General features: G+C 40.5%; 1 protein-coding gene across 2 annotated transcripts; it reads left to right on the forward strand.

Annotated features, from left to right (window-relative positions):
- The first annotated feature begins 1,766 nt into the window (after nt 1-1,766).
- LOC104830848 (cyclin-G-associated kinase-like) lies at nt 1,767-48,252 on the forward strand. Of its 2 annotated transcripts, XM_010566018.1 has the most exons (21): nt 1,767-1,897; nt 2,506-2,618; nt 3,187-3,298; nt 5,357-5,480; nt 12,936-12,985; nt 13,083-13,231; nt 15,705-15,827; nt 19,014-19,147; nt 20,397-20,591; nt 21,645-21,762; nt 24,225-24,304; nt 24,655-24,848; nt 26,764-26,922; nt 27,720-28,190; nt 30,194-30,364; nt 36,765-36,899; nt 37,264-37,383; nt 40,790-41,002; nt 42,441-42,589; nt 43,992-44,168; nt 46,340-48,252. In XM_010566018.1, the coding sequence occupies exons 1-21, from the start codon at nt 1,852-1,854 to the stop codon at nt 46,439-46,441; spliced, it is 3,135 nt and encodes a 1,044-aa protein (XP_010564320.1). In that variant the 5' UTR covers nt 1,767-1,851; the 3' UTR covers nt 46,442-48,252. The 2 variants fall into 2 exon arrangements, with proteins under 2 accessions (XP_010564320.1, XP_010564321.1); XM_010566019.1 differs by lacking the exon at nt 36,765-36,899 and having other exon boundaries at nt 27,717-28,190.
- Nucleotides 48,253-71,785: the final 23,533 nt, after the last annotated feature.

Consider the following 71,785-nt stretch of genomic DNA (forward strand, 5'->3'; position numbering starts at 1 on the left):
CCTTGTATAAAGTTGTAACACTCCTTTGAGTGGTGGAGGAGGAAGAGGACAGAAGTGTACCATCATCTGCTCATGTCCCTGTCTGGGGCTGCAGCTGTCAAAGGCAGGACAACCACTAACTGAAGCAGCCATTCTGTTGCCACAGGCAGCCCCTGCCTCCCTGCCTGGGGATCTACCAGCCTCACAACAAGGTTGTCCATTCCATGCCTCCTTTATGGCTGGGAGAGACCTATCCTGGGCCAAAAACGCTGGCCACCACCAGCGTTCTGCCTACTGACATGGCCACTACATCACTAGGGCTAGGGCCAGGAGCTCAGTCCCACGGTACCCAGTGAAAAAGGGTACAGACCTCCCTTTCCCCATGGCTTTTGGGAGCTTCTAGCTCCCTGTAAGACTACCATGGGGTAGGGCTTGGTGTTATCTTTCCTGTAGACTGTTGGCAGCTCTCCAGCTCGGTGGCAGAGGAGGGAGGAAGAGGATGGGAGTGTGCTGTGGTCCGGTTGTTTCCCTGTCTGGACATCCAGCTGTAGCACAAAGCAGCCACTCTCCATCACCATGGGCAGCCCCAGCCTCTGTGCCCTCCCCTCACTGTCCTTGCTCACCTGGCTGCTCATCTGACAGCTGGTGCTGTCACCAACTGACACTGCCAATGTTTGGCCTGCTGTGACACCACCATGACATCTGTATACTGTTTGGGTAAAAAAATGGCTGGGCCCAAAGAGTTGTGGTGAATGGAGTTAAATCCAGTTGGCAGCTGGTCACAAGTGGTGTTCCCCAGGGCTCAGTACTGGGGCCAGTTCTGTTTAATATCTTTATCAACAATCTGGATGAGGAGGGTGCCCTCAGTAAGTTTGCAGATGACACCAAGTTGGGAGGGAGGGTTGATCTGCATGAGGGTAGGAAGGCTCTGCAGAGGGATCTGGACGGGCTGGGTGGATGGGCTGAGGCCAATTGTATGAGGTTCTACAAGGCCAAGTGCCACGTCCTGCACCTGGGTCACAACAATCCCATGCAGTGCTACAGGCTTGGGGAAGAGTGGCTGGAAAGCTGCCTGGCAGAGAAAGACCTGGGGGTGCTGGTTGACAGCTGGCTGAATGCGAGCCAGCAGTGTGCCCAGGTGGCCAAGAAGGCCAATGGCATCCTGGCCTGTATCAGAAATAGTGTGGCCAGCAGGAACAGGGAGGTGATTGTTCCCCTGTACTGGTGAGGCTGCAGCTTGAGTACTGTGTGTGGTTTTGGGCCCCTCACTACAGGAAAGACATTGAGTTGCTGGAGTGTGTCCAAAGAAGGACAATGAAACTGGTGGAGGGTCTAGAGAACAAGTCTTACGAGGAGCAGTTGAAGGAACTGGGGTTGCCTATTCTGGAGTAAAGGAGGCTGAGGGGAGACCTTATCACTCTCTACAACTACCTGAAAGGAGGTTGTAGCGAGGTGGGTGCTGGTCTCTTTTTCCAAGTAGCAAGTGATAGGATGAGAGGAAATGACCTCAAGTTGTGCCAGGGAAGGTTTAGAATGGATATTAGGAAAAATGTCTTCACTGAAAGGGTTATCAAGTATTAGAATAGGCTGCCCAGCGAAGTGTTTTGAGTCACTATCTCTGGATGTCTTTAAAAGACATGTAGATGTGGTGCTTAGGGATATGGTTTAGTGGTAGACTTGGCAGTGCTAGGTTAATAATTGGACTCAATGATCTTAAGGGTTTTTTCCAGCCTAAATGATTCCATGATTCTGTGAAATATTTCTGTCTTTTTCTCTGTGTAGGCTCTGGGCTGTATCCTGTACTTGCTGTGCTTTAGGCAACATCCATTTGAAGATGGAGCTAAACTTCGCATAGTCAATGGGAAATATGTCATGCCACAAAATGACGCCCGCTATTCTGTGTTTCATGATCTCATTCGTAAGTTTACGGTGTTACTTAATTTGGTGTCTTTATGCATACATCTTATTATTGACAGTGTTGTATTACTGACAGTTAAATGCTGTTGACATGTGATGGTGAAAAAGGTTAACTGCAACAACTTCTTGTTTTATGAAAAATTTTAATCTTTTATCAAAAAACTTGGAGATTTTAAATGAAACTTTTGGGTTTTTAGTGCTGTTGCCTGCCTTGTTTAGGATTTGAATTAGTCCACAGGAGCAACTAGTGTATCAGTTTTGATTTCTCTGGATCTGCTTTAGAAGTTGTTTTCTTTAAATTTCAAATAGATCACTGGAAGCTTCAATTACAGTGCCAGAAAAATGTGTCTAACTCCAACAGTATTAGATATAAAGTTACTTCTGAGGTTATTCATTAACTGATCCTCAAATATATTCCTTGAAGTATTCTTAATCCTAAGTGGTGTTTTTTCATGGATACCCGTTATGACAATGATATTTGTAGTTGCTCCGCTCTGTTCATGTGTTTGATTGCTTATTGCACTGGAGTGCAGTGAAGAAATTATTAATCTCTGCTGGGAGAGAAGCTCCGAAGGGTTTCTGTTCCATTGTCTGAATCTCTTTTTTTAGGCTCCACTTTGAAGGTGAACCCAGAGGAGAGATTGTCAATCACTGAACTTGTGAATCAACTGCAGGAGATTGCAGCAGCTAGGAATGTGAATCCTAAATCCCCCGTCACAGAGGTAAAGATGTCTCATAAGGAGTATTATTTATTGGTTAGGTCTCCTTTCTCTCCTCTTTTATCCAGTGAGTGTGAGTTTAGTAACAGATGTCAGGAGAGGTACCCTGTGCCTTAGTCTTTTGAAAATTTCACACTAACTTGTTTCAAAATTCAATTGAATTGATCTGTATCACTTGATCTTTGAAAGTATACCTTTTAAAGCACAGAGCTTGCATGACATTAAAGGAAGCTAGTTCAGTTCTGCTTGTTGAAAAACTTCTCATAGTCTTGGGTCATTCTTTAGTACAGAAGTGCTCTGTTTGACATGCTGCATTTAATCATAATTGACTTGCACAGAAAAATCTAGTATACGAAGACTCTGCCTGCACTGACTTGAAACCCACTTAGTGTCTTCTGTTGGATGCTTAATTTACACAAAACTGCAAATGAATCAATTAGTGTATCTTAACTTCCTGGCTTTCTCCTGAGGTTCAGCTTGCCTGTTCTCACCAAGTAAAAGTAATTTACAAAGCATGACAAGTTGGCTAAATTGGCAAGAAAATACTCATAGTGAGTATTAATCTCCTCAGCTCCTGGAACAAAATGGAGGCTATGGAAACAATACTCAGCCTCGGACATCTGTGACCTCTATTTCACAGAGCTCCAAGCCTGCAGGACAGCTCAACAATATGTACAATGCAGGTAAGTGCAGAAAGAGACATCATACTAGTGTAAAACCAATTGCATATCTTATATGTGGAAAAAAAACCCCACAACATTTGGGGGTTTTAGACATTTTGCACAAGTACTAGCTATTTTGCATTTATATCGCTGTTTCTAACCTTGTTTTATGTTTCGCAAGGTTTGGTTGTATGTTGAGACATGCAAATGTGAATTTCTCAAGTTCATTGCTGGGCAAGATAAAATTTGGTTTCCTGTGTAAAATAGTTGAAACTAAAATGCACTATTGATCTCTAGAGGTGGGAGAGTTGAAATAAGTGAACTAAAACTTGATGAAAGTGGTGGATACAAGAGCAATAATGTTCTTAAGAACAAGAGCTTTAGAGAAAGTACTCTTCAGGTTATGACAAATTAATAAAAAATAGCTTAAAAAATAGCTTAAACCCCAAACTTTCCGGTTCAATGAGGCAATGATATTTGAAAGGGTCTTGTGTAAAAAGCAGAGTTTAAGAGGAGTTTAAATTTAAACTGTTAAAAGTCTTCTGAGAAAAGTGCTGTATTTTAACTGAAAACTTGTTACATTGTGGCAGAAGTTACTGAAATCAGTACATACCCTGAGTTTGTGCACAATATTGGCTATTTGGTGTAAGAAAGTGACAGTTGTCAAGCAGTTGTTCTGGGAAAGCAAAGACATCAGATATGTTACAACTTCAAAAGATAGCAGCCATTTTGTGTCTTTTGGTATAACTTTATGCTAAAACGTGCTTGTTGTTGGACTACCTCCACTATTAGACACCAAAGAAATGCAGATGCAATTGCAGGGATTTTGACTATGGATCACACTAAGTCATTAATGCTAAGGAGTCACTCACCTGACATGTATTTATTTTGGCCTATGAAAAGCCTGTATGAGGAAGAAATAGTATTTTTCCTTTCTTCCCCCTGAAAAGACTTCTGAGCTTCTGTGATAGTTGAAGCACCTCTGACAGTGACCATAGTCTAAAGCTACTTAGTTTTGTCACTTCCAAAAGACTTGTGGCTGACAGCCTCAAAGGGAAAAAACAGCAGCCTAAATTCAGTTTAGCCTAAACTCAGTACTTTCAGAAATAGCCATAGCTGGCACTGCCTTGAGGCCAGCTAATTATGGGAGGATTGTGCAGGGAGGACTTTGGGAGAAGGTTGCACCATAGGACATTAATGGTGAGGAGAAGGAGTTGTGGTTCCATCTGAGGAAAAACAGTAGTTGGACTAGCAGTACTAAATTGAGTCAACCAAAACACATCTCAAAAATGACACAATTAAAAGCTGACATACCCATTCTGTAAAAATGGATATTCCAGAGTTCATTCAGTTGAAAATACTTGCACTTAATATAGTAAAGAAAATGAGAAACTTGATAGGTTTATTTGCATCCAATTTCTTATTAAAAGGCAATTTCTGCACCCATCTTGTCACATATCATATGTGAATATGGAACATTTCAATTAATGTAGAAGATATCAAGGGAATATTTCATACTGTATTCAGTTTTCTTTCCAGCTCGATATTTCTTGCTTGATATTAGCAATTCAGCATAAGTAATGAGACAAAGGATATCAATGTTCCAGGGAAACTTTTAAAATTGGGTAATATTTATTAGAGTAGTGCTGTCTGTATATCAATTTCTGTGGAAGAATCCAGCTTCCTAATTGGATTATAATCAAAAGGCTGTCTGGCCATCTGTTTTGTGCAAGAATGAGTACTGTTTGTTGTATACAATCATATTAATAGGGATGTTGTGCTGGGATGCTGTGCTTAAAGTAACTTAATTATGCCAGCTGCTTTTGAAGCCCTATATTAAAATGTCTCTACTGGGGGTGCTTAAGTAGATATGCTAATGATAAGCTGCACTTTAAGAGGCTGATACTAAAAAAAGACAGTATTTTGCTGTACTGGCAATTTGAAATAAATGCTTTACTTTCAGAACAAGGTGTAGCCTGTATGTGCATTCACTTCCAGCTTTGTAGGCAACTTGCTTTGGTATGGAGCCCATTCCAGGATACAACTTAAAGTACAATTATTTTTATTCAACTACTCTAGGCCTGACCGTTGCGGAATGTGACCAGACTTATGGAGGGTTCTTTGATATTCTGAGGGGTGGAACAGAGCGATTTTTCACTAATATTAAGGATACATCTTCTAAAGTTATCCAGTCTGTGGCCAAGTGAGTAAAAAAAAAAAAAAAAAAAAAAAATTAAAATTGTGCTGGTGAGAGTTCTAAATGAAGGGTCAGGAGCTTATTCCAGAAATTATCAAGTTTAGCATACTTTTCCAAGTATGAGCTCTAATAGTTGGTAGCTAGCCCTGAGATTTTAAGAATGATAGTAATACAAAAGTTACTTGAGCAATCATTTACTGGAAATGAGATTGTTGGGGGCAAAAGCCTGTCCTTAAGTACTACTTTACCTGCTGTATTCTGGATACTGAAAGCTTAGGAGAGATGAGCAGGTGGGGGCTGGAGCAGGGTGGAGAGGTATGGACTAGGACTATCATGGTTCAGAGTGAATAAATTGAATTAGTAGATAGGGCCTCCGTGAATAAGAAAAGAAGAAAAAAAGATGGAGCAGTGAAAGGGAATGGAGGTGAGAAGAAAAACTGCGGGGAAATAGTATATGGACTCATCTGTCCAGTTTAGTTTTCAGGTGGAATTCTATGCCCTCAAAGGGCAAAGTGAGAGGATCTGCATTGTTTGTCTCCTTTGCCCTGCATTACATGGAAGAATACTCTCCTGTTTCTATGTATGTGTTCTCGGATACCTAGTCTGTGATTATTTCTTTCTAATCAGATTTTCAGTCCTATTCAAAATGTTTCTAGTACCTCTATGTGATCAATATTAATCAATCTGTATGACTCATACTTTTTAAACTTCTAATCAAAAAGTGTAAAAGGTTTTTCTTAATTATAGGAAGAGCAGGTAAGTCACTGCTGAATACCATGATTGAACAAGAGCCTCCTAAGGAATATTGTGTCCTTCACTGTAGGGTTTGTGGCCCTTTAATTGGAATACTGTGCTATGGCTTGTGAAATCTATTGCTTGCAAAATGTTTTTCTGTCACTGAGTGTAATTTCTGTGTAATGCTGCTCTAAAATCTTTGTAATGATCAGATAAGTTAGATCTGTAGATCTTGCACCTCTGTAGACCCTTCAACTGCATTTTTAGCTGTTTGCTTTTACATTTAGTCTGTTTAAACTTCCTATGTGTGGCTTAGGCCAGGTTCTCTATTTTTTAAAGGTCACAAAAGCTATGCAGCTTTGGTTTGTCCTTAAGCTTTCTATAGCTTTTGACACACTAGAATCAAAGTTTTCACCCCAGGGAAACCACACTGACACAAGAGAAGACAGGGAGGTGTGCAAGGGAAATGAACTGTTGCATGATGAAAGTGGTAACTTGTTAGCAGCTTAGCAGAACTGTAGGAGTTCCATGTATGAAGTAACATGGTGAGCTACAACTTCTAAGTGACTGCTCCCAATTTTATTTCTTTGGCATGTGCTGTCTTGCAGGCCTCTGTTCTTTACCTCCTTGTACCTGTTACCTTCCGTGGAACTGATCTTCCTCTCCCCTCCACTTCAGTCTTACTTCTGTTCCTTTTGTTCTATCTTGTTAAACGAAATTTCCTGTGTGGTAAAACATGGAAATATTCTGCAGATTCCTTGCCTTTGACAGCTCTACTATTTATAAACTTGAAGGTACTTAATTCCTTGTCTTAAATTCTGCCAGCTTTGCTTAGATTTAAGTCTTGCAGCAGAGATTACTTTTCTTCCTTTGTGACAGATAACACTTAAATTCTTCTCTACCTTTGACAAAGTTATAAGCCCTACTTTCCCATGCCTGTGTTCCTGTATTAGATCTTACTTGTACTATATTTTGATTGTACACTACGTGCTTCTGAAGCACTCCTGCACTTTGCTTTCTTGGGCTCTTGTCTCCACTTGACTTTATGAATTGTTATGCCTCCATCAATCAGTTATGTTTGAAGTTTTCCTTTCCTGCTCTTGCAAGCGGCTTCTTCCTTAAAGGCCACTGGAAGTTTAATTACTTTTTTGAATTTCATCTTGTGCCATTTTCCCCTTTTCTAGTGGTCAGTTAGGACTGTCTAAAATTGACTTTTTAATATGGAATGGCTTATGCTGTGCCTGCACCTTATTCTAAATTTCTCCTCCCTGCTAGGTGTCTGGCTTTTTGCTTTGTGTGATTTCCTTTGTTCCATTCTAAGTGTAGTGTGCAAGGAATAAAACAGTAACTGTACATCCAACTGCATCTGTAGAGCTCATCTGGCAGCTTCTGAAGTCTAGGACAGTGAGTTCTTGCTGTCCGAAAAGATGCTGTTCAGTTCCCATGATCTTCTTTACAATTGTTTGTTTAGATTATGGTGACTGCCCCAAATAAGTCTTGCATCTCTTATTCTTAGAGTTACGATGCTACTTCTGAGTTCCTAGTTAGTGTTCTGTGGCTGAACAATACGCTTGGCATGTTAGTTAGAATCCCTTTTTTGACAGAACTTGGAAAGTATGATTGAGATGGAACTTGAGGCTCTTGAGTCCTACACAGACCCCATGGCAGGATCGTATACGCTTTAAATTTGCGTGGGACATAAGGAACTGTTAGAATTCTCCAAACTGCTTCAAACCTTATCTGGCATGACTCTTTACTTTGTGGTAGTGTTTGAGCCTCTCTCAGGGATGTGACTGCTGTTGGAGACATTTTAGTGCATGTCTTGTGGAACATACTAAGTATTAGTCAAAGAAAAGCTTACTACTTTTACATGTTATTTGTATTAATTACAGAACATCACATGTGGATTTTTACTACAACTGAGTAGCTTGTGAATGTAACTGTTTGATGTGGTTTTGGTTTGTAGCTCTTAATGGGTGGGAGTATTGTAATATCCAAATTAGATCAATGAGCCACAGACCTTCTCCAGCTAATGGGGGATGCAGCACTTCCACGGGCTGTGATGAATTGACAGAGGATTGTCAGACAGTGTAAAGTCCCAAGGTTCATCATGAGGGGATCAGTCCCTCACAGATGTTTTGGACTGGGCTGATTGAATAAGGGTTTATATTTAGGTGACTTTGTATGCATCACCGCCGTTGACAGAGCATGTGAGACTGTCAGATTTTTGTTTAAGCTCTGCACTAACACAAACAAATCTTGGTTTTGTAGAGGACTCTATCTTCATACAACTTTGTTTTCTTGTGTTACCTAAGTGAATTTGGCCATTGGGTTGGGGAGTGAAAGAAGAGGAGGGAATTCAGTGAGTACATAATTATGTTGGTGAGAACCAGTTACTTCAGTACTTATTTTCTTTTGGTATTTAATCAATACTGAAAGAGAAACTCCTTCCACTTGTAATTTGCCAATATTCTTTAGTAGCCCTTAGTTCTGTAATTTCCATTCCTTGATAAGTCTTATGAATATTTTGAATCTTAACTGTATTTAACAGGTCACTGAAATGGCAAAACATGAATTAACGTGAACAATACTTAATGTTATGCAGAACCTAAGGTAGTCTCAGGTTCTTCAGCATTTAACGTTCTTAGCATTTAACATTCACTATGCTGCTGAGAGTCCCACACTGGGCTTGTGCATTCTTAACCTATTTATGCTTTAACTGAGCTGAAGTGTTAATTCTCTTTTTGCATCTACTATAGGACTTATCTGTTTATATCATGGTCATTCTCTGCCTTTACAAACTTGTTTTGTGGCTACAGCTGGTACCATCAGGGACGTGGGAATACCTCTTCTACTTTTGCATCCTTGACTGCCTTTCCAAAACTCTTCAGCAAACATGAGAAGCAGACATTCTGGAAAAACTAAAATGTCTCTTCCTTTCGTGCATTTTCCTCACCACACTTAAGCATTCCTTGTGTTGGAGTCTGTCATCTCATTAGGCAGGCTCTCTCCTTCCTACTTACCATTGCTTTCCTGAATTGTGGAGTTATTTCCTTTTTCTGCAGACAGACTTCTTTTTCACTGAATCCAAACTACAGTGGAAGAGTTACTGTTCAGTAGTTGCTACAAAAAAGTTAATTTTTTCTTCTCTCCCATAGCTGCCTTTACCTTAATTCAAATTTTGATCTCTTATTTATCCTAATAAGTGATAAATTCAGAAAACTAAAACACATGTCACAGGCTACTAGGAACAGAAGAGTGAATGAAGGCCGTCTTTGTTGTCCGCCAGGCCACCTCACTTGCAAGTGTTGCAGTCGCTTGCAGATTCAGGTCAGGCAGAATCAGTTTATAGCTACATGAGAGAGAACACAGACCAACAGAGGTTCAGCCCTCTGTTGATACAAACTGACCTAAAAGAAAGTACTGGGGTGTACACGCACTTAAGAGCAGATGCATGTTGCTCTGTGAAGGGGCCTAAATACAGCAGAGCAGCGTCTGCATCAAAGGGAACTTTGTTCCAGCAGATGTACCCGTGTGTGCCTGATAACTCAGTCTGCAGCCATGTGGCCTCAACATACCTCTGTTCAGCTCATCCACCTCTTGCTTGTGATGCTGCTGTGCCCTTGACCAGCTTTTATGCTTATTGAGGTCTGTATCCACACAGGTTACAGATGCCCTGCCAAAAAACATACATAAATGTTTTAAGTATCTGGTCTTCACTGGTATTGAAAGCAGCATGCTGAACTTAAGATCACTCTTGTTTTGCTTTGTCAGAACATTCTCTTTCACTGAAGAGATTATAATCTAGTAATCTAGGGAACAATCAGATGCCTTTTATTGCTAGCTTTCTTTGTTTCTAAGGTAATTTTGTTTCTGGTTTGCTGCATTAATGTTTTATTTCATGGACCTTTGTGTTGTACTAGGTAGTTGAATGATGAATTCAGTTCTGTGAAGCAAACCCAAGTGGGAACAGATTGATGTGAACTTCGGTGCTGCATTTCATCCTGGCTTTTAAAAAATAAACTGCAAAAATGGTGGTGTTTTTCTACTCTTATGAGCATAGAGATGTCTGGAGGAAGACTGCTTAGTGTTAGAGCATTATTTTTAACTGAAGATAATGGTTTGTGTGCTCACATGGTAGCTGTGCTGGTCAGTCTGTCATTCTTTATTCTTTCCCGTCTTCAGCTGTTAGTAATACAAGGTAACTATGCACTGTTGCAGAATTTTGTGCTGCATCCTAACTAGTTTATTTTGTGAATTTAATTGTTAATTCTAATTTAATTGTTTTAAACTTAATTTGCTGGAATGATCTTTTTGTTTAGTATTAGTTATGGGCTTTTAAATGCAGCTGTTCTCTGACAAGATTAATAATGCCAACCATATACACAGTGAAAAGCTTTTAACATCTAATTAAAATTTCTGATTTTATTTAGGTATTTATTCTGCAAAATGAGAATTCATATTTTCTTTGCTACATTTCCCACTAGACTTCTCACTAAAAAGCCTTGAAGTAGCCTGGTATCATCAGAAAAGTGGCTAAATATTGGTGTCAAAGTACTTTCCTGTTTAGCTTAATTAGAGCCTTAAAAAGCGCACCGAGTTTTCCATATAGATCACAAGCCAGAAGTGCTCCATGCAATCTCTTGATTTGTTTGCATGATCTACTCTTACCACCTCCCAGCAACATTGCTATGTAAATGAAATTTCTGCTGTTAATAACATGAAGGACCTTATTCCTGACATTTATTTACAGGGTTGTATCTTGAAATGTGTAGCAATGCTTACCAGTGTGAAGAATATGCATTTTTTCACCTTCCTGCCATTTAAAGCAATCTCAGTTACCAGTTTGATGTGAAACACTCCACTAAAAACAGAGTACGTTATGTTCAAGTCTTACTACTGAAGCTCTGAAATCTTCAGAATGAAGTTCAAGGAAGGTCACATGTCATAGAGTGCTTATGTTGATTTTGCAGTTTAGCAGCTACATTTTAATTAAGGCAGCACAAACATTCTGAAGCTTTTTCAGTTTAACAGGCTTCAAGTTGCTGCTTAACGTCAGTGTTACAGTATTGAAGAGATAATGGTTCTTTGTTCTCAGGCTATCGTATTAGGTGGTTCTTTATCTTGATATCAAAAAAGTTGATATCATTAGAATGTTCTGCATGTTTTCTTGCTTGAAGCTGGTGGGTGTAAGCAACAAATAACATTTGACACTTCTCAATCATATAAAGGACTATGTTCATCACTAATTTTAATAAGAAATTATTATCTGTGAATGTAAATTCCTACCTTAATTAGTTCAGTTGCAACAGTGTTACCACTTGAGCTACATGATGAAGTTATGTCCTTCCAAAGGTGCAAAGAATTTTGAAGTAGAGTTTAGTGGGCCATTTTGTCTACCTCCTTACGCAAGATTTTTGAAGGCTGAATTTTTTAGTGCCTTGTCTAGTGAAACTCTCAAACTTCCTTGTGGTGATTTCCATTTGTCTCAAGACCTTGGGTCATTATCGTTGTTAGGACAGTGATTATGGCATTTTGCATAAATACTGTTTAATGTGCTTTCAGAACAGTTGTTCTTGCCTTACCTAAAATTGTCTTCCTAATCCTTGTAAATTCAATAATCTTTTATGAATCTCCCCAGCCTCCTTCATGTTTACTAGCAAGCAGTAAAGAATCAAAGCATAATGTTCTTTTGATGTTTCAGAATTTGAGTGCAGTGTACCAGGTCTGCTCTTTCAAGCAGTGTCTTGAAACTTGGCAGCAATATGAAAATATTGCTTTGATAGTGCCTCTGCATTCCTTAAACATGCATCATAGTGTTGTGATGATATTTTGATATTCTGGAGATATGCTACTGACTTAAGTTAGGGATATCTAAATCAAATTCTGTAGGTGAGGTTTGTTCTTAGTTTGCCAGTCAGAAGTGCAGACCTATGTGATTATACTCAGGGATGTTGGCCAGCACTGGAGGCTCTTCAGTCTTTTTCTTGAGCTTTTTTGTCCTGCTACATAGCAGATAACCTAGAAACAAAAAAATAATAGTGGTCTTAAAATAGTAAATTGTTGGCATGGTGTGGGTGGTTAGGGAGAGATGAAGGGAATGGAGCTAAATTAAAAAAAAAATCACTGATAGATTATTTTTCAAAAAGGCTGCTCTTTAAGACTGTGCATAACTGTCTGAGAAAGAGATAAGTAATGAGTAAGGCCTTGCTTACTATAGGAGTTTTGGAAGTGAATTTTTGGAGGAAAGATTTAAATGAGGAAAGAGATTCAGGTTCTCTCTATTCATATGGAATCCAGAAATTGGGCAGCGTGGCCATCTAGGCCAGAGAGTAACATGCCAGAGTTACATAATTTAAAATGTAATGTTTTAACAAATGATCTTTGTTCTAAGAATTATGATGTCCTCCATTAAAGATATTAATGCATCCTCATTAGGCTTTCAAACTGATACCTACAATGAACCTTTATCAGTAAGAGCAGTGTCTAGAGGAATGAGTTAAACATTGAAGGCATCTGTACAAAATCGCCAGAGATGGTTTTGTTGCAACCAATATAAATGAGTAACTGTTCAAATACAACATCCAGTCTGAAAACTCTAGTCTGAAGCATGAGGTAACAAGCCTTAGCTGGAAGAAATGAAACTTTATTCATGGTGGTGAGTTTTAGACTTATGGCTTGAATGGTTCTATTTCATAGTATTAACTCCAATGTGTTCTGTTTCAGTTATGCAAAAGGAGACTTGGATATATCATACATCACTTCCAGAATTGCTGGTATGATAGCTATGTCTGTCTTAAGAATAATTTCTGATTGTTCTTAATATATGAAAAAAGTAAATACTTCATCTGGTGTTTGTTGTTCTGTCTTCAGTGATGTCCTTTCCAGCTGAAGGTGTAGAATCTGCCATCAGAAATAACATAGAAGATGTGCGGTTATGTCTGGACTCTAAACATCCTGGCCACTATGCTGTGTACAATCTCTCTCCAAGAACATACAGGCCTTCAAGATTCCATAATAGGGTGTGTATAGTTTTTGTGTATTTCTGTAAAAGGTCTTTCAACACAATGTCTTGGTTATACCTTCAGTTTTTTTATTGTGAAATATGTTAAAGTAGGCTGCATAATCAAAAAGATGACAAAAGAGTAAGTATAAACATAAGGTCAAAGAATAACCTATATTGTGTTTGTCTTTCAATCCAAACTTAACTGATTAAAGACTAATCAGTTAAAGACAAAGTATTGTCACACCTGAAAAAACAATTACCACCTCTTTGGGTGGAAGCGGTCAACTTTTATCTGCATCTGGTTCAGTATGAGGTTCAGGCAGAGGCTGTTTAACATGGAAGGCAAAGCTTAATCACACAGGAAACCCTCTGCATGATAATTTGGAGCAGGTACCTCAAAACAAAAATCTTCAGCAATGCTTTTGAGCACTAGATTGCTGAAAAGTCCACTGAGGCTGACATAGTGAACTGATTTATTCCTCATCCCACAAAGCTATCAATCTCTGCTTATGGAATGATAAATTCTGTCACTGGGAAACTGTTTACTCTGGAGATGGTTTTTTGGTTATGCAAGTCTGTGGTCCCTGTACACTGATATTCCTCATGTATTGGTACTGTGAATGGTACAAGCTAACGTACCAATGAGCACAGCTAGATCTACCAGTAATCTGGAAATCTTCTGGTCTACATTTATCTTTTTGACATTCATTTTGTCTTCTGATCTTTGTTTTACTGGGAAGTAATAGCAGATCATAACTTGTTAAAACATTGTAGATTCCTGCCCACTTTATTGACTGGGAGTATTTAGAATGTTTCTGCAAAACATTGTCTTCTGTTTAAAAGCAAAAAAAGGCAGCTATTCTACTTGGAAAACAAACTCTTTAAATATATTAAGGAAACTTCCCCTGTCTATCTTTGAAATCTAGATGCACAGTGAGCAATACTGACTGACTTAACTTCATTATTCAGTGATAGGTGAGAGCAGCCATGGAGGAAGCTAAGGAAGCTTAGTTTTTCTTTAGTGCCTGCAAAAGATGATTATGGCAAGCCTTAAACTTGATCAGAGGAGAACAGCTTCTGAAATTCTTAATTCTGACACTTTGCATAGTAGGTGTTTATGAAATTATATATTCTTTCTTGCTTGCTGTATACTATCTGTATGAAACTTTTACAAATTTCTGTAACCTTGGTTAAAGTTAATGGTAGTTTTGAATTCTTCTCTGCTAGTTTTGAGTCCTACTTGGAATAGGTTGCTCAGATTGTGCATTTTCCATCATTCTGCTGATGATCAGAACATTTTGAGCTTAAAACATAGCCAAAGGAAAAGAAGGTAATGTTGTATGGTATACATCTTGTAACAAAACCAGTGTTTGAGCAGAAAGTAAACGGTAAATCAGAAAAAAGTCAGTTCTTGCTTTTTAGAATACACCTGCTTTTGTAGATTGTTTTCTAGCTTGTAGGTATAATGCTGCAATATGATTCTTTCACTGCTGTTCTAATATTTGAGGTGTACTGAAGCCCACATTGAATCCTGTGGTGAACAGGAATATAAAGGACTGCTTGCCTTAGCTTTTATTCGTTCACTGGTGACTTTGCATAAGCTTGCGCTAACAAAAGAATGTACAATTTAAATCTCTCAAGTGATGCTTTCTGAAACTGTCCTCTTTTTTAATTAAAATACTAGAATACAGTGAACAGCTGTAGGAGACTTTGTATGCCAGACCGTTTCTTTCAGCCTTTTTTCCTGAGCTTTGCACAAAAACAATCTCACTGAGAATTTTTTGTGATACTCAGTTGATGCAGGTAATTCATCTCAGAGTAACCCTTGAACTTTTTTATCTGGGTAAGAAAACACGTTGCTGATAGCAAAATTTGGTCTTCCACATTCAGCAGTTGTGGTCCCGGCTAAAAAGAAATAGAAAAAGCTTGCTTTATAAGTTGTTTGTTAGATGTGACCAAGGAAACATCTAATCTTTTGGCGTTGCATGTGCTCAAGGATCAGGTTTCATATACTGCATTCTTACTGGACAGCTGATTTTAAGAATCTAGACTCTCAGCAGTGAAGCTGATTATTCAGTAGTGTTTTGTAGCACTTATTGCAGAAGGAATATTACTTAACTGAAGAGGCTCTTTGAATAAAGGACAAATGTAAAAGCAAACCAAGTCTTCCTGTTTGTTGGGTTTTTTTTTTTTGCTTAAGAATATGTGCACAAATAAGTTGAAAGCTGTTTTACTTTATTCCTTGCTCTAAGAAAATTTCAGGTAGTAATCTGAGTTGTTACTTCTAGTGCAGCAGACTGCAGACAGGACTGGAGTTTTATTGCACTTCACACTATACAGTGGTGAGACTACTTTTCTTGAGCATCTTGCATAATTTCTACCTGAAGGTGGCATTAAGGTGTAAAATTGCCTCATATACACAGCTTATGCTGTGCAAATGTGTGTGATTACTTAATCTCATTTCTCACCTCTACTGTCTCTCATTGCAGGTTTCTGAATGTGGCTGGCCAGCAAGACGAGCACCAAATCTTCAGAATCTTTATAGCATATGCAAGAACATGCATTTATGGCTGAAACAAGACCAGAAAAATGTTTGCATTGTGCACTGCCTTGTAAGAAGTTGGTTTAAGTTGAAGTGCTTTGCTCAATCCAGCTTTAAATTGTGAATAAGGATGCTAGTATCCACTCAGTTTGTGAATATTACTGGCTTCCTTTACTGTGAGGCTTGGGGGCAATTCCATCCTTAGCAAAGTTATTTGCATAAATTTTCTCCTTCCGCAAATTAGTAGGGTAGTGTAGCCTTTGCTTACTTGCATGTAGCATGGAAGGCAGTATATAGGAGGGATTAAGGCAAAGTAGCCTTTGGGAGAAAGAATCTGCTCTACTATTTCAGTGTTTGCTCTATTTTTTGTTCATGTTTTCTGAGTGACAGCTGGGTATACACTGCATTTCCTACTACTGTCCATTTCGAATGTAATCTGTATCTGCAGAATTGCAGAAACTGACTATGATAGACTTTTGGTGGCACTTGCTTTTGCTGGTGGCAGGTTGCTATGTAACTTTCACTGTTCTCTAATGTATCATTAACCTTGATATAACCCCCCAAAGCAGTAAAACTCTCAAAGAGCCACCTCATGTCCAAAGGGGGTGAGGGGAGAGGAATGAATTTAAAGAATAGTTACTATGCTCAAGACTTGAAAGCATGAGGTTACTGTTATGTTTGTGTAAGAGAATTGCGTGCAAAATTTTGACATTCTTTTCCTGCAGTAAAAAGATAAACATGACAGTTGTTACAATGTGTATGATGCTGCTGGAAAGCATTCAAAACCAGTCCTTTCATATGGTATAGCAGTCTATATGGAATATCACTATCGGAATCTAAAGACTTGTTAATCTAGCAAAGTGTACTTCCTTAAACAGAGTTTTATGAGGAAAAAATCAGTTAATGCCAGCTCCTGAAAACTGATGGGATTTTCAGTGCAGCTGTGAGGTTAGGGATACAATTCTATATTAAAGTGATACTTAAGTATCTTGGTATCACATGATTGGTCAAGTAGGTAAGAAGCAGATGGGAAGAATTAGCCCCAGTTTTTGTAAGATCTTTCCCTTGAAGTGTTTCCTTTAAGGTACCTAACTCATTCCTTTTCTTCAGGTGTGAGGTAAGCTTGTGTATATATGGCTGCATGCCAGATGTGATGTGAGGAGCATATACCAGAACTACTAGAAATTAATGATAGCTGCAATATGTGTCTTGGATTCATCTAGCTGGAAATTTTTGTAGATTTAAAAGCTAGGAAATCTAGGTTAAAAAGAATGCTTTGTCTGGTAGAGAGAGAATTTTTTTAGTCTAATGCACTTTCTTGGATAACAAAACATAAGAGTTGCTTCTTGTAATGGCGAAACTGCCTCTAGATGGCTGGGATTCAGAACCAGGTAGGGCTTCCTGTTTTTCTGATCTTTACTGTGGAGGTTTGCAATAATGCAGTGAATTGCTAAATTTTTACATTGTAATTTGAGTGATCCAGTTGAGAACAAGCAGTGGAAAACAAGATTTAAATGGCAGCTCCGTGCTTTAGCTACAGTTAAGTCTTTTTGGACTGGCAATGATGGGGATCTGTTTTTAACTGGTATCCTGTTCTGCTGATACTGTCACACTGTAGCACATATGCCAGAGGCTGGAGTAGCTCCTTGACATCTGCAATAACACTTTGTTCTGTGTAATTATTTGGGGCCATGCAGTGATCGTCATCCTTGAAAAGTTGCACAGCTTTAAGAACTTAATGGCAAAGAGACTTGCAACTGGCTATGCTGCAGCTCTTTCAGTGTGCTTAAGTGTTCCTTCAGGTAGCTTTATTTGACCTGTGTTTAAATGAACCAAGTTAAGATAATTATGCACACACAAGGAAAAGTTATGTTTTATTTATTTTATGAAGGTTATTTCTTTTCAAAATAATTTAGACACAACTCCTCTAGTTTTTTGAGACTTTGGGACAAAACTTATGCTCAAAATCTAGCTTTTTCCAATAATGATTGTTTATGCCTGAGGATTGTTTATTTTGGTAGCCGAGATCTTACCATCTCATTTCTGTATGGGAGTGTTTCTTTTGCTCTCATTCTCAACTTATCAAACTTCTTTCTGAAGTGCAAGGTTCTGTCATCAGATTTGTTTACTAATGAATAAGATATTCTTTATTTTGAATGCTGTATTTCTGGTTGTAAAGTAGTCTTTAAAGTCTTGTAAAGTTGTCCTCTGACTTCATGCCATGGTTGCAAAGGGTTTGCTGTGACTTGTTTGCTGACATCTTTGTACAATGACTTTTCTCCCCTTGGTATAGTGCTTTAATGTGGAAGTGGCTTTGTAATGCGAGTGTACATAGGTCACTGCTTGTTGTGCTGATCAGTATTGGTCCATTCTTCCCTTGTATTCATTAATGTTTTGTCCTAAGTGTAGGCTCTCAGGGTGGGACCATGGTTTTGTTTCATCTGTGTGAAATTTAACTGAAAGGCAGGGTCCAGCCCACAGAATCATAGACTAGTTCAGTGACTTCTGGAAATCATTGGGCTTGCTAGTTACACCAGCAGTAATAATATTGATTTGTTGAACTGCTCTTTAAAGATCTCACTGTTATGGAGCTGGCAGACCTTTTCATTGATCTATGTAATGGTAAGAGTAGAAGCCTGGCTTTGAAGGAAATGCCTGTTAAAAAACTTGAGAGATTCTGTTCTGTCAACCATTACCTCTTCTGAATCTTCAGTCTTCTGTAGTGTAGGGATGAGTGTGGGATGCGTGTAGCTGTGGTCCCTGCAGAAAGAGGTTCATTGTTTTAATTTCCTTCTCTTAGTTTAACAGCTTGCCACAAATCTCAGGCAGTCTTAGTCAGAAGACTAAAGTGTTCAGTGTGGCTTAGTTGTTCTGAATCTTAGGACTTCTCTTGTAGCAGAAGTCCATGGTTATCAGCCAAAAATAGCACTGAACTGGTGTTTCAGGTAGCAGCCAGGAAACAAACTTAAAAATGGATATTAGAGACAATAAGGTAGTAAATGTCAATTGAAAATTTCAAACAGTGTTAAAGTAAAGCAATTACTCACATTTGAGCAAGCAGATAATATGTAGTATCTTTTGTATTGTGTGGAAATTGAATGAAAACATTTCACATTCAGATACAAACTTCAAATCTAATGATCGCACTAGACCTTGGATTTCATTAACATTAAATAAGGAGATAGCATATTCTTCAGTAACTTCTGTTATGCTTTTTCCACTAGGTTTAATAACAAAGTTACGCTTTTTTTTGTAGGATGGAAGAGCAGCGTCTGCTGTTGTAGTTTGTTCTTTTCTGTGTTTCTGTCGTCTCTTCACTACTGCTGAAGCTGCAGTTTATATGTTCAGTATGAAACGCTGTCCTCCTGGCATTTGGCCTTCTCATAAAAGGTACAGTATCAGTCTGTAGGGTACTGTTGAAGCAAGTAGTTATGCAGTTATGAATATGCTACTATTTTTGCAGGATGCTTTTTAGGAAGATAAATTATTTCAATAGTGTCTGTGTTCAAACAGCAAAATACTTGGAAAAATAGATGTATCATGAGTAGAGAAAGTAGTTCTGAATTCTGTGAGCCCTTAAGTTACTCATGATCTTCTTCTCAAAGTGAGTTGAATATGACCTGTAGTGAAGAAATGTTAGGAATGAAAACAAGGGTATGTAGTGCTTTTGAATGCTCTTAAGTATAAAATCCTCTTCCACATGTGTAAGACTTATTCCATATTTTAAAAATTTATTACAATAGGCTTCATTCTCTATGTCAGAACACTGCAAGTTCTGTGAAAAGACCAGTAATGATTTCTGTTTAGGTAAGAATGCCTTCTGCTTTTTAAAGGAGTGCATGCAGAGGTGACTTTCATATACTTTGACAAATGTTTTAAACTGAATATTTGATTTAATTTGATAGATCTTATAAAAATGAAGCATCAGTAACAAGTGACACTGGTAGTAAGGGTGTTTCCTACAAGAAGGATTAGATACAGAAAGGTGAGAAGTAAGGAGTAGTTAAGTATAAATGATGGATTATGCTGTTGTACAGATTTATTTTGAGTATATTTAATGGGTCCTCTAAATATAACTTTTATTGATGAAGATAAACTTAAAGCCTTTGAGTTAGTAGCTCCAGAACTGCTGTGCAACTTTTATCCATTAAGTGTAAGATACAAAATAAATAGTTCTCCTAGTTTGGCATTTTAAGGCCTTTGGAAAGAGTGACTAGTTTGTTCTACAAGTTAATGTATGTAAAGCTACCAACCTAAGGCAACGTCTGGAGCTGTCTGGAAGGTGGGACACAGGTGCAGATAAGTTCATATGCAGTGCTGTATTCAATTTTCTGGGCAGTATATTTTTCTGTTGTGATGCAGCCATGAGGCTTTCGTACAGAAACTGTGTTGCTGTCCTTAAATTGAGAGGCTGGCTAGGGATCGTAAATATTTCTCCATGTTTCTATTTCATTTTCCTCTTTGTGAAATTCTATCAGATTTGAAAATCCATTTACTGGAAGTGCTGCTAAGTGTTCCCAGTGTTTATTATTAGCGCTTGTCACTGCTCAGTGGCTGGATATGAATAGAAGTCACCTACCTGTTAACTCATTTTTAGAATTTGGTTCTCTGGCTAAATGAATATGTTTGGTTTTGGCAGATACATTGAATACATGTGTGACATGATGGCTGAAGAACCCATTATTCCTCACAGCAAGCCCATCCTTGTCAGATCAATCGTCATGACTCCTGTTCCTCTTTTCAGTAAGCAGCGTAATGGCTGCAGGCCTTTTTGTGAAGTTTATGTGGGAGATGAGAGAGTAACCACTACTTCCCAGGAATATGACAAAATGAAGTAAGTACAGGTTGTGATTTGCTCTGAAACAGCACATTATTTTTTTCTGTACTAACTTAAATATGAAGTCCTTACGGTGGGGAGAAAGCATGATTTTGCATGTGCCAGTTGAGCAGAAAGCTTCTTTAATGTACAGAACAGCTCCTCTCTCCCGTTTTAACTGATCTTGGAAGGTAAATCATGGGGAAAAGACAACATGGTTATAATGGCAGCTTGGATCTGTTCCTGCAGAAAGTGGGGATGATGGTGGGGTGGCACAGTGGCCACTGGGAGGCAGAGGTGAGCAAGACCCTCTTTCACTCGATGTGGTGTAAACTGGGAAGATTGATTCCTCATGTACAGGTACTGAACTGAACATCACGTCTCAGTCACAGAAACAGTAAGGATCCCACAGGCATGGTAACTGTAAAGGGAGTGCTTATTAGCCCCTGTACGGCTCTGGTGTCTGCTGTTATAATACAGCAGAGGAATTGGAAATGGTACTAGTAATGCTAGGTGTAGATAGTTGCAGACAGAGGAAAGGTGAGAGAATACTGAAGTCCTTCTAGCTTTCCTATAAATCCAAGCCCTGTAAGGAGTTTAATGACTTTGAAGAGAGCAGGAAGAGAAACATCTGGGGGGTGTTATAATAACATTTTCCTTTTTTTTTCTCTACCACACTGTCCCTTGGTGGGAGTCCTAACATACCACAGCAGTGCAGCTACGGTTTCTTTCTGCACCTTTCTTTGGAACAGCTTTCTTCAGGATATCCTGTCTCTTGCATTTCCCAGCAGCAACTTGAAGACATGTTTCTCCCATATTTAATTTGAGAACTATGGGTCTAAATATGTCTGTTGCTCTGCTGTAGGCAACTGTTAGTTAGTCTTGTTATTTTTAGAGCAGCTTTTAAGTTTTGATCATTCAGAGCAAATTCCTTCTCTCTAAGTAAGAACTTGAAGCAGATTTTTATGGGTTGATATTGAAGGCCTTGGAGAAACCCAACTAAACATAAGGTAGTAAGCTTTTTTTTTTTTTTTAGATTAACTTAACTGTGGTTATATGTTTTTTCTTCAGGGAGTTTAAAATTGAAGATGGGAAAGCAGTAATTCCACTAGGTATAACAGTCCAGGGAGATGTTCTCATTGTGATCTATCATGCCAGGTCAACACTAGGAGGCAGACTACAAGCCAAGGTAATGATAAATTTAAGAGCCTACATGGAAGATTTGCTTTTTCTTGTTGCAGTTTTGTATCATACTTGTATTTGTGATCTCATTAAGTACATGGCTTTATTTGCTATTCTTTGTTCAAAGAAATATGTGATTTTTTCATGTGCTTGGGAATTCAGCCTTTTCAAGCCTAGTAAGTATATCCAGTCTTAATGCTCTGCATGTAGATGCTTTGGTAAGCATTTCTGGAAATTACTTTAGTAGTGACTTATTATATTTGCATGGAAAGCCTCTAGCCAGTTTTTTGAGGCAGTGATTATTATCTGTTAAGTTGCACAATAAGCCAGAAGTTTTTAATTCCATACACACAAATTGCAACCTAAGGAAAAATACACTCAGTAGAAAAGTGGAATTCCAGGGGACTGCGTTTACAAAACAGGCTAGAAAAATCCATTTGGTTTTGTACCCTGTTTCTAGAGCTAGGTAGAGTTTTTATAGCTGATTTTCTTACGGGTCTTTGTTCTCTGAGGGAGAATGCATATTTCCTTTTTTAATTCACCTATGTATGCAAATGTATTGCAAGATCACAGAAAAGTTGCTGATGAAGACTATCTTCAAATTTCTAAAAAAGAAGCTTTTTTTTTTTTCCCCGATGAATAACCCAAGTTAAACTTGGAGGTCCATGTAAAAGATAGGAAGATAGTGCAAAGTTTAGGATAACTTGGAGCATTGTGAAAGTTGATCCAGATGTTCTTCAGACAGTTTCCATACATTTGGGGCAAACAAGCATATTCATATGTATCTACTATTACTGAAACAAATGGTTTTCCCTATGTTTTTTCTACTTTGTATGTAGAAAGATGAGTATCAAATCTTGTCAAATTGCAGAGGCTCAAGACTTTCTTAGTGTCCCCAGGGTGCTATGGGCCAGATCTTCTAGAATACCCTAAAACTGAAAGCTCAGTGAAATGATTCTGTAATGCACAAAAATAACTAGTGTATGGTTCACGGTCATCAGTGAAGAAGGCATACAACTGGGGAAAATTCAGCCAAGGTTAGCTTATACTCTTTGTGCAATCTCCATTTCACTGATGATAGGGTTTCTTTGATGTGGTTTCTCTGGCATTTATTCACTGATTGGAAAAGGTGAGAATTTTCTCATCCATCTGCTATGACATGAAACATCAAGAGTGTTTGTGATGATCCTGGTTTGGAGCTTTAATGGAAATATATTCAATGTGTCCTTAGTTTTATGCACTCTAAATTGCCCCCGAAGCTCTCTGCAGAACTCTAATGGAGATCAACTACCATGTTTCAATATTGCTGTAAAGTGCCTAGAGCTGGGCATTGTGAATGTCTCCCACTTGCTCACGGTTAATTTGAGAGGATTTAGTTTATCCTCTAGGAAATGCCTTGCATAGCAAGGGATTAAGAAAACTGATTTAATAGGGTGTTCAGGTTTTCACATGTAGTTCAGAGTGGAGATGGATGGATCAGAGAAACTCTCTCCAGTATGTCCATGTCCCTCTTGTACTGAGGAGCCCAGCACTGGGTACAGGATGTCAAATGCAGCCTCACCAGTGCTGGGTAGAGGGGAAAGATCACCTCCCTCAGCCTGCTGGCAATGCTGTGCATGTTACTTGACTTCTGGTTATGATGTTTAATAAATGCTTATTTACAAGGAAAGCTTTCATAATTGAATTTTATTATATCATATTTATTGGACTATTACTGTATGACTTGCTTTGTAAGGACTCACAAGACTGTTCCACATGTGTTGTAGCTAAAGCCAGGGAACAAATACATTGTAGATTTACCAGTTTGCTGTAATTTGGATTTGTGCAAGACCAGGAGCTACATGAATCTTACTATAGTAGCGTTTTCTGGACTCTCACATGCTGATCAGGCATGGGGAAGTAGGTTTTCTGTCAGCAGAAGAAAGAGTTGGGAAAGTTGAAGAGTTACAGTGAATCAGGTTGGAAAAGCCCTATAATTTTGTCTGGCATGCGTGGTTGACTTGAAGTTGCACAGGAAAAAGAAATCTTTGCATGTCTTGTAAAGTGTCCTTTTAAATGTGCTACATTTAAAACTGTTCTGAATGGACTCCTTTATATGTGACATCTCTTGATTAGTGTATGAGTGTATGTTACTTGGAAAAGTAATCAAGGTCATGCAGTTTCAGCATCTTTAACAGGGTCTGGAAATATTTAACAGACTAATAGTCGGAGATTAATGATGAGATATATCTGGTTCAAGGTCTTGTGGTTCGTTTCTGGTAGTAATAAATTTATCTGCATTCAGTCTTAAACTGCATTTAAATCTCTCATGATAAAGTATACATGGAGTTAAACTGAAATGGTAGCAAAACAAGCACTTTAAAATATTTTAATGCTGCAAATACTTTGCGTTATATTAATAAGGCAGAACACTGTGCATACTGTTCATGTGGATTTATGCAGTTACCCTGTATTTCTTGTTTTCAACAGATGGCTTCAATGAAGATGTTTCAGATTCAGTTCCATACAGGTTTTGTGCCCCGAAATGCCACCACAGTGAAATTTGCCAAGTATGTTGACACCCTTTTGTAGGAGACTCGAAGAAGTTTTCTTTGAAACTGTTTGACCTGCCAAACCAACATATGGTGGGGGGAGGAAATATAGTCAGTGTAGGAAGTAGCTGCCTTTGATTGCTCTAAGATCCTTTTGTTTTCTCACCTCAAGGAAACTGAAGGTTTTGTTCATGACACAAAAAATTTCAGTACCAAAATACCACCTGTTTAAAATATATGGAAAAAAATAAACAAATACAGCACGTTTTAAGCCTTATACTAATTGTTTTAAAGTTTGTCTTGGACTGCAGTGAGTCTAATCTAGTTAGCCATCAATATCAAGAATCTACTTGTATGCATCTTTGCAGATATGATCTGGATGCCTGTGACATACAGGAAAAATATCCTGATTTATTTCAAGTCAATCTGGAAGTAGAGGTGGAGCCCAGAGACAGACCTAGCTGTGAACAGCCACCGTGGGATAACATGAATATAAAGGGACTGAATCCCAAGATCCTTTTCTCCACCCGTGAGGAACAACAAGAGATTTTATCAAAATTTGGTAATGAATCTACTAAAAAACTAGAGAACGTGATAACATTTCTAATGTACTTAGTGTTTGAGGCTTTTGTTTAATTTCTGACATTCCTTTAAGAGAAAGAAATTTAAAAGGTGTTTTTTGTAAATATCACTTAAAAATTTGCATTATATGAAGGAGTATAAATTATCCTTCAATAATGGATTATAATTATCCTTGTCTTACCTCCACTGTCATTACATTTGCTTGCTTTAAAGCCATGAATATGCTCTTTGCAGGGATTTTAGCAAACAGGATTGTGACAGCCAGGATTTGTAGGCAAAATGTCTTGAAAGAGCTATATTTGCCTAAACTGGCACCATTATCACTTCACTTAAAATATCTGAGCATTCTTCACAAATGGTCTTAACTAAAAATGGTTTAATCGAGGTCCTTTTTATATATAGCCAAGTAATGTTGTAATTCAATTTTTCAACTTTTCCTAATGTGATCCAGCAGACATTTAATTTTTTTAATACTATGTATTCTGTGCTTCGTCTGTAGATGCCTGCATTAATTCCAGTTAATGCTATTCAGTATCTTCTTCTCCTGGTATCAGTAGTTAGCTTTGACATTTTCATTAAGGCTCTTAAGCCTTCTCTGTGCTTCCAGAATAAAAAGCATGATGGAGATTATTGTGGTGATTTTAGTACACCATACATGAGATCTCACTCTCTGCTCTTGATATGGTACATCTTAATTACATTTTTTTTGATACAAGGTAGTTGCTGCTGTCTTTGTGTTTGGTTTTGTTTTGTTTTTAAGCAGAGTATGTTTACTTTGTATTATGATTTCGGTCATTTTCTATTTCACTTAGTTTATACAGATTTGAAAAATCTTACTGTGAACACAAGTCTTAGCCCACTAAAGTTAAGGTGTTTCATTGATAATAAGGATCTGTAAAAATTACTCTATTTTTTTTTTAAGTCGCTTGCATTTTCTGATTAATAAATGAAATGTAAGAGTTTCAAGTTCCATTGAAAATGTTTCTTGAAGCTGGTGGGAAGGGAATAGGGCAAGAGGAAGTGCTGTGAACTGGTGTTATAAAACTTGCCTAATTAAAATTGGATTTTCAGTATTTCATTAATCAGAATCTTCATGTCTATTTTCTGAGACAGACTATTTTTTCAGCATCTCTGTAAGCTACAACTGAGTACATGGAAGGAGGGTGAAAAAGTGCTCTGCCAGTTTGGTATTTAGATTTAGACAAGTAGCTTTCTCCCAAGCATTCATCCCATTCTTTTCAAACGGTGGATGAACACTTAATAATTTAGGGGGTTGTCTTATTTGCCTTGAGGAAGCCTCCTGTTTGAGAGATGATATAGCAGTAGGTAACTCAGCCAAACTCAGTCTTACACAAGAGTCACTTGATTTCTGATCCTAGTAAAATAAGAAATATAAGAAGTGGTTAATCGCAGCACACAGTGTATTACTTAACTCCTTTGAGACGTTTAACAACTCCGTGTTCTTCTCTGGCTTTATACTATGGTTTTTTTCTGTAGCTCATTTGCTACAGAATGCTGATGTTCTGTTCCTTATTGCAGCTGTTGTTTGTAGCTCTTGCGTATTTTAGGGGATGGTTGGTACAATTGAGGTGTTAATTACATTTTCCTACAAATGTAAATAGAATTTTTGAGTGTTTTGCTGTGAGTCTGATTTAATTTAATGTTATAGTTGAAGATAGGGTCTTACCAGCTTTTGCAGTTGAAACAAAGTTAATAATGCTAATTTCAAATGGGGGGGGGTGAGGATGGGAATTTGCCTTTGTACAGTAATAGGTACTTAGATACAGTTGTCTTGCTATAGCAGTCAGTCTGCAAGTCAAATACCAGCTGCTCTGACCAGGATTGTGTTTTAGAAGTTTTTCTCTAAGGGTTCTGGCTTAAAATCTATTTTATAGGGAAACCAGAGCTGCCTAGACAACCAGGTTCGACTGCACAATATGAAGCAGAAGCATTCCAGCTGGAGCAGTCTTCAGAAGGTGTACCTACTGATACAGAATCCCCACATAGCAGTAGTACTGATGCAAATAACTTCTTTCATTCTCTGGACTGGAAAGGTACAGGTTTTCCTCTGAAGTAACTATTTGTTGTATGTTTGTTGCCTTGCACACCTTCCAATGAGTGCCTAAGCCTTCTTATGTAGCAAAAGTCACTATTTCACCAGACTATGAGAAAAAACTATTTAAAGAATGAGCTTTGCTGGTTAATGAGTGGTCATTCTGCTTCATTTGGATAAGCACCAAGTAATGTTTTTTTGTATTGTGTGTAACTTAAATGCTGAGCTAAATTTTTCTCTTTCTGAAAAAATCCTAACCTTAAAGATCTGCAAGGAAGCCTTTACATTCCTACAGCCCCACTTAGGCTGGCGAGGAACAGAGGAAACAAAGCAGACTAGCCAGTGGGGTCCAGATCAGTACGTAAGGACTGAGAAAATGTAACTTTATAGTGCGTGTGTAGGTCATTTTTTTGGGTTCTGCTTTGTTGGCAAAAATGTCAGTAACTGCTTGTGCTGTCATTGAATGCTGTCATCAAGTGGAGTGGCAGTTACTAAGTGATCCTCTAAGTCGTAAGTGATTTGATGTCCTGAGGTGAATGTCCAAGTCAGTCTCATTTTGGAAAAATTTGTAATACCTGCCCTTGCAGAGTGGCAAGTGGGGTAGTGAGCTGTCCTTTGCCTGCCCTGTACAAAGAGGTGGTAGGCAATAGTTAGTAGTTCTTTTTTTCATCAGTTCTTTTGTGAGCTTTGATTAATTAAGGATTGATTTCATATGATCTCACCATATAAGTCTGTTTTTTCCTAGTTGGCAGAAGAATCCTGGTAATCTAAAGCTGTTATTTCTTTTTATTCAAGAAGGAAAAAGTCCAGAAAGTGTAATAGACGACAGTTCATCTAAAAATGATCGTGTTCAACTATATGATGACAGGGAGGAGAGTGATCCATCAGATGAGGAATTCCCTACATTTCCAGGTGAAGAAAGTGCAGTAATTGTTGATGAAAAAGACTCTATTACTCCAGAAGGAGAGTTGCTTTTTGAAGCCAATTTTGAAGCTCCATCTGCACTGCTACAAAAATCTCTTCCTGAAGAGAATGTAGACTTACTGGGACTAGACTCTGATATTTCACCAGAACAGAAACAACCTATCTCAGAAATAAACTCTTCATCAAGTAATGCAGACTTGTTGAACAATCTATTTGTGGGTAATGCATCACAGATTTCAGAAGAGCCCACTGGAGATCTTCTTGGACAAGGAGCGGATTTCTTTTTCAGCAGTCAGTGTCCAGCTGCTACTCAGGGTACATCTTCAACAGCAGCCATGTCTTCAGGTACATAAATTTAACATCAGTACTCTTTGACTGGCCTGCAGATGAAAACTGCTGCTTGCATTGTGCTTCTGAGCACCATGTTTTGATCTGTACACTGAAGACATGTTGGTGTATAGCAAGAATCTGCATAGAATATGTGTTTTTACTGCATGAAAGAGAGAAATTGCTGTATATTATCCAGGTATTTTGTTATGTTGCCAATATCCTATTAGTTTTAAACCATGTAAACAGAAAAGTATCAAATTTTTAATTTAAAGGAGGTTCAGTATTCTTGAAGAATCCATAGCTTTCCCCTACAAATGTTACATGCTAGATCATTTTCTAAAACCATGTGTAAATAACTTACTACAATTTTATGCCTTAGCAAGATAACTTACTGCTTCCTTGCACTTTACGTAAAGCAATACCATTAGATGTGGTACAGAGCTGTGCTGCTTAGGTCAAACATCCGTGTGGGATTTTTGAGTGTTAATCATGTAAGACTGCTAGGCAACTGGAAATCCTGTAGATTACTGTTCAAACAAGTAGGATAATGGTACTGCTAAAAGGTGTTTTCTTGCTGGTTTTACTGATGATGTTGGCAGGTCTGTACCCTGAAGGAAGGAGAATGTTATACTGCCATCTACTTGGTATTTAAAACAAAACGTTTTAGTTTAGAGGTTCTGTTCCTCTTACCAATGGACAGTTAGCTCTGTCACATGACTAAACTTTTGGGAATAGCAATTCTCTGCCTGAAGTTAACAGTAAGATTTTGGGGAATATTAGTCAAATAATCTGGGAAAATGTTACAAGGTTTAGCTTATTTGCACAAAGATAATTTATTTGGACTAAAAGTTTTAATCTACATACAGCTGGGAAGTGTTTTTGTAGAACATTTAGATTATTTCAAATATTTTTCTTTTGAAGCAAGTCAGTATTGAATTTTGTTACTGTGGTCAATAAGGAATCACTTAATTTACCGTTTTTACATAAAGGAGAAGCTTTATTTTTTTTTTCTTTAACTATGCATTTCTTATCTACTTCATAAAACACCTGGGGAGTACTCCTGTATGTATCTCATTCTACCTTTGAATTGGGTAAGAGAAAGATAATTGCAGAAGTGAGAATATTTGGCTACTGTTGTATTTTTCAGTTTGCACATCAAAACTTGTACTTGAGGTTTTGTGTATGATGTGTGTGATGCTATAGTAAGATAGCTTGATGAGATTCCAGGGTTTGTTTTTTGAAGTGTTATCAAGTCCTGTACAATGTGGTCATCACCTCAGGATGTGCTAGGGCACTATGGCAGGATTATTCCTTCTCGTCAGCTTCTGAGTGAATCTGGCAGGAGTCCGTGGGCTCTTGAGGATTTTGACGCTAGAGGGCAGCAGAAGCGGGAAGAGCTTGAGCTCTGATTCCAGCTGACTGTCACATGTTACCCCATGCTGACTATAAATACGCTTCCAATTAGTTTTTTTTCTTAGTTGTGATCACTAGAGACCTGTTGAAAGCCTTGCTTCTGTTGGTTTTCATTCTTGAGTTGACGCACTTTCTGCCCCAGAGTCACCAATGCCTTCAAGTCACAGTGGTAGTATGAATGTTTTACTTAATATCCTTTTTAGTAGTTTAATAGTCTGTTTGTTTAAATTCTTTGATAGTTTGGCATTATAGAGCCTTTAACAAGTGTAATTCGGTTTTGGATGTGGATGATCACTCAAATTTAAGGTGTGTCTTACATGGGTGAAATTAACAATGTTATTGAATGTATGCATCCCTGGTAAGGATTTGTGTTTGGAGACATAGCTTTTCATGTTGTGTGTGGCTGAAATACTTTTTGTACCAACATGAAAATACAGATGTCTAGAAGAAGGGACAGATGGTGACTCTTTGCCATGAAAAATTCTCAGAAGGCTGCTGCATTTACCAATATGAATTCTACTTTTTGTGCCCCCAGAGGAGTAAGGCTTTTTCAACTGTGTTTATTCTAAAATTTGTCGTAATTTTGTTTTCTGCTTCTTTTTTAGCTGATCCTTTTGACCCATTCACAATGTCATCAGGTTCAGAGAATCAAGCCCTGTCTGGTCCAGACCTCTTTGGGGACTTTCTTAACCCAAGCTCAACATCTACAGCTAGTACAGTTCCTTCCACACACAATTCACTTCCACCTTCTTCCAGCTCAGATTTCTTAAATTTAGGTAAGTGTGCTTCTGGTGTTATGTTTCTCAACAGTTTCTGCTACTCTGTGAATTTGTCTTTCAGCTTAGTCAAGGTGGATTAGTGTCTTAATAGATCCACTTGTTGTGACTGCTGTTTTAATTAGCTCCGTTTTCTGGGAACGCAGATACAAATGTACCAAGTAGCAAGGGTTCGCTGTATAATGTCATGCTAATATTTATGATGCGAGAGGATTTCTAGCATTGCTAACCTTCTGTTAGGAGCTGGAGCTTCTTCTGAGAGCTCTTGGAACTGAGGGTACGCAAACACCTGCAAACTTACTTTCTAGATGGCAGAATGCTATTTTGATTGTATTCAGATTTTAAAGATTTTCTGGAAGCCTTGGAAAAGAAATCAGCAAGCCAAGTTAATAGTATAGCCAGTTCTTAAAATGCAAGCTGAGGCTAGCTTGGACCTTCTTGACCTGAATGCATTCTGGTAATATACTTACAGAGTACATTATGTAATACTCTAATCTTATTTGTTTCATTTAATTTCTCTGATGTATTCTTGATGAAGTCTTTTCCTCATGCATTTATTTTAAAATCTATTACTCTTTAAACAAAAAGCTTTGTGATATGTTCGGTCTTCCCATATCTCCATCCTAAGCACCTTATTTCCAAAGTGTTACTAAATAGAGCTTCTAAGCATGCTCATTCTTTAAAAAGAAACATACCCTTGCAAAAATGTTGGGATGGTAGAGCCAGAAGTGTTGCTTTTTAAATCTGACTTTCAGAGAAAAGCATGGGTCCTCTCCATAGGGATTAGAGTTCTGGTCAGTCTGTTACAGCTCTTCTCTGCTGCTCTTTCATCCCCCCACAGTTACCCTGCTCCTGCATAGCTGCTTCCCATGGGATACAGTCTTTCAAGAACATGGGTCTCCATAGGGTACAGTCCTTCAGGAACAGACTACTCCAGTGTGGGTCCCCTGGCAGCTGCAGCTCCTGCCAGAAACCTGCTGCTGTGTGGGCTTCTCTCCATGGGCTGTGGCTTCATCCAGGGCATGCCCACCTGCGTGGGGTCCTCCATGGGCTGCAGTGTGGATATTTGCTCCACTGTGGTCTTCTCCATGGGCTGCAGGGGAATCTCTGCTCTGGCACCTGGCACACCTCATCCTTCTCCATTGACTTTAGTGTCTGCAGGGCTGTTTCTCTCACACTTTTCTTACTCCTTTAACAGCTGCTGTACAGTTTTTACCATTTCTTACATACGTTTTCCCAGAAGCACCACCATCTGGGCTGAGGGGCTCGGCTGTGTCCTGCAGTGAGTCTGTTGGAGCTGGATGTGCCCAGCATGGAGCAGCCCAGGCCACTCCTTCCAAAGGCCACTGCTGAAGACCCTCACTTATAAATTGGAGGTAGTTAGAAATGGTGGTATCACATTCCTCACACTGAATCCAAGAGTGTTATCTTCCCAGAGCTTATTGCATATGGTTTTGAATTGCCCCTTCTTGTTGGACAGTCAATCTAGTTGACCTTGCCTCTGAGTGATGTAGTCCAAGTGTAAGCTACAGAGAAACTGGATAAAAAAGATGCAGTATTTGCTTGGCTGAAATGAGGGCTTCCTCCTTGAAATAAGAGGCTGGCCAGCTGATTGCCCTCTCTGCCATGTATTTAAGCATTATATTCCAACTGTGGCTGATTCTACTGAGAAGATCCCACTTGCTGCTTTCTTTGCAACATTTTTGTTCTGTCCTATAGATACAACTAAAACATACAGCTGTTACTATATACTTGTATAGTTGCCAGTTTTATGCCACTTTTAGGTGTGACGCTATTAATGTCACTGTATGAGGTTACCAAACAGATGATAATTTTCTTATGCTCAGTAGAAGATTTGATCAATACTGATCCATGGAGCATCATCTCAGTCAAAATCTGTCTCACTCCAGAGGCAGGGACCTCTGGAGATTATCTAGTTGAACTGCTCAAAGCAGGGTCAAGTAGAGCAGGCTGCTGAGGACCTTGTCATTGCTGATTTTTATTATTTCTGAGCATGCAGACTTTACAACCTCTATGGGCTACCTGTGCCAGTGTTTGACTACTCTTAGAGCAAAAACTTCTTATGTTTAAATGGAGTTTCCTATGTTTCAGTTTATGCCCGTTGCCTCTTGTCCTTCCACTGGGCAGCACTGAGAAGAGTCTGGCTCAGTCTTCTTTATTTCTTCCCATTAAGTATTTATATACATTGATAAGATTGCCCACCTCCAGGTCTTCTCTTCTCCAGGTTAAACAATACCAGCACCCTCAGCCTGTCCTCATATCAGAGGTGCTCCAATCCCCACATGACAGAGAACCCTTAATTTAAGTTGGAAAAATAGTTAAATGTGAGTTTATCTGCCCTCTAAATGTTTACGTGCAACCTCAAGGAGACCACGGTCAGTGTTCAGCCGCTAGTAACATTTGAGCAAGTACAGAAGAAAAAGAAAAAGTATTCTGACATCTGACTTCAATGCTTATTGTTTTATGCTTACTCTGTCTGATTTTGGTTGATAACTTGCACCCTGGTAAATGCATTAGTGTACCTGCTATTTTAATGTGATTTTTGGAGCTTTCTGTCAACGTAGGGAAAAGGCACTTAAAATGGACCCATCTTCTCTTCAGTCTACTGTTACACAGTGATTTCCCAATATTTCACTGTTGCTATGCAGGCTTTAAAAACCCTTTGTAAGTGGAGGAATTGGGATAACATTTCATGCTCCTTTATGTTTACCTTTCGAATGACAGGTTTTCTATGTATTTGAGCTTTTAGAATTCCATCCAGTCACAGATATCAGTTTTTCACAAGGAAGTTAGGAATATTAACAGCTATAATACTTTTAATATGAATGAGTGTGAGTGAAAGGACATGATAACTAGTAACTAGAGAACAAAGGCAAATGAGAGTGTGTTCTCAAATGACATATTTGGAAGAATTGTGTTGAGCAAGCAGAAGAAAGTGCAAACATGAGGTCATTAAAGTGAGAAACAATTTTAAACTCACTAAAAATAAATTGGTAGTAATGTTGGTGTTCATTCAAAATAAACTGCAGCAATGAGATATGCTGAATCTACTGTTGGAGCAGTAATAAGTGTCTAGAATTAAATTTTAGTGACGGATAAGCTTTCTTTGGTAGTAAACAAGTACTAAATGTCTATAGATACCAGGAGAAAAGCTGTTTCAGTGAACACAAATTCAAGAATTAGAATTTTAGGCTTGTATTTCTCCATGTGGCTTAAAATTTAAAACAGGAGTTTTAAAATGTAATTTCAATTTGTAGAAAAGGTAGTTCTTAAAGAATATCTGGTCTGTTAAAGCGTTCTGTCCTGTAATATGAAAATGTTGAGCAGTTGCTGCTAAACAGCACTATATTAACAGGGTAATATAATTTTCTGCAAAAAGCTCTAGTAATTTGGCAGAGAAGCTAGTAGGTGGGTTGACTGTTCACTCCAGAATTGATAATCTTTCTAAAGTGGCCACACTTGCAAACACAAGCTATCATCTGTAGCTGGAGAAGTATCCATTTTTCCTTAGTAGTTATCTGTTCAGTGAGAATTTTTGAGAACAGAATTGGGGTATGCAAGTAGCAAGTCATCTCTAATGCAAGTCAAGTCAGGAATGTATTTCCCTGTGTGAGAATGAACTGATCTGAGCAAAAGATAGCAGGAGATGTGGAACGTGATCAAAAGAAACTGAGTGACCAATGTAGTCTTCTCCTGAGTAGAAGTTAGTTTCTGTGATGACTGCATTCTCTGTCAGGCTTTAGACAAGGTTAAAAAACCTTCTGTCATACTAAACCAGCCTCTTGGTTCACAGGAAGTCCTGTTGTCTTCTGTGATTAAAGGAATTCCTGTAGAGATGACAAGTTAAACCTAATGTGAAGTTGCATGCGGGATATAGTAAAATGCAGGTCTCTTACTTTGGGAAGCTGGAAAGTGTGATCTGATTACCACCAACTTATTCTTACATCTTAGCTTGATTTGAGCGGTGTTAGTAAAGAATTATGCCCTGACCTCCAGTGCTTTACTGTTGTATGGCTAAGGATTATAAATATGCACATTAAAGAAGAACTAAAGGGACAAGCAGGTATGGATCTGCTTGCCCATGATCTCAATTGCTTCAACTTTTGGAATATTTAGCTATGCTTCATGTTTTACCCTTTCTGCTCCTTTACCTTAAGTGTCTGTATGAACTCCATTGTGCCAGGTTACAAAAATAAGGGATTCAACATGTGATCTTGTCATACCTCTTCAGAATATGTAGAAGTCAGAGTATCATGTCGGTAATGCTATTTCTTGATGTTAAAATCTATTGTAATGCCCAAGTTGTACAACCAGAAAGAACATAGCATAAGAATAAACAGTTCCAGGAGGAACATTTTATCTGTTCAGGGTACTGCATGTTGTACTCCATTGTTTCAGATTTTTATGGTAAAAGTGTAGTGGATGTATGTGAGCTTGCACTATTCATAGCGAATTTACTGCTGTACATAGCAGTAGGCTACTCCTTGCTTTCTTCAGGGTGGGGGAGGTGATGAACTTGACTGCTCTTAAACCAGGAGTTGTAAAACACCTGATTCACATAGTGTGTTCTCAATCTTTCAGACGCATTCAGCTGTAGTTTATTTTATTCTTACTTCTCTCAGCTTGGTTTTATCATAGTTAATTCCGTAAGTGGTGGTAAATTTCTTCATGCCCCTGTAAAAATCTTGTAATAGCAGAGATCATAAGCCACAATTATTTCTAGCTTAAAAATCAATACTAATATTAATTCAAGACCCACTTAACATTTGGGAGTGGCATACAGTACAGCAAATTTCTAAACTGGTGAATAGATGCTTTTGGATACTTTGACGTTTATAGCCAGTGACACTGCTGTGTAGCAGATAGCTGGGGTCCTGAGTACTGAGGCAAATACGTAGTGTTTCTCCCATGGTTTCAGAGGCAGGGACATGAGGCTTAAGTCTGAAGAAATGGCTGAAAACTGTACTACACCTTCAGAAGATGTTGGTGGCTACTTCATGCATTTTATTCTGATGCTTTCCTTCACGTGCAGCAGAGATGACTCTGCTGTAATACAGGCTCTTGTCAGACATTTGTTGCAGAGTATTTGATATGCTCTCTTTGCAAGTGTAAGATCTACTTAGATCTACTAGATATAGTATAAATAGAACTAGTGGATTGAGGTTGTGGAGGGGATATTTAATTTGCTTCAAATTATTTCCTCAAATAGGATAAAAGACCTTCTTTGATTTGGTATCAATATTCAGCATGTGAATTTGAGAAGCTGAGAGAAGTGAAAAGCCATGATGTAGCAGTCAAAACATCCAAAGTATCAAAATGTCACTATTTTTGTAAGGATGGTTGGGTTAGCTTTCCAAACTCTAGGTCTTCGAAATGTCTTAGAGTACCTCTAAACATACTGGTTTTGCTGAAATATCACCTCTCTCTATAGCACAGACTGTTGTCATAACATTGAAGGGGTTGTTACATTCAAAAGCTGTCCTGCTTCACTGTCTCTACAAGCTGTGCTCAAAGGGAATGCTCAGCTGGCATGCAGCTTTGAGTGTTCCATACCTACAACCTCTCATTCTGAGGATGGCTCACCTCATACTGTGTATGAGTGAGAAAGGGGGGAATCATTTGCAAGCGTCAGGGGTTGCAGTTGTAACCTTATGTTGGATGTGACAATTTCTAGAAGTTAGTGGAAGCACACTTGCATCCTTTTGAATGTGACTGTTTCATTATCTGTTTTCAATTGGCATGGTGTCTTTGCTTTGCACATAGAAAAGCAGCTTTTATCCGTGGAGCTACTGTTTCTCAATCTTTTCCCAGAAAGGATCACTCTTCCTGTATCCTGCTCTTTAATTGCATGCATTCATTCATGTGTTGAACCTAAAAGGGCTATTAGTTTGTTAAGAACTCCAGCTCCCTTTGTCACATGAGGCCTGGGGTAGGCAAACCTGCAGTTTGAAGTGACCTGGCTCCACCTGTGTAGCACCCAGACTGCTGAGTGATATGGAGCACCTTTTCATGAAGCACTGCTGCTTTCTGGTTACCTGCTGTGTTGTCAGGAACAGTGTGCCCTGAAGCCATCCCTTAGCTAGTCCTTTTGTCCAGGAGACTTAAGCTGTTAAATTCGTGGCATTGCCTGTGCATGAAAGTATCTTCTCTATGAAGTGCATGGGATATGTCAAATACAAATGAAGGAATTCCAGTGGTAAAACCCTTCTGAGTCCTGTTTAAGACTGCATGACTGTGTTATGGAGAAATTTAAGCAAGCCATGTAGTTGGGCATTGTAGCTGACAATGTTCTATTGGTATTGGCAAAAGATCCATTATTGTGATGGTTTTCTTAAAAGAATAATCAAAAGGGGTTGGGTTTTTCTCTTTTCTTCTGTAGGGAATCTGACACCAGAGCCACCTAAAATACCATCTTCTACAAGCCACCCAGATCTCTTGGGTGGATGGGATTCTTGGGCAGATTCCTCAGCAACCAGCAATGTAGCATCACCACAGTTGAAGCCTCTTTTTGAAGGTATTATGAAATTAAATTCTTCTATTAGAGGGAATAAGGAATACTCCAAACCTGGTCAGTTTAATCACCTGAAACTGCTCAACATGTCTTCATGCATTTTTGCTGCTTTGCTTAAAGGAGTCTATGCTCTTGTGTTTAAATACCCCTTCAGTAAGGCACTTGTGTAGTTTTTCCAGAATAAGTTCAAGGTAGAGGAGCCAAATAGTTTGTCGTCTATAGTAACGGTGATTCTTGTCAAGGTAAAAGATGCCATGGAGCAGAATGCTGGGGAGGTTTACACGAGGTGTTGTGGAAATAGTACTTTTATTCATTCTCTTAATTTCCAAATACACCAAATACATGATAACGTTTTCTTGTTATACAGGTCAAGCTTTTATCACAGGGAGCCAGACCAGTGTGTCTTCAGGCCTGTCTTTCAGCCAGGCTAAATCTCAGAACTTTGATCCTTTTGCTGATCTTGCCAATCTTGGATCTGGTCTTCCAGGTAATATCTTATTTTTAAGAGCCTATACTTAATGCCTCTATGGTTTGATTTGCTTTTTGTGCCAATAAATGTAACTGATAGCTTATATAAAGGGAAGTGTTTCCTTTTACTTGTTAACAACCAGCTTTAGGCAGCTGCTGAGAACAGACAAGTAACAAGAAAAGATTGAATCTTTACAGAGACTGTGTGAAACATCCAGAATAATATTCAGAAGAGAATCACAGCTGTGATTTAGAAACAGTATAAGTACTTAATGCTTAAGAATCTAGTTGAGAAGGTAAGAGAAACCAGGGGTTGTGATTCAGTAACTGAGCATGAGGTTTCTTACCTAGCATTGATAACTGTGCCGTGAAGGATATGAAATGAAAGCTGGATTAAATTCTTTGTTAGATCCAAAGTGGCAGTTGTGTCCTTTTAAGTCAGTACTTTCCTTTGAATTCAGTAGGCCTTCATAGCTCTGCTACTCAAATCTGTCATATTTGTAAGATGAGCACAAATCAAGCCCATACTTGTACGCCAATACCATGAGTGTTATGAATGTTTGTCAGTTTGCAGTGGTGTGCACAAGAGATTATGTAAAATGAGACACATTGCAGAGTAACACTTGTCACAGGATGTTATATTCAACCCAGACTCAGAAATTAGCCCTGCAGCCTTCTCAAACACCATTAAAACTAAGGGCAATAAAAAGAGCTGAGGTCATTGCATTTCAGGACCACACTGCCATAGCAAATGCCTGATTTGTAGCTGTTAAATGTGACTAGCTGCCAAGAGTCCAGGGAACGATTTGGAACAGCCCATAGTTACTGAGTTGCTGAATTGCAGAAATGTGTTTTTTCCCTTAGCGTGGAGCTGACAGATGTTTTGTCCTGTTGCCTTGGCAGTTAGCATTGTGTATTGAATTGAGTGCTCTCTTGGTGGAATTATCTTATATAAACACAAGGTAACATACAATGTTTGTCTTCTTTGTTGCCTGTGCATAATTACTTGCAAAATTCTAGTGTTGAAGCAGTATCACTAAGGCTGCTCTGCAGTAAATAATTTATAAAAAATTTCCAGTTTAATAATTTATGTTAATATGGACTCATTAAGTCTATAAATAGTGTGACAGTAAAAAAATAACTTGGAGATGTAGGTGTAGTGCACACCGAACCAGTGGAAGAAATTGTACTGATTTTAGCAGGATTTAGATCAATTCATTAGTCTTTCAGGTAACTTTCAATAGGAAAAAAGACTGCATTAAAAAGTAGCCAGATACCACTGTGCTAGTTAACCTTCTCAGGCTTGAACTGAATTTTCAGGGAGTTGTAAGAACTGGAGTTTAGAGTTGGTGTTCTATTTTTCATAGGAGTTTTTTGGCCTTCACATACAAGTCATTATTCTGGAAGAAGAGTTATGAGGGTGAAGGCTGCTTAATTGGGAATGCTATATAAGCAGAAAAGAATAGCTAAAGGTATTTAGTAGTAGTGTATTAGGCTCGTGGTAGGATACCAGTCGTGTTCTGTGATAGTTGGTGTTCTCTCACTCTTTATTTCTAAGAATGAATTTGTACCAGAAAGTACGAATGTGGTGTTGGAAAAGTTGCTGCTGATAGTGAGGCGTTGGCTTGTCCTACAGGAAGAATTTGTTGGCCTTGAAGACTGAAATAATGAATGTAGAATGTTTTGAAAGAGTAGGACAATGAGATTATTTTTCAGTGTGCAAGGTCATGTACTCTGACTAGTAACAGGGATTTTTTTTCTGTAAATTTCACAGGTTAGAAATTACTGAAGACTGAGTTGACCATGCAATTAGGTGTTTTAATGAAAAAACAGTGCAATCCTACATTTTTATCAGGTCTCTTATTGCAATACTAGGTTTTATGAGGTGTGGTATTTAGAGCTATAGTATGGTATCTTGTACATGGCCCTGGGGAGACATACTCTTGTGTAAGCTGTTACACCTATGAATGGAAGCTACAAAAGAGAGCTGTCAGGAGAGCTGAGGTGTGGGGAACCAGTTCTGAAAGAGGAAACTGAGTTTACCTTGCTGTGTGTACCCAGGCAAGCTCAGCTGTTTTTTCTAAGGCTTTAGGGTGAATAAAAGGGGGGAAAAATAGAAACAAGAACATGTAAGTTTAAACTGGCTTGGGATATGTTTGAGCTGAAAGTTAGGTTCTAATCATCAGCAGCTGATTAATAATGTGTGTGGAGATGCAAATACTAATTTACCTTCCTCTAAGAAATAATGAGATAGGATCATGAGTTTGTCATTCAAGACCAAGTGATAAAGATTTCAGGTTTTGAAGTATCAATATTTCATTCATATTACACTTCCTGGCTGGCTTCAGGTGTGGGACCATGTTTGACCGCTAGTCTTGAATTTGTGTTCCATCATTTTTAGGGAATGCTTCCAACATGAAGAGGTCTTAATCTGTTTTAGGATGCCATAAGTGTGGTATAAAATGTTTCTCTTCCAAAAAATCTAGATGCATCTAAATTCAGTTATCATGCTATTTTTTTCCCTGTGGATATATGCAGCTTGTCAAGGGAATTGAGTTTCTAGGAATCTTTCCAAAGGAAGTCAATCAAGGGCAATTTAATGGTGGCTTGGTTTAGAATTAAAAAAAACAACTCAGGTTTATTCTCATCAGTGAGACAAGAAGCTGAATAATGAATTTAAAAGGTTGGAACTTTTTTCTGCTTACAATGAGTATTGTAGAGTGGAGAAAAGGCCCTGTGTGTTCTTCCCAAAGTGAGTATCGGGTGAAGCTGCTAAGCAGTATTATTTATACTGGTTTAATGAAGGGAAATGGGATACTAAAATTTGAGTCAATATTGTGTTGATAGACAGAAGCCTATAGATCACACCAGGGTGATTACAACAATATCTCCTGCAGGCTTCAGTGCTCTTTTTACTCATGTGCAACATTCCGTGATAATGCTACTGTAGAATAATCTTCTCATCTTTCTTAAGCAGTAGTGCAAGAAGTCACTGGAGACTTCGAAAGCATTCATTTGAAAACATTCTCAATATATTACATTTTCTTGATCATATCACTAGTATTTCAGTGTCCTCTGTATATTAACAGATGTTGAAGTGTGATGAATTGGGAGGCAGAACTATTGTCACTGCCAAATTATTTTGTGGCCTTACACATGCCTGGCTGATCAGACAAGAGCAAATGCTTCTGCTAAAACTGACGGTTGAGAACTTGAGTTGTAAGAGACTAGAAGACTTTCAGCAATGGCTCTAGCTCCTGCCATCCAAGTTACTTGTTTATAAGACTTCATTTTACACACACTTTCTCTTGTATAGTAGTATCACTGTAAACTGTGTGGTTAGATGTCAAGACCAAACTGTCTGACTTGTATTAAACAGGTGACAGGTACCAAGCTGAACAGCTAATTTAGTTATTTATTGTTAGGTTCCTCCAGTGGTGGGCTCTCAAGTAGTGGCTTTGGTCAGAAGACTGTTCCATCTCAGAAGCTGGGAAATCAGTGGCAGAAATCCACAAAACCACAAAGTGCTTCATGGCAGTCCCAGACTAAATCCAGCACAGCAGCTAAACCAAATTACACAGTAAACTTCAGTGTTATTGGAGGACGAGAAGAAAGAGGAGTCAGAACCCCAAGCTTTGGTAAGTTTTCTGAAGGCATTACTTCTAACGGCCTGTGTGAAGTTAGTCAGATGTGCTGTTAACTGCAGAAACTCTTGTACCTTCATCTTTTTATTTACGTTTAGGTTGTGTCTTAGTAGAAATCAGAAAAGAGCTTGGCAAATCTGGTGTCCTGCTTTTGCAAAGCTACACTAGAATATCACAGAGACAAGCTGACCGTGGCTCAGGTATTTGCAAGTCTGGGCATAAAGTCTCAAGGCTACATTCACTCACCCACATGGGTACTGGTTTTGTATCACTGGGTTAGAAAGGTAAATTTGATCTCTCCAGGGAGAGATGGTTGATAGCGTTGCTTCATGCTAGTCCACTTGTGATACACAGGTAAAAGCATGCAACATTTTTCTTAGCTGAAGAATAGTAGCTGGTCTTACAAGACTGAGGTTAAACTTACTGGAAATTCTTGTGTTTCAAACAGGGATGGGGATGGGAGCAGGTAGAATCATTCTTGGAACCAGTCTGTTAAGATGTTCCAACTGAATAGGCAAACCTAGAGGTATAGGGGTGGGAATGGCCTCTTCTACATTAACCTTCTTTGAAAATTTTATTTTCCTGATGTGTTGGTATTAGGATTGTGCCTCCCTTTAACTGGTGTATAAGTGAACAGCAGGTACTTCTGTAAATTGAAATGATTCTGTTGATCCTTTCTGGAAAGAGGTGACAGGATGGAGAGGTAGTGGCATAAGTTGCAGCACTGGAAAGTCTGATTGGAGAACAGGGGAAAAAAATTCAATTAGCATGATGAAATGCTGAAATGGAGCAGAGGATGTTGTGATTTGTCATCCCTGAAAACAGGTGGACCTCAACTGGACAAGGGCCTGAGAAATTTACTAGTTGTCCTTGTTCTGACTGAGGATTGGACTAGATGACATCCAGAGGCCTCTTCAGAATTCAGTTATTCTACAGCTTTCTAAAATTTGTTGGTTCTGTAATGACTATTCATGTTTATATCTTATCCCTTCATTATTCTGTGTAAGTTTCAACATATTTAAGTGTGGACTACATACTTCTGACTAGAGTATTGTGTATGTGGTCACTTGAAAAACTGCTGCACAGCAGTTAGAATTACTTTACAATGGAAAAATGGAAACATTTCCAAAATCATGAATAGGTAGATGTGTACTCCCTCAAATCTACTCCATTTTTGAAAAAAGAGAACGTGCAAGTATTGAGTCACATGTATGCACATGAGGTTATCTGTTGTGCTGGACTGAACGCTTGTCAATAATCTTTTTTATTCCTATTTTTCTGTTCATCTTGTGGCGTCTATCAAGCCACTGAAGAATATTTATCATGGTAGTAAGAAGTGTCATGCAGGTGTATCCAAGTGCAATATATTTCCCCCATTAATGTATTGTCCTATGTAACTTTTCATTTAATGTTTTTTTTTCTCCTTTCATAGGTCAAAAGCCAAAAGTTTCAGAAAATGACTTCGAGGATCTCTTATCTAATCAAGGATTTTCAGCTAAATCTGATAAAAAGGGACCAAAGACCATTGCTGAGATGAGAAAACAAGAAATGTCTAAAGATATGGATCCCCTGAAACTCAAGGTTTGTTTAACAGTAATTTTGATTTAAGTGCAAATCTGAGTTTATGCTTAGAACTGCTGATAACAGAGCAGAAGGATACAATGTCTAACAGAGCAAACGGATAAAGCAGAATGAAATTTTATCTGTATTTAAGTCATATGACTGTAGAAGTTAATTAGCATGAACAAGAGTCAGTTGGCAATGAAGCAGCAGTGACAGTAGCACAAAGTGTGTGGATGGAACACAAGTTCCTGTTTCTTTCAGCTAAGCTTGGAGAATTTAAGAACCTGTTTTCCTGTCAGTCCATTTCTTGAAGCCAGAACTGTTCTTTATCTCTAGTGTTTGCAAAGGTCTCCTTAGAAAAGATGGATTTGGCTGATAATACAAAACTACACTTTAAAAAACCAGGCAGGTGAGAATAGCTGTCTTCAGTGACTGCTTACTTGCATTTACCAGTTAACAAGTGCTACTGCTGTCCTAAGAAATTACTAAAAGATGCAGTTCTGGAGATGGGCTATCGAACTAGTCTGTGGGGTGTTACCTGATCAGATCTTCAGACTTTTTATGTATTACTCATTCATAACATGACATATTAATATACTCCCAGTTTTGCAGTCTTTACGGTGCTTTAGAAAAGTTTATGAAAGAACTTTGGGGGGATGCTGAAATTCATTTTCATAAAGTGTCTTACCTGAAGAGAGCATGCACAGCTTGCATGGGTACCTTTTAACACAAATCACCATAAATGGAGGTAAATACAGATTTTCATTTACCATACGTGTTGCTGATAGAGGGCAGAGATTTTCATACTGCATAACGCAGTGTTCAGTGAAGACACTGTATCACTATATCACAGTGGCTTGAATATTGCTGTTAAAGTCTGTTTAATGGCTGGTTATTCTCATCGGCTTTCATGGGGATATCTGAAAGAACACTTTACTTTGTGCACCTCTGCAGGTTTCTTAAGTAAACATTAACTATTAATATGTGTGATCTGAAACTTTTGTACAAAACAAGTAAGAATTTTAGTAAACTTAACGTTGTGCCCTGACAGGGAGTTAGTGTAATTGTAATGGATGTTTTTAATTACTGCTGTCAATTCTCTTATCATTAATTTTACAGTGTTTTGTAATATGTAACTATCTCGGTAATTTCTCTTGCAGCGACTGAATTGCTGCAATAGACTAATAACAATGAGCTACTCCCTAGTGGCAGATGCGAAATACCACTTTTGCATGGCTAATGATCTGGGTGCCAGAAAGAAGAATGTAGTAAGACAGTTGGACTTGGGGGGTGAATGCAGCAAAACAGCTGTATTTGAGTCTTAATCTTGTACTCCTGCACAGAATGAAGGTTATGTCTCTAGTTAGGCTGAGAATGCTTACAGTGCTGCATTCAGTTCTATACATTCTGGTTTTCCCAGATTCTTGAATGGATTGAAGGAAAGGAGAGAAATATCAGAGCGTTAATATCCACTCTTCATACAGTCCTTTGGGAAGGGGAAAATAAGTGGAAACCAGTCAGCATGGCAGATCTAGTGACTCCTGAACAAGTAAAGAAGTACTACAGGAAAGCAGTGCTTGTAGTTCATCCAGATAAGGTGAGTGTGTTCCTCTGATCTTCCCTTTAGGAGGAAAGCAAACTGCTTTTACTACACCATGCTAGTCAATGACAGATGCTGCAGCCTTGCTTCTTGATTGGCACCCTAGGTGCTCTTTACTTTGCTTACATTGTCTTCTGAATTTTGTGTCTTACTGCATTCAGGTAGTACAGGATTTTTCTTGTCATCCTGACACAACACAGAATTCAACAGATAAATGTTAACAAATGAAAAATCCTGTGAAGGTTGTACTGAGCACCAGTCAGTTATGCTGGGTTCTGACTGGCTGCTGGCAGGTTGGGAGCTGATTAGTGGAATCTGCTTTATTTCTACCAGCAGATACTTCATGTCTCTTAGAACAAATCATCAGTGTATGAAGACTCAGAGGCTGCCACAGTAAAACTGGGGAAAAACCTACTGAACCTCTTTTACTAAACAACTTTACTGGGAACTAGAAAATGTAAACTTTGCTAGAGTAAATAAATTAGCAGTTGAAGAATACTTGATGAATATGACATTCCAGTTGTCTTTTTAAAGTATTTAATGCATTCTATTGCTGTTTGTTAGTCTCCCACTGTATGAAGGTAGCTTCTTGTTCTGAGTTGTTGCTCCAGGCTGTGTTTTAGATATAAAGATAAGCATTGAATATACCTGGTTTAAATTTTCAGGCTTGCCTTCAATGGTGGTTCAGTGAGCAGTAGTTTAAGTCCTATGTCATCTTGTATCCATAACAGAGAAACAAGACATTGTTCATTCTTTTCTTCCTGCCATCCTTTGCAGTTCTTGGCCATGTGGCTTCCTCCACCTTTGTGGTGGTTTTTCGGTGCTTTCTGTAAGCCCCTTAACACATCAGAGTCAGAACACAGGTCTATTTGAGGTATTTTCTTCCTTGTTTTTTTTTTTTCTGCCACCTTGAGTTCAAGCAGTCCCGTAGGGTTTAGGGTTATTCCATGCGGGGCCCGAACGATAGAACACCAATACGATGATTAAAGTTGCCACTTTATTGAGCCCAGCTGATCATTCTTATTCAATTCTCTAAGTTGTTTAGAAGCTTTGATTGGCTGTTACATGCAAGCATTTGGTGTCCACGCGCACAAGCAGAAACTGTGATTGGTTACATTGATACTGTCCACGCGTATAAACATAACATACAGTTAGTTATACTCACTCTGTACACGCGCATACACACAAGATATAATTGGCTATGTTAGTTAGAGCATGCAAAACTTGTCTTAGTCCAATTGGTCGAGATAAGCCCCTGAATTGAGGTTGTTTGTGCCAAATTCCCTTTATCGTGGAACGTGCACCTGTGTTTTTCTAATTGGGATCTTTCTTTTTCTGTCTTCTTGTTTATCCTGTTGAAGGCCTTCTAAAGGCATCTGGAATGCTCTTGCGACCCTGAGCTACTTTTAGGCCCAATAACTAAATTCCATATAATTGAACCCTACAAGTCCCTAAAAATGTCTTTAAAGTACTGCAGCTGGCAAAAGCCAACCAGCAGGAGACGGGGAAGGATACTGGAGAGGGTTCTCAGGCTTCCCGTTTGTGTTGGAAAGAACCTGTTAAAATGACTTATCTTGTGGGACTGGATCTTTACTAATGATGGGTATTGGGTTGGCCCAGAGGCAGGGCTGCTGTGAAATAGACAGGGAATCAGGAGCATGCTATCTTTGAGTATGGAGGCAAATGCGCAGGAAGTGCTATGTTGTTAATGCTGAATCTTAACATCATTCACAATTGGCAACAGATTCCTCTCCAGGAAATCCTATCCAAAAGGAGTCATCTTAAGTAGTGCTTAAACTTTATTCTTGTACGCTACTGCAAGGTCTGTCAGGAAGCAATTCCAAAAATGACTGAATTTCATCATTAACTAATATTAACCAAAACTAGTTATGAAAAGAGCTTGGAAAACTGTTTTTAGCTAAGTTTCAGTTATTTATGAATTGCAGTAAAAGTTTGAAGTAATGTAAGGAAACCAAGGCTTTTGGCTTTGTTTAAAATACTTGTGGCAAACTTTGGATAAGATTGGAGAGATCTGTGTGTCTGAAGGATTATATTCACACAGCAGTCTAAAGTTGCTGAATAAGATAGCAAAAATATAAAAGAGGTGAGATCTTTGTCACGTAATTCCTGATATTTTTATGCTTCTAATATGTTCTGTTTGTTTTCAGGCCACAGGACAACCTTATGAGCAGTATGCCAAAATGATCTTCATGGAATTGAGTGATGCATGGTCAGAGTTTGAAAACCAGGGATCAAAGTCCCTTTTCTAAAGCTTCACCTTTTACAGAACTACTTCTGAAAACTGGACCTGAGCATTGTTGTGACTTTATTGCACCAATGATTTATGAAGCGCTTTTCCATGATTTTAGCAGAGTTTCTAATAGCGCACTTAAATGTGTTGATGTATTTCGTAAGATGTAGAGTACAAAGCATTACATAGATGCATTAAGAAAACAGCTGCTCAGTACTTCAAGAAATCACAGTCTGGGAGTAAAGATTTCCTTTCAGTTTTAAATATGGTAAAACAGAATTTCAGTGAAGTGATTTCTGGTATACTAGTATTAATTATAAATCATTCCAATCTCATTGATCTTTGCTTTACCTCTACCTTCCTGAATTTGTCTGTTACTTTCAGTAGTTTTGTGATCCAATTTTGATGTTTGGTGCCTGTCACCTTATTCAAAGTGCTTTAGTTATCAGCAGTGAATTTGCTTGGCTTATCTCAAACCTGAAGGTGTATATTTTCATCTGTATTTTATGTAATCAGTCTGATAATCATTCTGTAAATAATGTTTTCAGACAATACCTGTGTTTCTTACAATAAAGTAACAGTTGTTAGCCAAAAAGACACCAAATGTGGGATAGTCAGCCAAGGTTGTTCTTGATTTTTTTAAAAATTTTTTTACATATTGTGAATCTAGAAAAAAATCTTGACTTTAAGGTCTGCACGTTCCTGCTATTTTGTTATTTATTATGAACCTTTGGAAGGCAGTACTCTGACATTTTCCTAGCTCTTTAAATGGTGTCTTTTGCTTCCAATTTCAGTGGAACATTCCTTCCATTGGACTTCAGATGCTCTGATAGAAATAATGTTATTCTGAAACTTGAAGTGTAAGCACAAAACATTTTACTCTGATTTGTCTGAGTAAATACTACATTACTCATTATCATCTGGAGAGTATTTCAAGTGCTTTAACACATTTTGCTGTATGTCTGAACTTCTTGTATTTTTGAGATATGCATGACATCAGTGTATGTGAAAACATGGGCTGTATTCATAGACTGTTGCATTTCTGCTCATCTACCTTCCATGCACTGGCTAGTGCAAGATGAATAGAGACAAAACTTGATAGCAAAACTTGCCATGTTTTCTCATCCATGTTCAGAAGGCAGTTTGTGAATGAATGCAAATGACCAATGACTGTTATACTCTCTGTAATAACAAAATGCAATTTTCATATCAAGTTTGAAAATGTTGGAAATTAGTATTGTGATATTAAAGCTTCGGCAGCAGTCTTTTGAACAGTACAGTTAGACATTCAAGGGGATATTTTTGATCATCTTGCTGTTTTGTACATTTTGCATGCTTAACTGAGTGAGAAGCTGTACTATTATCAGAGGTAGTTGTTTAGCTGCTAGATCTGTTCTGTTCAGCAATATCTGAACAGAAAACATGAGATTCTAATGCCACCTGAACAGTGTGGTGGATGAGGTTTTCCACTGCCATGCCAGCCTGAGAGCTGATGGGTTAGAGACTCATGAACACAGGTTGCAGTTTGTACTCTCTAAGCTCAGACCGACACAGTTACTTATTAACCTCTGATAAAAGGTTTTGTGTATGTATCTTCAGATATATTTAGCTACTGTGATTTTTTTTTAAGATGGAAGCCAGGATCAGTTATGGATCAGAAAGGTTATATATTATTCATAGAATCATAGACCAAACCTTGGAGATTAGCTAGTTCTAAACCCCCTGCCATGGGCAGGGCCACCTTCTATTAGACCAGGTTACTCAAAGCCCCATCCAGCCTGGCCTTGAACACTTTCAGTGATGGGGCATCCACAGCTTCTCCAGGCAACCTGTTCCCAGTGTCTCACCACCTTCACAGTAAAGGATTTCTTCTTAATATCTAACCTAAATGTACCCTTTTTCAGTTTAAAACTGTTGCCCCTCATCTTTATCAATACAGTCCCTGTTAAAGAGTCCCTCCCCATCTTTCCTGTAGGCCCACTTTAAGTACTGGAAGGCCACAATAAGGTCTTCCTGGAGCCTTCTCTTCTCTAGGCTGTATGACCTCTACTCTGTAGCTCATCTTCATGGCCCTCCTCTGGACCTGTTTGAGCAGATCCATGTCTCTGAGCTCCATGCACTCCAGCTGGTCATAGAGAGTGACACCTGCTCCTCATCTCTTCTGCCTGCCCTTCCTAAAGAACCTGTATCCTTCCATTCCAACACTCCAGTCATAGAAGCCATCCCACCATGTTTCCATGATGCCAATAAGATCATAGCCCTGCAGGCGTGCATGTGTCTCAACTCCTTGTTTGTTCCCCATGCTATATGTGTTTGCACAGAGGCATTTAAGTTGGGCCCCCAGTGAAGCTGACTTAATGGCTGGAATTCCTTCGTGCTGCTCTCCAGGTGCTCTGCTGCTGACCTGTGATCCCTCTCCAGGCTCTGGGCTTCTATTGCTGGCACTGGCATCGAACTGGTAGGAGTGGAATGGATTGAAGTTCCCCTCCTCTGGCAATTTCAGTTTATTCATAGCTGCAGTTGTATTTCAGTTAATGCTTTGAAGCAGTCTTTAATCTCAGTAGATTTCTTCATAAATTGGGTAACTGGCTGTCTGATTTAGAGTAAGAGCTAATTTTTTTTTTCCTTGGGACACTTCACTAATTCTTTGTGTGCATGGTCTGCATCCATGGAAATTAAAGGCTTCTGCTGGCAGGATAGGTTTGTTGGAGACCTGCATGGCTTTTTACAGTTCTAGGGCAAATGATATCTAATAATAGGTTTAAAAAGACATACACAGGTATATAATGACTGCGACTGCACTCCTATATACAGCTGAGAGACAAAGCATTTCTGAGGGAGCTGCTTTTAGTAAGGAAGAACTACTTTAAAAACCCACGTTCCATTCAGCACATACAGGCAACTTAATTTTGAGGGATGCATTTTTAACTGTTCTGTTCTTAAATATGTATATAAAAAATTAAAACTGAAAACAGGGAGTAACATATCTTCCTCTGCTTTGTATGTTTGGTAGCATTTTCTGGACGATGCCTACATTTCTCTTTTTATTTCTCTACTCTTGTTTGCAAAGGTTTCTTTAACAGTGGAGAAAAACCTTAGATGTGATTTTGAGTGTGCAGGGAAACATGAGTGCAAGTGTTTTATCTGGAACTGAAGATATCTTGAAATTCATTCTCCTTTTGAAAGTTATGGAAAATACTGAAGTTTGACTGTGGATTCTTTCAAGAGCCATTGATGATTACTGAAACTTCAGTCAAGTTAATGGGACCCCTCAACTTATTTTATGGCTTAATCAGCTCTGGTCCTCACTGAGGGAACTGGCCAATTCCTCTATCCTGCTCCTTTTTATGTAGTTGAATTTTGGTGCTAAGAATCTGGGAGAGGCTTAGTTTGGTAAACTCTCAAATCTTGACAATGAAACTATTTGGGGGGGGGGGTGTAACTGTGTCATTTAGCTGTGTTGCATACAAGAATGTGCAAAAAGTTGGATTTCAGTAAGGCCCTGTAAACAAACTTCAAAAATTCAGGTGATGAAAATGAACATAGTAAACTGAAGCTTTGGGGTTTTTAGAAGATAAAGCAGCATGAGGACTACTAAAGGTGTTTCATAGTGTAAGGTTTATATATTAAATTTTTTAATTACAGGAATCTGGGAAGAGGGAAGTTATGGTAAGTTTTATATAAACATATATTGAGTCTTAATGTTGCTTTTAAAGGAGAGTGTCATTTGGAAGAAAAAGTCCAGAAGTTCTGTTTGAATTCATCTTAAAACAGTCATAAAAAATGCTTAAAAAACAGATTGAGGGCTTTTCAACCTTTCTCATGCTCTGTATTTCATTGTTAATTGGTTGTCTGCTGTATGGGATAGAACTGCACTCAAACGCTTACACATACATTTCACTGTAGCTGTATTCTTAATGTCCACAAGCTGAAAAGCTTTTAGAATAGAATACAGAAAAATTGATTAAGCTGAGACTTGATTAGATACTGTGAGTTCTTTCTGGGCTTAAAATGTATATTTTCTATTCATGCTTATTATTCATTGCACAGCTAAATTTTGAAGTGTTGAACTGAAATCATGCCCTGAAAGCTAGACTTTATATCTGCTTCTGTAGGTTGATGTGTCTACCAGACTTCATGCATGGCACCTGAAGTTTTGTTGTGAAGCATCTCCTTGACTCTTGCAGCAAGTCACCGTGCCTTTTGGCCCATGCATGTAGTTCCTTTGTCTGTTAATGACAACTGACTAATACCATGCCTTCTTTGCAGCCTACCACGATCCAGTTCTTAAAAGTGAGTAGTTTCACATAGTTATTGTAAGAGCAAAGAAAAACAATGCAACATAGATGAAGGGAAGAGTAGAGAAGAACATCCAGACTCTAACCTATATCTCAAATGTTGTTTTCCAATTCTCTCTTCATTGACCTATTCCTACCTGCCTCTGCTAAAAACAGGTCTAGACTAGTAGAAAGAACCTGGTTTGTAGCCTGCTTTTCCAGCCCTTTTAGAAGTGCTACTGACTGGCTACAGGCAAGTGGCAGTACCAAGTGCTTGGGTTTTTTTGCAGAAGTTGCTATAAAGTAGGGCTTATAAAGTGATAGGGCAGGTTTCCACTAGTTATTTCTGAATTAAGTTGCTTATGTTACATTGCTGTTAGATCTGGAGAGTCAGGCAACTTAACTTTTAAAACAGAGATCTGTGAAGAATTAGTGTTAAGAATTCGTGTGGCTAGAACCTGCCAAATGAAGAAGTGGTGTGTTTTGACCATGTTGGAGGCAATTAGTTGGTGTCTTTAACCTTAGTTTGGTGTTTCCTAGTGCTACCAGATTTCTTTGAACTTAACAGCAGGGAAGAGAAAGAAAATGAGCAGTTAAGCACTTACAATCTTATTAAATCATGGGGTTATGCTCAATATTGTCAGTGGGCAGTGGGTAGTGATCCCCAGACATCAAGCCTGGGAGGAAAAGTTCCTGTGCATTGTCACTCGGGTAAAGTTCAGATAGTTTGATAATCAATGATAGCTTCTTTCAGCAAGTACAGAATGGAGAACCTACAACAGTGCTGATGAAGTGCATTTCCTTGGAACAGTGGCAAAGTCCTCGGCATTGCACCTGTGAGGGTAACTAGTGCGTGTGAAAAATGCCTTCCTTACCTTCATTTTCTTGCTAATTCTAGGAAGTTCCTCCAATGTTGTCTTGACAAGCACTAAGTAGTGGTTCCTTCCTGAATGCAGGCTACATGTTAGAGCTGCATGCATAGGATTAATGTTTTGCAAAACGCAAAGCAGAGCTTGAGTATAACTGAAATCTCAGCTGCCCTTTGGGACTGCTGGGTTATGTGCACCGTTCCACCTCCCAAGGCCAGATTGCAGTTTCCCCAGCAGCGGCAGAATGTTTGCATAGGTCATTGGCCATTGCATTCTCTGCTGTTCACAGGAATATTTCAGGGGTGGCATAAAAGTGGAAACCTTGTTGCTCCTTAGCTGTGTCCTTAATTGTCTAACAATTGCAATGTAAAGAATGCTTCATAAATAAGTTCAAATTAGTCTTGTACAGTTGCCTGTGCTTTTTGAGTCAGTTTATATTTTCTGTCAAGAGCAGGTGATTGACCTGTGAAAGCTGTAGAAGGAGCGTATCATTTGTCACCCCTTGAGTCTGTCCCTGGTGCAGAGTAGCTCTAGCTACCAGATGCCCGCTGACTGGGAGCAAAGGGTGACTCAGCTGAGCTGTGGTTCTGATCTTGATGAATCTTGCAGTGCTTCCTTGCTCTCTGTTTGGGTGAGCTTATTGTAGACTGCAGTTTAGACTGCATTAAACTTCCAACATACACTCCAAAAATACAAATTCAGTCATTTGTTATGAAGGATACATGTTGTCATGTAGCTTTTATTACCAAAAGAGGATTAAGAGGCATTGTGAGAACTCCTGAAACTGTTTAGTGGAATGTACTGTATATTTGCAGTATAGACTTCTAGAAGCAATTGTTATCTCTGATAAGGACTTGGCTTGCTCTGAGGTCTTTTTTTCTTTCTTTTCTTTTTTTTTTTTTTAATACCTGTAGTTGTGATTGTACTTTCTATACCTGTGATTTTTCTGGTTTGGGTTGTGTGGAAGGACAGAACAGATATTCAAGTCCAATTTTTTGCTGTCTTTCAAGAAATGCAGTGTACTGAGTAATTTTGCTACTAGTGAAATTAAAATTATACCTGTATGTATATAAAGGTAATATAGTCAAATTAAGCCTTGTTTAAAAGTAGATACGATGTTTGGCACAATGTTCTTGAACAGAATATTTTGCTTTGAAATGTATTACGACTTAACCAGTGATCAATTAAAACAAACAAAATGACTTTGGATGTTTCTTTCTTGAGCAAGGGAGAAATTACCTGAATACCCAAAGCATTTCCACTGCTGTTTCAGAACAATATGCAAGCATTAGAGAAATGCTTCTCATCAGTATGTTGAGGTTGACTAAACCTCTTTGAAACCAAGTGTCTCTTCAGAACTGTTTCTTCTCCTGTTGGAGGGGCGTCCCTGCAGTGTGCTTTGTGGTTTGGGAGCTGAATTTCTTACTGCTGCCTGTACTGGACTGTGAGGGGTTCTTGCACAGGACCTGGTGCAGTGCAATGCCATCCTGTCCCCCAAGGGAAGCTCTTGCATAGGTGCATGACAGTAATCAAAGTGAAGGAGAGCAGGAACAAGTGGACAAGACTGAGGCAGGAGGAAGGAATGAGCAGCCTGTAGGGAGGGTGAGGAAGTGGGATGTGTGGCGATGAAGGACTGCAGATCTGGGAAGTCTGTGACGGAGTGTTGGAGAAGGGTGAGTTGCTGCTGGGACGGTACTAACAAAGTGCCCAGAAGCATCTTTTGACTGCCTGCTTTCAAACAAGAATGGGGGAAGCAAGGTCATTTATAGTTGGGAACAAGCCACTTGGTGACATTGAGACAGTTTCTTTAAAAAAATAAGAGCGTAGCAGTGTAGGATTACCACAGGGCAGTAGGATTACTACCGAAGGAGAAGGGTGGAAACCAGGGAGGATATGGGAGAATGGATGGGCGTGATCAGAGGAGGATGGGTGGGATAAGCATGGCACAGGAAAGAGAAGCATTAGCAAGCTGAGAAGCAAGGACAGCAAAGTTCTGTTAGGGAAAGGCCATTGCCATTGGTCATGTTTTTCCTATTTTGCTTGCTACTTTGAATAGTCTGATGGGTTTATAAGAACTGTCCTGGGTTCAGCTGGGATAGAGTTAATTTTTTTTTTACAGGAACCTGGGAGGTGGGGGGGCATAGCTGGGGCAGCTGACTTGAACTGGCCAAGGAGCTATTCCATACCATGTGACATCATGCTCAGTATATAAAGGGGGAGCAGGCCGGGGGGTGGGCTCTTCTTTTCGGTGGGGGAAGTGGCTGAGCGTCGGGTCCCGGGTGGTGAGCAGTTGCACTGTGCATCACTCTTTTTTGTATACTTTTTCATTAGTACCGTTGTTGTTGTTGCAATTTCTTTGTGTTGTTCCAGTAAACTGCCTTTATCTCAACCCTCAAGGTTCCAGGTTTGTTTTTTTTTCCTCTCCTCCGTCTTCCCCCCTATCCCACCGGAGGGGGGCGGGAGGAGTGAGCGAGCGGCCGCGTGGTCCTTTGTTACCGGCTGGGCTGAAACCACGACCGAACTTAAGATAGGTTTTCTAGCATTTTCTCACCTAATAATCTTTCTCCCTGTATCCCATACAGAAATGCTGCTAGTTTTTCTATTAGTCTGTTTACTCTTAAAGTGCAAAGCTGCTGAAAAATGTATTGATACCTACTTCCAGTCCTTTACTGCTGCAGCAAAGAAGGATAATATTAGTCAGTTGCATTTTTCTTTGCCATATACAAAACCTCTGGCTACTCTGCCTTGTATTTAGAAAGACTGAGTTGGGACTACAGTCCACAGCAGATGGAAATCCTGCAGTGTTAAGCTGGCAGGTGTCTGTAAATAATTACACCAGGTAGGCAGAATGTGTTATGAAGAAATAGCATGGCCTTAAGTTCAATATCAAACAGAGCAAATAATGGCAAGAACGAATCGGGGTTTAAAAAAAGGCAGCAGAAACACTGTGCAGAACACGGTGTGTACTGTGGTGTGCAGAGTAGCCTCTACCAATCTGAGCCAAAGCCTTCCAAGTATGTACTGTAGACACCTGATCTGGATGATGGAGTGCTGAAGAGGATACGACTTCCCTTGCCTCAGCACCACCTCTTGTGAGGGTGAGAGGAGGACTTCTGGCAGATTTTTACCCTCTATGGCAGAACTGAGCAAAAAGCACTGAAGAAGGGAAAATGGAGCATGTAGGTAGGTGAAGACTTGAGCTGGAAGGATCCCTTTTAATACTAACTGTAAGGGATTCTTCATCTCCTGTAATCTGTAAAACAGTGCTGGCTGTTCTCCTGGAGTGGCTTCAGCTCCTCATCAAAGGTCTGGGCATGCACAAAATAACAGCTGTGAAGTTCTCTGGTGTGTAAAGCTGCTGGCAGACCGAAGAATTATGTAGTTATCTTTGTGTGAGTGTTCAGGGACTCATGTTTAGTAAGGCCTCACTTGGCTGTTATCAATTGGTGAACTTCGCTGCTTGCTTCCTTGTGGATGGTTCTGGTGACCAGCACGACAGCAGAAGCACTCTGCAAGTTACACTCTGAGGAGGTGGGATTGTCGGTGTGCTGCCTCCCTGCCAAACAATATGCAATGAATCCAGCAGACTTCTAGTGTGCCAGATGAAACCCAAAGGGACAGCTCATCCAACATGCTCAGGAAGCTAATTTAAATGACAAGCCTCTTCAAAGGTTTAAGAGTGCAACTGCTAAATCTGTTTATTTCTACTGTATGAAATAAACTGAATTACATAGCTGTGAATTTTGAGTACCAGCCTAAACCTTGCTGGCTTTGGAAAGAGGAGTATTGTGTTTGTGGAACAACTTAGGTAGAAAGTAGAATGGAAGTGCCTCAAAATAGGGGGAAAACAGGAGACCTGGTTGTACTTGGTGCTTGTTAATGTAGGAATGTCATGTGCTGTGAAGCGCTGAGTGTTCCCTAGCTCTGTGCTTCCACTGCGTCTGCTCCTCTCCTGATCCCTGCTAGTTAGGTCCTGTCAGTTTCATTATGAAGCTCAAAAATGCTAAGTGATGTTGACAGCCTGCAAAGGATGCCTGCCTGCACTATCAAGCGCTAGTCTCAGGGGTGGCATCCTTGACATGTGCTCTTATAGAAGAGACTGATCTCTCACCAGTATTCCTATGCCACACCACGAATGCCTCAAAATCCATCTGGTCAGCATGGTAAATACTTAAACTCAGGTGCTGAATTAAGTTCTGCCCTGGGAATTATCCTGTCTGAAGAAAGATACCAGCAGTTTCAAAAAAATTTCATCTGCATTTATTTACCCTCATGCAGGAAGGTATAAAATTCAGCCTATTGTGACAGCAGTTCACAAGGAGTTGATACCAACAAGACCTTAAAAGCAAAGTTTGAGTTTTACCTGGAGGAATGCTTGGAAACTGCATCTTTAATATGATCAAGCATCTTGTGTATGGTAAATAAAATTAGATTAGCTTCAATTTCTAATTCTGTTGCTGTCAAGTGTAATGTATCTGCTTCAACTCAGAAATGATAAATGCAGTGCTTTAATTTCAGCGCTGTGCAAATAGTATTGGAAAATTACTCCTGATGCTGGAAGATCAGCATCTGCTGGAAGATTAGTGTAGGCTGGAAGATCTATTGCTGTGATCCATGATGGCATTTAATACTTCTTATTCTTTTCCACAGATAGACTGAAATGCATTTCCCAAAGGCACTTTTCCTAGCACAGGTATTTGTTGTTTGTGCAGAAGCAAACAAGGGAGGAGATGGTAAAAGACCATGCACTTATCCAGGAATGTGAAATCAAGCTCCAGGTCTGCAGAACACTGAGGGACTTTGCATCCCTTAACTGGATAAAGGCTGCATTATTTTTAATGATCCCCACTGGATAATGCACAGGAGAAGGCACACATCCACCTGCCGCTCCCACATGTGTCCTCCTGCCAGACCCACCGCTGCACTTTCTCCCAGGAAGTTGCTAGAGTTCACCATGAGCAAAACCAAGCATTTTTCTTCTACCCTTCTCTCAGAAATAGCTTGAGTCTTATGAATGAGAGTTTCCTGAAGCCTGTTTAGGAGAGCTTGGAGAAGGTGCCCGTGGCTGGGAGGAAAGAATTATAAAGGGTGCCGGGGGCTGTCTACATGGGAGTAGTGCTGCTGCCAGTCCCTGTGTGAACCCAAAGGCATGTGTTTGCTCAGAGCCCAAGAAGCTGGACATGTCCTGACTTCATCTGTGGGCACAGCTTTGCTTCTGAGCAGGCTCCTTTAATGTGAGAAAAGGAAAAGAGTAAAAAGTTTATCCTAAAAAGTACAACTCTTTACTTCTAGCACTAGGTACTTTGTCAGAATCTTGCATTAGCCTTTCCTGTGCGTTGTTCATTGGCATCCTGTATCCTTTGCCAGGAGAAGTGCTCTGTTGGTAGCAGGCAATTTCTTCTTTCTTGCTCTTAGGTACCTTTAAGATGATCTTTGTACGTTTTAACCCCACACTTGCTAATAGATTATACTTTCTCCTCTCCTATGGGTCCACAGGGTTAGTTATACCAGGATTACTCAGGTTTGCTGTTTCTTTGTATATGACATGATTTCTTAGGAAGGGAGAAGAACACAACTGCACAAGCTAAACAAAACTTATGCTAAAGGAGTTAAACAATAGCACAAAAAACCCAACTCAAAACCGCAGAACAAGAACAGATACTGGCTGTTAGACAGTTTTGCTGCTGCAGCTAGGACAAGCTAGACAACATGTGTCTAATCCTATGGTAAGTTGCAGGTGATGCATCTTAACTAATTTTGCAGAGGTGGCTGAAATCAAGCCAAGATAGGTTCGAGGCCTGACAAGACTTGAGGTCTAGTATAGCGAATTAATGTTATAAAGCTTGAGGTCTTTTATGAGCATGGCTGAGCTACCAGGCTACAATTCTAGGTGAGAAAAGGCAAGTCCAAGGCCTCTTAAAACCTGAAACTTCAGAAATTCTTGTGTGCCAGTGATATGTTTGTGGTGAGCAAACGCCCACATTGCCCTGTAAGGAGTTTCCAAGAGTTAGGAGGAATGAAGTCCTTCAAACAACCTACAATACCATGGCCTTTGCAATGGGAGGTCAATACTTCTGATTATTTAGATAGCTTCTAAAAAATCTCAGGTTTGGTACCTTTAGTATGGGTCCTACAGGCCTGTGTGTTTCCTATATTCAGATGTTTGACTGTGTCTGAGATAATGTTTGCCCTTGTTTTACACATCCAGTTATCGATGCTGAAGCCATTCAGTTTTGGAGCAATGAGCAAGACCAAGAAAGCAGCCTGGCACTCTTGGTGAATGTGCACTGTGGCAGAGCCTTGTTTTCAGATATGTGGCTTTCCCAGAATTATCTGCTTATTGACTTCTCTGCAATTCCTCTGTTGGAGTCATCTGAAATAGTAGTGATTTTTCTATTTTTCTTGCTACGGCATTTTTGGAAAGATGATGTGGTTCCCTTGGCGTTAAGTATAACTGCAGTCATACCTCCACCTAGCTTTTTAGCTACAACTCAAGCTTCCGCAGCTAAAACCGGCCTGTGCAGTTGGGTACCTGGCTTGGGCAGATGTGCCTCCTTGGTGATGTGTGGGTGCTGTGCTGCCTGGGCTATGCCTGTGAGCTGGGCCCAGGTGTGGGTCTGTGGGAGGCCATAACCCTTCGTGGAGCAGAGAGAGTGTTTCTGTGGCATGTGCTGTCCTCCCAGTAGGAGAGGTTAGTAAGAAACTTTGCTTTGCAGTTCTGCTTTTTGCTAAAGGGCAGAATAAATATTGAGGTGCTAGTAAGATCCAGCAGAGCTGTCTCAATAATCCTCTAATAAATTGCATAATAAAGTGAATTCAGTAGGAGATCAGCTGTTTACACTGGTCCATAATTGATCTCTAGCAAATAACACATCCACTTAGCATCTTCCCTGCTTTCAGATATGCCAATATGGACCTTTCAGCCCTAGGGACACGGAGGATGAGATGGCATGAGCTGTTTCCCTCCTCTCTACTTGCAATGTCATGGTCTGCACAGTCACCAGGATTAGGCACATCCTGTGTGGTGGGAGCCACTGTTGGCTAATGGAACCATGGGGCTTTGCATGAGCACCTTGCAGCTACACAGACTGGTGGTTGCGGTGTGCGAGCTGGCAGAAATACCTTGCTAGGCAGAACTGATTCTGCTGCTGCCACTGTAGGCTCCACACCAAAATCTGACAAGAGATATGGCTCAGCATTGCTGCAGGGAGGACTGTTCGCAGCAGCTTGCTCTAGGGCTTGCCAGGGCTGCTGCAGGGAGCAGGGTGGCTCTGGGATGCTGGGTACCTGCTGCAGTCTTGCACCTCTGACTTCAGGGTAGACATTTTGGAAACATGGCATATGACACCTGGGAATCTGCATGCTGCTTCCCCAGGGACCCTGTCCTAGATCCACCTGCCTTGTGAGGTCTGGGCCCCTGGAACAGGGTCTTGCTGCATTTGCTCTTGTGGCTCCAGGGCAGATCAGAGCTTGGGGTTTCTGGAAAGCTCCCTGATACACTGTCTGTGATGGTGTGAGCCTGAAACATGAGGACAGCCAACCATGCAAACGCAGGTTTAATAGTTCAGCATGAGAGAAGGGATCTGCTATGGGGGAAGGGACTGAGTAAAAGCAATTGGGTGCCCTCAGCCAGCCCTCTGGAGACCCATGCTCTCCTGCTCCTCCCCCCTGCCATACCTCATGCTTGGGCAGGAGACCAGAGGAACCAGGCCATTGCTGTGTGTCCTGTAAATCCTGTCCCAAATGTCTTGGAGAGGGAGGTGATATCTGCCCCTGCCCCTGCTCCTTTTCCTGTCACAGCAGCTACAAAGCATGGGACACGATGTTCTCTTTATGGTCCAAAGTCGCACTTCTTAAGACTTCTACATGCTCGTCTGCAATAGACACATCTCTGCCTAATGCAATAGTGCAAAAGGCCCTGCTGTTCAGCCCTGTCCCTCCTCCATGCTGCAGAAGGGCTGGCACTTCCCACAGGCTCTCCTCCTGCTCCCCTGTGTCTGACGATTGCTCTAAGCTGTGGGACATGGCACTTTTTAAAGCTTCCCACCCTCTGGTTGAGGAGCTGCCTGGCAGCTGGGCCTGATATTGTAAGGTCTGTGCCTAGCACAGAGTATGCTTTGGCCCCAGAACAGGTTTTACATACGTACTTTGGAGTCGGGCAAGGCTTATTGGGTTGCAAATGATGCAGAGCCCTGGGGAGATACACCCTGTCAGTCAGGGGGTCTGGGTGGTGGCAACTGGCTGACAGCACCTCCATTCTGTCATCCGCACAGCACGATCTGCCGCCTCCTCGCTTGGTCTCTGTATGCCAGAGCGCACAGAGACTTAATTTGCCAGTGAACAGACGTGTTTGATATGCAGAGCACATTGCCATAGACATCACCAGTTTTATTGCTAGGAAGGCTTTAGTGGCTGTGAAATGAGATAAGCTGAACAGCATTACCTTGGTATTGGTGGACAAAAGAACTGAAAGTAAGGGTTCTGCATAACAACAACAACAAAAGATGTATTAAGTCTGGTGTTAGATGGTTCATGAAATAATTAGCGCTTCCAAGTGTGTCCTAATTTCAGACAGAAGAGAAAATACAACAAGCTGAACAGAAAATGATGGGTTATGCTCTTGGAACAAGGCACTTCAGTTGAGCCAGATGGGCCCAGATGTTTCCTCCCACTCTGACTGAAATGATCACCTATTCAGAGAGAAATGTTGTGGGAGAAACTGTAACAAAGATGCAAGAGGAAATTTTCCACAAGCTATGATTACATTAAGGGGACTTCAGGCAGCTCTTACTGCTCTAGTGAGGCTAATTGTGTATGAAAATAGGAACATTTGAAGGCTGACTTAAAGAGGTGCTTACTGCTGCTCACACTTCAGTTTGCATTTTGATCCAAGAAAGGCTTTATAATCAGTTTCCTCTCATCAGATGTCTTTGACTGCAGGTTTCCTTTTGGTTATCTGTTCTTTCTGTTTCTTTAATACAAGCAGACCTCTTCTCCCTCTGTTTCAGCTTTCCTGACAAGTTTGATAACAGACACTATTATTCTTCTAATCCATTTTTAGAGTTTCAGTTTGAAGTTGCACCTGGAAGGAATGGTTTTATATCATTGCAACATTTGATGTGATCAACCTAACCAGAGGTCTTTGAAGAGTGTCTCACAACATAAAGGTCTCCCTGCACATGCATCTGAAGCTGCCAAGGGCTTATGTGTGCACAGGGAGGTAGGGAGCATGCATGCACTAATATGCAGATGTGTCCCAAGAAAAAGTGGAGATTTAAGACTACAACATTAGCAGTCTGACAGGTGTTAGGAAGATATTGAGGCCATCAGGTCTGGAATGCGTCTGAGCATTGGGATGCTTGATTTGTCTGTCCTGGGTGCTCCCTTGCTAGCCAGGCTGTGCTCTCTGTTCTCCTCTTCATCCTCCTGGCTGCAGTCAGTCACATGCGGTATGATCAGAAAGGAGGTTTGGTTTATTTTTCTGCCCCAGGCTGTGGTGGTCATGTGCAGGGCTGTGTGGCAGTTGTCCCTGGAAAGCCCTGACTGCATATCTTAGTATCCTGTTACTTGATCCTCCTCTTTACTGCCCCTGTCCTTCCCTTTCTCAGCTCATTTCCCTCCTAAATAAACAACTCCCTCCAAATTACTGCTTCTCCACTGGCTCCAGTTTTGCTACATCCATACCCAAGTTTGGTATTTCTGATACAGTTATCCATACAATCTCTGTCCTCTGTGCTATTACTGATGCAGTTCCTGGGTCACTGCTGGCCTGGCAAGAGTCATTCCCCCAGAGGTCACCAAAGCTGCCCTCCCTGGGAAGTTCAGCCACTTCTCACATCTCTGAATGGCCTGTGAAACCTAGCCAGTCCTCATGGTGGCCTGGAAATTTCCATCTTCTTGCTCCATCACACTCTGTCCTGAAGAGCTGGCAGTCACCCGCAAGGCCGTGTCCCAGGACTGTCCATGGGTTATCAGTACTCCAGCTCCACTCCTTTTCATCACAGCAGGGAGAGATGAGGCACAAAGAGCAGCTACCCAAGTCATCCCTGCCATTGGCTTGTGGGGAGGGCAAGAAGGACGGGGGATTTTGCAACTTGTGAGAAACAGATGTGACTCAGCTGCCTTGTGACTGACTTTTAATTGAAGCTCCTGTAGTATCCTAATGGCCCCAGTTCATCTTGTAAGACTACTCTGGAGACTGAGCACACCTGCCCCCTCACCTGTCCTCCCAGCTGGATGGAGGTGGGAGCATCTCAGGTAGGCTTCAGCTCCATCTTCCCCTCCTTGGACAACATGCCACCCCAGAGCTGGGGCTGGAGCTGAGGTATTGCCCCGCTCTGTGAATCCCGGACACTGGCCTCATGCTGCAGGTGGGTGATGGCTTCCTCCTGCCTTGCAAATGGCCTGGGGGGTCATTTGCCAGGGCAGCCCACAGGGGTGTTGCTGGGAGAGTGAAGTAACTGACTTCAGCACTAAGAAAGCCTTCCGGGGTCAATTCTCCTTTTCCAAATGCTCTCAGAGTTAGGAAAAAGGGCCTCTCCTGCCTGATCCAGTCTCCAAAGTGCTCTGCTGCCAGCCTCTGGGTTGGAGCTGTGGGTCTTCAAGTCCCACCACACCCCAAGAAGGAGCTGATGGGCCTTGGGTGGCACATGGTGGGGCCTCTGCCTCTTCAGAGATGTTTACTAGGAGCTGAGTACCCTTCCTCCATAAGCTGCATCTCAGTCCAGCTCCCCTGGGGAGGAGGGCAGGGGATCGTTGGTGAGTAGTACACTAATTAACGTTGCAGGGCGGCATTTCTCTCTCAAGTGTGTGTGACCCTGCTCCTCCACTGCTGCGAACTGGTTCCTGCTAGAGGGTTTTTCACCAGGCTAGTGGAGCAAAAACCTCTAGGGAAACCCACTGCTTCATTCTCCTCCCTGCTTGATGAGAGTGTTTGACCTAGGGATTTGGATTTGCTTTACAAAGAGGAGGCTGTTTCATGTGGCTAACTCAGGGCGGCATGTTTCTCACCACATGCTTAAAATGCTGTTGCATGGGAGCAGGCACAAGCACAGTATCTGAGGTGGTGCTTGAGGTGTGGTAAGCTGCTGCATCCGTCACACCAGGATGTGCTTGGGAAGGGATTCTCTAAATGAGAGCAGTGGAGGGCTGGACAGCACAGACCAACAAACATCCCTGCAGAGGCTCACTGCTCTTCAAATTGGCAGCTTTCTTCCAAGCTCCCCTTAAGCACTGAGGCCAGTTGATGTTATGGTGCTTTCTATGGGAGCCTGTTTGCAGGTCTCAAATGGTCTAGAGCTGTACTGATAGCATAATAGTCTCTGAGATTAACTGCCTTGTAGTTCCTATTCATCATATAGGAAAAGCTTAAAGCTGTTAGACACGTCTTTAGCTCTACTCTGGATCCTTGTATGTGGATTAATCACCAAGAGCCCCAGGGAGCAGAGCTAATACTCATGTTCAGTTGTTCCAAGCAACACTACAAGCCAAACAGCTGTTAAAAAAACCCAACAAACCAACTTATGAAGGTAGTAGCTGCTCACCACCCCCTCACACCTGTTACCTAGTAGCTTACAAAATCTCCTTTCTGCTGATGGGAATAAAGAGGCTTTATTTATCCCTCTTTTCAGTAGGTTTCTGGGTAGGAGTTGCACAGAAACAAGAATTACACAAGTTCCCAGCCTGATCTTGATGTAGGAAGACACTACCCTACAGGATACTCTCCCATCCTGGGTACACCTGTAACAGAGAGCTGATCAGCAGACAGCAGTTGGGCGGGAGGGAAATGCAAAGGCTCCCTGTGCATCCTCGGGCAGTATAGGTGCAGAAAAACACATACCTGCCTTGAAATATGCCTTGGTAGCTGGTTATCTGCAGCTATCGCTACCACAGGATCTCAGAAGTGCCGTATATTCATTTAGGAAACCGACCTCCAGGGTAACTACCAGTCCTTCCTTAAGCACTTCTGTTATGATGCACGGAAGTGTATGAATCACAGCTTCCAAATGGAGACTGCTCCCTGCGTGCACCCTGGGATGTGGGAACATTGTTCCCACAGCTTTGGCAACCCAAATGCAACATTACTGATGATCTGGACAATTTTCCCCTTGTGACCGCATTACAGGCTTGCTTCTTTTTTTTCCTTGGAAATACAAGGTGGTGAGAAGATGAAATAACGACAAACTGCAGTGCTGTGAGACACAGCAGTTCCTCAGCAGACTCACAGAAACTGTCCTAGGAGTGCAAAAGCTATTCTCATATCTCTGGTTCGTGTTGGTGTTTGAGTGCTTAGCGGATGAGAATACTGCAAGAGTCACTGAACCCTAATCAAACAAAGTAACTTTCAAAAAAAGAGGAACTGCTTGACAATGAATTTGGACACAGCATTTTTTCCCTGACCAAGGTGTTCAGGCATTTTGAACCCTGGCATTCAGCAGCTCGCACCTGGAGGGACCCCTCTGGGTGATACTGTAAGTATTTCAGAGAACTCCCTTCAAAGCACGAATCAGTTGCTAAACCAGGCACAGGGGAGTCTGAATATTTATTCGTCCTTAGCTATGCCCCTTTAAGCGTGACACAGCAGCTCCCCATTGCGAATACCCCTCTGCTGTCAAGTCAACAGGACCACAGCTTGGACTGGAAGTTGTTCACAGAAACCCTGTGAAGCAGCTTTTCTCATGCTGGAAATGCCATGCTCTGCTTCCTGGCAGCCTAGAAATGTGCAGAAATCTGTACACTCTAGTTTCTTCCAAAGGAAATACATCACACCACTTGTGGTAAAGGAATCTGCCTCACTGGGTACAAACACAGGTTTTATTTTTTTGGAAGCAGAAACAAAAATTCTTTAGCAGTCCTTAATTTCCAAAATAATTTCAGTTTTTCATGAAATGTACAATGGTCAAATCTTCCTGTGAAAATAGCTGATCTTTATTGCTGTTCCAGCCTGTACAGGGCATGCCTTTTCACATGGGACAGGTGACAGGTAAAGGTAGAAAGAAACTTCTTTTTTTTTTAAATCACAAGGGTCAAGTCACTTTACTAAATGTCATCTGGTTACCAGCAATACAGTGTTGAGCAAACAGAAGCCACCTATAAATAAACGATGACTAGCTCTTGGCTTGTGAAAGGAAATGCCTGCCTTATCACTGCAGTTGGGATGGCTCCCAGTAACGGCTCCAGTTCAGTCCTGGGAGGACACTTACTGTCAGCTTGTGGGATACCATCAGAATGAAAACAGCACAGGTCCTCATTTACACAAGCAGCTGCACCCTGGTCTGCCACTGCACTCTGCAGAAAGCAACGGCTGGGGCTGTTTGCTGCTGCAAAGCACCCATCCTGTCTTTGCTTCTCCCGATGTATTGTTGAATTAGGCAGGCAGACTCAGCTGCAAACTGTGAGAGCTTGTTCCTGCTGATACAGCCTGGACTGCACATTACCAGGTGGTGTGTGGCTCAGAGGTGTCTGCTCTGTTTTCAGCTGTAATCCTGCAATCTAGTGGCTAGGGCATGGAGCTACTGGCTTGAACATGCAGTTTACCTTAGCAATGGGCTCCCAAAAATGTTGCCTTCTTCCCACCTTTCCCTTTGCTGTAGAAGCTGGCTTGTGCTGACCCACGGACCATCTGGGGAAGCCAAGTTTCTGAAGACAGCTCCTTGTACATTTGGGCATCAAACCTGCCTCCACTGCCACACGCAAGCCCTCCATGCTGCGCAGCAACCAGGCACCTCCAGCGGCCAAGCCCTGGCTTGCCACCAAGTCCCACCAGTGAACCATGAGGTTGGGTCCTAGGCTAAGGCAGCCACTGGCAACCCTGTGTCACCTTCAGTGAGGGCTGTCCACACCTACACTGTTAAAAGGGATGTTCTTGTACTACCTGAAACCCAGGCGTGGACTGAGGTCTCTTACCTTCAAAGGCCCTGGAGACGAAATTGGCTTTAAATGGATCATCAAAGGTTGCTGAGCAGTTGGCACAAGCAGTGTACTTGAGTGGTGCCCAACACACCCTCTCCTGAGCAGTGGGCTGGGAGAGGGACCTGCAAGTGTCTTGTCATGGGGTGCATGTATACCTGTTATGAATTTGGGGAGGGGGTGTGTCTGCAATGTGCCCTTCCAAGGAGCTTTGCAGGGGCCAGGGGAAGCCCCTTGCAGGTGAGGGCTCTGTACTGTCTGCCCTGGAGCTGAGGGAGCTCCCTGAGACAAACCCCTCTGGCAGCAACATATGTGCTACCTGGCGTCCCACCACCATGGGGCTTCCAATGCCCAGAGGAAAACATGCCACGTCTGAGTACCTGTCCCAGAAACACATTTGTGAGGGTTCTCCCAAGGAGAAAAACCTCCTGATTCGGGTCAGTGCTGCTGCCTGCGTTTTGCAAACAACCTTAGTAAGGATGCCATTTGTTTCAGGTATCATGAAGAAATAAGTCAAATGCCTCACTAAATGTCAGAGAAACCTGTGCCAGCCTGGACGTTCTGTGCAACCACCCCCCAACCCCTCCAAAGAGATCCTGCTCTGACAATGGCATCCTGTCTTCCTCCTTCTCCCCAGCTAGTGTCAGATCTAACAGTAACTAGATTTGGGAGTTATGCTGTTTTAATGATATGATAATCATTCTCCCTCTGCCCTACTTCTAGGCTCTCTGGTATTCCAAAAGGTCAATGGTTTAATTCCTAAAGGAATGGATATATATTTCTTTTGTATCTGAAGAACTGAATAAAAGACATGGTGGTTTTTTTGACAGTCTATATTGGGTCCAGCCTAAAGCTTTCTTGTTAGTGTAGTTCCCCTGGTATACCTGCATTGATTGCATGGACTTTGCAACTCCAGCAAGCAAAGAAGCTCTATCAGCAAAAGGCATCTTTTGCTGGTTGGCATACATCTTGTCTATGGTAACACACCTTTTAAAGAACACTGTTTTGTGAAAATAGAGGATGCAGCACCTATGTGACAACAGCTAAATGCGCTGGGGGGGGAGTCAAGCTGTCCAGGGAGCTGGGTGCAAGGAGGAAGAGTGATGGAGTGTACAAGAGAGCTTGTGTGGGCTTGAGAGCACCTGCGAACAGACCCACAGCTGTATCTTAGAGAGGATGCTGAGGGAAACTTCTCCAAGGACCCTGGGGGGGCTCTGGCTGCAGCAGAGGGGAATTACTGAGTACTGGGAGGATGTGTGTGCCTGCCAGGAACTGCCTGCCCTGCCTGAAAAGTGCCTCAAGCTGGAGAAAGTTCATTTACTATGCCTTTATTTCTGTTTCACTGACAATGAGTTTCCTCAAGAGCAGGTTGTCTAGTGCCTGTTCTGACAAAAAGCTGTCCCCAGTAAGGCTCATGATGTCTTCAGGAGTGCACCATGGCCAATGTGGCCACAACAGAGAGATGGCCACAACAGAGAGATGGCCAAAACATCACTTCTGTTTGTTTGTTCAGACTAAGCGGGAAGGTGGAGAAGTGGTGCTTTCATTCCAGCAGTAAGGGTTGGGTGATGTGTTCTACTTTCCTTGCATAGGTAAGAGGGAAGGAGGTTGGTGCCTGCTGTTCTCCCTCCAGACTCAGCAGGCATAATGTCAGCTCTGTGGTGACCCTAATTGTCGGGCAGGTTCATGAGGACACAGAGCACGTGCTGTTGTTTAAGCAGATTTCCCTGGCCCTGGTCTGTAGATAAGAACTGAGTTCCAAGGGTTAGCTCAAAAGAAGGCAGACTTTGCAAAGGAACTGAAATTAGAAGTAATGAATTGAAAATGAAATGTGTATTGCAGCAGGTGAATTGAAATGAATACACTATAAATATTAAAGAGAATAAACAGCATGTGATATAAATTCTATAAATACAGCAGAAGGGAATACTTGTACTGAACATTTTGAAAGCTTGAAGATGTTAAAATACCATAGATGGGTAGCCAAACATTGCACAGACTTCCGATGCAGCCTGGTTTTGTTACTTTGGTTTTACAAGAACTAGCCTGGCTCTCTATCTTGTAGTCAGTTTGAGCTACTAGAAAGTAAAAAAAAAAAACCCCAAAAGAACAAACTTCTAGACCTTCTTGCTGAAGACCACATTCTCTGGTTCCTCTTTTCACTTTGATCCAGCTTAAGTTGAAAGCCTTAACATAATACTCATAATCTTTCAAAGAAATCTAAGGTCTCAGAAAGAAATGCAAAAATTTATTGCAGTTGTTACTTTACTATTTCTTTTTGTATATACAGCTTTGGGATAAAAGCAGCCACTCTGTGTTGTGTTTGCCTAACACCCACCTCAGCAGATCTGGTCCATCTCCAGGGTTTCTATGTTCTGCTGAAAAGCCTGCAAACCTTCCCTGCATTTTCCAGGTGGCTATCAAGCTTGCATTCCTGCAAGAGCCTAGACTGGATCTCTGGCTGACTGAAGGCACTACCAGGTGCTTTGCTCCCACACCCTTCTTTGCCCCATGCCAGTTCTGAAACCATGCAACTGTCCTTCCAAGAGGTCTCTGCTCCCATTTTTATCAGCTGCACCAGCCTGGGAAACAAGTATATTCCTGCTGCTTGTATAAACAGCTACGTGGTGGTGCTCGCTGTGTCCCATCTCTATATAGAGACACCAGTAGAAACACCTGTGCCTTGTCCAAGAAGTGGACCACCTTCATTGCAGCGACTCCCAGCAGTGATAAAATAGTGCAGGATTTCTAGCAGGATCTTGCTCTTATCAAAAGGTACCTGTCAGCTGCTGCCATTTCACTTGCAGCCCTTAAGCAAATCTCAGGGACTCATTTGAAAATATTTGATTTAAATGGGGGAACACTGTGCTCTGGGGGCTTTGTAAAATAAAATCCTGTTTGGTAGCATAATAAAACAGGAAGGTCTGAACGCATTTCTCCCTTGGTGCTATGTCATATTGTCCTTTTCTTGACTTCCATGTAGTCTCCTGTTCCTTACAAACTTCAAATGAAAAAAATCTTTGTATTGAGAAAATATAATAAAGCTGCTGCTTGACTATGGCTCTTGCATTTAGAAGTGTGTTGGTGTTCCTTTCCTGGAGCAGCCTGGCTGTTAATGCAGCAGTGTGCACCAGTCAGTGCCCAACCCTGAGACTGTCCCCATGCAAATAATCAAAACCTTCCACAGAATAAAGTTCTGCCCATTCTAAGTGGGAAAAGCAGGTCCTTGCTTAACTTCACTGCCTTTTTCTCATCCTATTCTTATGGCAGCAGTCCCCAGATGGCACTGTTTGGCCATCTTATGTGTTTTTTTCTTGTTTGCCTTTTTTTTTTTTTTTTTAACGTTCATAGGCAGTGTACAGTCTTTGAAGAAACACTATATTCTTCCATATGGAAGGAAGGCCTGCTTCCCAGGAACCACGGCTTGGTGATGGGACTGATTATTTCTTCATGTTTTTGGAGCCTCCTGCATAGAATGACTTTGTTCTTTTCGACTGTCAGTGTTTCACAATGTTCTGCTCTCTCCAAACCCCTTCCTCCCATTACAGATCTTCTCCTCTCTCACCTTTGAATATTCTTCAAGTATTGCAGGCAACAAGAAGCTGATAGCAAGATGCTGCTGTACCTGGATAGATAAAATATCCTGAAGCATCATACTCACAACCTGGTATCTTTCTTTGCAGCTCTAAATTTCCATACTTATACTGTTAAGAGTGTTTGTGTTTCTTTCCTCTTTTAAATGTCTTTTTTATGACTGCTTCCATGGTTAACTCATACTTCAACTACTTAAAGAAAACCAAGATGACTTTGATACATTTTTCTCCAGATGACAGAGTCTCAAGCCAATAAGGGACTTCTAAGCTGTTATTAACTACTAAGATTGCTATTGCTATAGTTTGAGGAAAAACCAAAGAAAAATTTTTGTTGTTGCATTCAGTACTCAGGAAGGTGACATATAACCACACAAAGCCAGGGTAACACGATGGATAGAAATGTTCAGGGAGAGAAGCACAGTGGTGGTGAAACCTGTTCTCAGGGGAGAGGGTTATGTTCCTCATCTAGTAAGGGAAATGGTGAGGTTCAGAAAGAAAGAAAATGTCTGTTCAGTAAAGTCATGTTAAAATAACAAAAATGAGGAAGACAGACTTACTGTTACTGAGTTTGGGATGCTGAGGAATACCTGATTTAGAGAGGGAAGGACAGAGGCGGTAGGTGCTGACTGCAACAGCCCATTCAGGGACAGGTTTGATGTGTGATGTCCAATGGGTCATAACTTGTTTACACTTTTACTAATGATTTTTGGCACAAGAATTAGAACTGGATTATTTAAGGAGATGAGAGTGATGACACAGCATGGCTTTCAGTAACCTAAAGTGATAAGATTATGCTCTTGACAACCAGCAGCCAGAATCTTTGTTATCAGCTGGAAATGCATCAGAAGTGGTGTAGGAGAAACAAAACATGTGAGAGCATGCCAATTACAAGATGATCAGAGTACTGGTGGGGCACAACTGTGGAGAAGCTCTTCAGCTATGTCATATTCATTGCCAGCAGAAAGGAAAGGGACTCTTCAGAGTCACAAGCAACCTATCGAGGCCTCCTTTGAAACACTGTGTGCAGTGCTGGTCACTTGCAATATTGAAATGAGGCCCAGTGTGACAAATGATAGGCGGATGCAGCACAGCTGAAAGGGGCTGAGGTGCAATGACAGTGTCCTCTACAAAGTCATCAGTGCAGGGGGATGGAAAACCCACTGGGAGTGAGTGGAGCTAAGCTGGATGACATGCAGTGCTGGCACAGGAACAAGTTGTTGAGGGTGGAAATCAGCAGCTTTCTAGCGACTGCAAGTCATCTTTTCAGAACAGCCTAAGAAGCCTGAATAACAGCAAGATCGAGTGTGACAGTTTTATGGGAAAGGGATGGTTTCAGTGGCTGAGGGGTGTCCTCTTCATCTCTTTTCCTGTGCCATTTTGCTTGAAAAAAGAGATGTGATTTGTCATAATTAGTTCTTCCTTGTAGAGTTGTATCAGACAGCTTTTTGGGACTGAGCTGAATCACTGTTACAAGTAAAAACCCACACTAAACAGAGGGAAAAACAAAGACAAAAATCTTGGCCTCCTGTTGTAGCTATTATATTGTGTGGTTTTGATGTTCTGGATATGTGGATAATTAAACTCTCAGTTCAGTCTGCTGCAGTTTAAAATGGAGTGGGTAATGGAAGACTTCTGTTTCAATACAAGGGAATACTCTGATGCCTGTCCTAATAGTAGAGGCATTCAAGGAATGGAAAACCATTCTTATTAGGGGCTATATAGAAATCTCATCTTCCTGACAGTTCTAGTTCTTGATTCTTAGTTACAGTAATCCTTGTGCTCATTGAAAGCTTTCAAAAGTCATTAAAATGGACACAAAATAGTTTTAACTTTTTTTTTCTTTCTGCTATCAGGAACATTGGTGACCTTTGAAAATCTTCTAAAAGCTCAGCCAGTTTCAGTGTTGCTGTGACCCAAGCCTCATTCTCCATCTCCACTTCGAGAAAACAGGCACTAAGAATAGCTAAAGTAAGGGAGAGGTCTTGCTTAAGCCTTGTTTTACTTGATGGATGTGCCAGAAGCTGTTTTGAACATCAGAAGAAAGCTCAGACAAGGAAACTTTGTCAGTTTACTAGTGCAGATAAGCTTAACAGCCTGCAATCGAATGTAAGGACCCCTTGCCTGATTTCCTCTATATATAGGACTTACAGGCTCATAGTGTCCCTGTAAGTCAGTGTCGGTCCATCTTAATGTTTTAATCCCCTTGTTAAGTACAAAGAAACATGGCAGAGAATCAGCCATGCTGCATGACTTGAGGAAATAGGTGGCTGAGTAAAGTGGGGAAGACCTGTGAATGGCTAGAAGCAGTAAAACAAACTTCTGTCTTATTAGACAATAGGAATCCATGAGACTTCATAAATGCCTCAATGGCAGGGGAAGCAAGAGGTCCAGTCATCTTAAGAAATGAAACTGTAGAAAACCCAGATGGTTTTGTTTTTCTACTTGGCAAATTACCATTTTCTTGGCCTGTCTGCAGTGGGCAGGTGTGAACACAGAGACAGGTAACGCAAATGTGGCAATGCAGATCGTCTGCTTCAGGTACCAGCTTCCATCACTGCACCAGGCTCGGCTCCCTGTGACCATCCTAGACAGGATGAGTACCCTCTGCTACCCTATGCTCCTTCCCAGGGCATGCAACAACCGACTCTCAGCTTCACCCTGAAAATGCAGCACCCTGCCATTGCAGAAGCAAGCTGGGGAAACCCCCAAAGCAATG

This window comes from Haliaeetus leucocephalus, unplaced genomic scaffold, assembly GCF_000737465.1.
Source record: "Haliaeetus leucocephalus isolate CR32 unplaced genomic scaffold, Haliaeetus_leucocephalus-4.0 Scaffold201, whole genome shotgun sequence".
Classification (NCBI taxonomy): domain Eukaryota; kingdom Metazoa; phylum Chordata; class Aves; order Accipitriformes; family Accipitridae; genus Haliaeetus; species Haliaeetus leucocephalus.

Bases quoted from the DNA above. Each gene is read 5' to 3' on its own strand.
- LOC104830848 (XM_010566018.1), top strand. From the start codon at position 1,852: ATGCCACAAAATGACGCCCGCTATTCTGTGTTTCATGATCTCATTC. The intron at 5,481-12,935 runs GTGAGTAAAAAA...GTTCTGTTTCAG, and splicing joins GTTATCCAGTCTGTGGCCAA to TTATGCAAAAGGAGACTTGG. The intron at 41,003-42,440 runs GTAAGTTTTCTG...CTCCTTTCATAG, and splicing joins AGTCAGAACCCCAAGCTTTG to GTCAAAAGCCAAAAGTTTCA.